The sequence below is a fragment of the Pseudophryne corroboree genome, chromosome 1, assembly GCF_028390025.1.
Source record: "Pseudophryne corroboree isolate aPseCor3 chromosome 1, aPseCor3.hap2, whole genome shotgun sequence".
In the NCBI taxonomy this organism is placed as follows: Eukaryota; Metazoa; Chordata; class Amphibia; order Anura; family Myobatrachidae; genus Pseudophryne; species Pseudophryne corroboree.
In genome coordinates this window covers 791,981,060-792,053,148 of record NC_086444.1, presented here as the reverse complement: position 1 = coordinate 792,053,148, position 72,089 = coordinate 791,981,060, and the positions used below count along the sequence as shown (strand labels likewise).

The following is a 72,089-nucleotide window of genomic DNA, read 5'->3' as shown; positions in this document are numbered from 1 at the left end:
AATTATAGCGTTTTTGGTGTGTGCTGGCAGACTCTCCCTCTGTCTCCCCAAAGGGCTAGTGGGTCCTGTCCTCTGTCAGAGCATTCCCGGTGTGTGTGCTGTGTGTCGGTACGTGTGTGTCGACATGTATGAGGACGATGTTGGTGAGGAGGCGGAGAAATTGCCTGTAATGGTGATGTCACTCTCTAGGGAGTCGACACCGGAATGGATGGCTTATTTAGAGAATTACGTGAGAATGTCAACACGCTGCAAGGTCGGTTGACGACATGAGACGGCCGACAATCTATTAGGACCGGTCCAGGCGTCTCAGAAACACCGTCAGGGGTTTTTAAAAAAACGCCCATTTACCTCAGTCGGTCGACACAGACACAGACACGGACACTGAATACAGTGTCGACGGTGAATAAACAAACGTATTTCTCATTAGGGCCACACGTTAAGGGCAATGAAGGAGGTGTTACGTGTTTCTGATACTACAAGTACCACAAGAAAGGGTATTATGTGGGAGTGAAAAAACTACCTGTAGTTTTTCCTGAATCAGATAAAATAAAATGAAGTGTGTGATGATGCGTAGGGTTACCCCGATAGCAAATATTGGCGTTATACCCTTTCCCGCCAGAAATTAGGGTACGTTGGGAAACACCCCTTAGGGTGATAAGGCGCTCACACGCTTATCAAGTGGCGTTACCGTCTCCAGATACGGCCGCCCTCAAGGAGCCAGCTGATAGGAAGCTGGAAAAATATCCTAAAAAGTATATACACACATACGGTGGTTATACTGCGACCAGCGATCGCCATCAGCCTGGAGATGCAGTGCTGGGTTGGCTTGGTCGGATTCCCTGACTGAAAATATTTTATTCATGTACAGCATTTAATAGGATGCATTCTATATATATGTATGTGAGATGCACAGAGGGATATTTGCTCTCTGGCATCAAGATAAGTGCGTTGTCCATATCTCCCAGAAGATGTCAGGGACACGACAGTGGTCAGGTGATACAGATCCCATACGGCAGATGGAAGTATTGCTGTATAAAGGGAAGGAGTTATTTGGGGGTCGGTCCATCGGACCTGGGGACCACAGCAACAGCTGGGAAATCCAACCTTTTTTACCCCAAGTTACATCTCAGCTAAAAAAGACACCGTCTTTTCAGCCTCAATCTTTCCTTTCCCATGAGGGCATGCAGGCAAAAGGCCAGTCATATCTGCCCAGACATAGAGGTAAGGGAAGTAGACTGCAGCAGGCAGCCCTTTCCCAGGAAAAGAAGCCCTCCACCGCGTCTGCCAAGTCCTCAGCATGACGCTGGGGCCGTGCAAGCGGACTCAAGGTGGGGGGGTAGTCTCAAGAGTCTCAGGGCGCAGTGGGATCACTCGCAAGTTGACCCCTAGATCGTACGAGTATTATCCCAGGGGTAAAGATTGGAGAGTCGAGACATCTTCTCCTCGCAGGTTCCTGAAGTCTGCTTTACCAACGGCTCCCTCCGACAGGGAGGCAGCATTGGAAACAATTCACAAGCTGTATATCCAGCAGGTGATAATCAAAGTACCCCTCCTACGACAAGGAAAAGGGTATTATTTTTCCACACTATATTGTGGTACTGAAGCCAGACGGCTTGGTGACACATAGTCTAAATCTAAAATGTTTTGAACACTTACATAAAAGGTTCAAATCGAGATAAAGTCACTCAGAGCAGTGATAGCGAACCGGAAAAAAGGGGACTATATGGTGTCCCTGGACATCAAGGATTACCTCCATGTCCAAATTTTGTCCTTCTCATCAAGGGTACCTCTGGTTCGTGGTACAGAACTGTCAATATCAGTTTCAGACGATGCCGTTTGAATTATCCACGGCACCCCGGGCCTTTTTACCAAGGTAATGGCCGAAAAGATGTTTCTTCAAAGAAAAAAGGCATCTAAATTATCCCTTACTTGCACGACCTAAAAAGGGCAAGTTCCAGAGAACAGTTGGAGGTCGGAAGAGCACTATCTAAAGTAGTTCTTCGACGGCACGACTGGATTCTAAATATTCCAAGAATCGCAGCTGTTTTCCGACGATACGTCTGCTGTTCCTAGGGATGATTCTGGACACGGTTCAGAAAAAGGTTTTTCTTCCCGAGGAAAAAGCCAAGGAGTTATCCGACCTGTCAGGAACCTCCTAAAACCAGGAAAGGTGTCTGTACATCAATGCACAAGAGTCCTGGGAAAAATGGTGGCTTTTTACGAAGCAATTCCATTCGGCAGATTCCATGCAAGAATTTTCCAAAGGGATCTGTTGGACAAATGGTCAGGGTCGCATCCTCAGATGCACCTGCGAATAACCCTGTCGCCAAGGACAAGGGTACATCTTCTGTGGTGGTTGCAAAAGGCTCATCTATTGGAGGGCCGCAGATTCGGCATACAGGATTTGATCCTGGTGACCACGGACGCCAGCCTGAGAGGTTGGGGAGCAGTCACACAAGGAAGAAACTTCCAGGGGGTATGGACGAACCTGGAAAAGTCTCTTCACATAAACATTCTGGTACTAAGAGCAATCTAAAATGCTCTAAGCCAGGCGGAACCACTCCTGCAAGGAAAACCGGTGTTGATTCAGTCGGACAACATCACGGCGGTCGCCCATGTAAACAGACAGGGCGGCACAAGAAGCAGGAGTGCAATGGCAGAAGCTACCAAGATTCTTCGCTGGGCGGAGAATCACGTAATAGCACTGTCAGCAGTGTTCTTCCCGGGCGTGGACAACTGGGAAGCAGACTTCCTCAGCAGACACGATATTCACCCGGGAGAGGGGGGTCTTCATCCAGAAGTCTTCCACATGCTAGTAAACTGTTGGGAAAGACCAATGGTAGACATGATGGCGTCTCGCCTCAACAAGAAACTGGACAAGTATTGCGCCAGGTCAAGAGATCCACAGGCAATAGCTGTGGACGCACTGGTAACACCTTGGGTGTACAAATCAGTATATGTGTTTCCTCCTCTGCCTCTCATACCAAAGGTATTGAAGATTATACGGTGAGGAGGAGTAAGAACAATACTAGTGGCTCCGGATTGGCCAAGAAGGACTTGGTACCCGGAACTTCAAGAGTTGGTCACGGACGACCCGTGCCCTCTACTTCTGAGAAGGGACCTGCTACAACAGGGTCCCTGTCTCTTTCAAGACTTACCGCGGCTGCGTTTGACGGCATGGCGGTTGAACGCCAGATCCTAAAAGGGAAAGGCATTCCAGAAGAAGTCATTCCTACCTTGATTAAGGCAAGGAAGGAAGTCACCGCGAAACATTATCACCGCATTTGGCGAAAATATGTCGCGTGGTGCGAGGTCGGAGTGTTCCGACGGAGGAATTTCAACTGGGTCGTTTCCTACATTTCCTACAATCAGGATTGTCTATGGGTCTCAAATTGAGATCTATTAAGGTTCAAATTTCGGCCCTGTCAATATTCTTCCAAAAAGAATTGGCCTCAGTTCCTGAGGTACAGACTTTTGTTAAAGGAGTACTGCATATACAGCCTCCTGTGGTGCCTCCGGTGGCACCGTGGGATCTAAATGTAGTTTTAGATTTCCTCAAATCCCATTGGTTTGAACCATTGAAAAAGGTGGATTTTAAATATCTCACATGGAAAGTGACTATGTTACTGGCCCTGGCTTCCGCCAGGAGAGTATCTGAATTGGCGGCTTTATCTTATAAAAGCCCTTATCTAATCTTCCATTCGGATAGGGCAGAACTGAGGACTCGTCCGCATTTTCTCCCTAAGGTGGTATCAGCGTTTCACCTGAACCAACCTATTGTGGTGCCTGCGGCCACTGGCGACTTGGAGGACTCCAAGTTGTTGGACGTTGTCAGAGCCTTAAAAATATACATTTCAAGGACGGCTGAAGTCAGAAAATCTGACTCGCTGTTGATACTATATGCACCCAACAAGTTGGGTGCCCCTGCTTCTAAGCAGACGATTGCTCGTTGGATTTGTAACACAATTCAACTTGCTCATTCTGTGGCAGGCCTGCCACAGCCTAAATCTGTTAAGGCCCATTCCACAAGGAAGGTGGGCTCATCTTGGGCGGCTGCCCGAGGGGTCTCGGCATTACAATTCTGCCGAGCAGCTACGTGGTCGGGGGAAAACACGTTTGTAAAATTCTACAAATTTGATACCCTGGCAAAAGAGGACTTGGAATTCTCTCATTCGGTGCTGCAGAGTCATCCGCACTCTCCCGCCCGTTTGGGAGCTTTGGTATAATCCCCATGGTCCTTTCAGGAACCCCAGCATCCACTTAGGACGATAGAGAAAATAAGAATTTACTTACCGATAATTCTATTTCTCGGAGTCCGTAGTGGATGCTGGGCGCCCATCCCAAGTGCGGATTATCTGCAATACTGTACATAGTTATTGTTAACAAATTCGGGTTATATTGTTAAGGAGCCATCTTTAAGAGGCTCTTTCTGTTATCATACTGTTAACTGGGTTTAGATCACAAGTTGTACGGTGTGATTGGTGTGGCTGGTATGAGTCTTACCCGGGATTCAAATTGCCTCCCTTATTGTGTACACTCGTCCGGGCACAGTACCTAACTGGAGTCTGGAGGAGGGTCATGGGGGGAGGAGCCAGTGCACACCACCTGATCTGGTAAAAGCTTTACTTTTTTGTGCCCTGTCTCCTGCGGAGCCGCTATTCCCCATGGTCCTTTCAGGAACCCCAGCATCCACTACGGACTCCGAGAAATAGAATTATCGGTAAGTAAATTCTTATTTTTACATATTACAAACAAGTGAAACCCATGTATAAGATTATTTAAAAAAAAAAGCTTACATTGAGTTAGAAAGCAATAGATGTGGCCGATGCTGGAATCCAGACACCACTTACGAGACCGGCACTGGAACACAGACAGTCGACATCCTGGAGGTAAGTATCAGGGTTTGGTTTAGGGCCCGTGGGGGTATTGTTAGGGTTAGGCACAAGGGAGGTGGTGGTTAGCTCTAGCCGCCACCCCCCGAGGGTTAGCACTAGCCACCACCCGTGGAGGATTAGCACTAGCTGCCACCCCCTCCGATATCAGGATCTTCAGTGTCGGGTTGCCGCTGTCGGTCATGTGACCTATGGCATCCTGACCACCGGGATGTCATACTGAACCCATGTGTAAATATGGATGAATATATTAAAGGCTTATCGCTGCCTCCTTGTTTTTGCTAGATATCACATCACTTCCTGTATCGGTCATATAGGAAGTATAAATATCACAGCCTGTGCCCCCCTCTTTGCATGCCCTGAAGTAGATCCAGCAGGATTGAAACGCGTTGGAAGGCAGCAGAGGGGAGCCTTTAATTGGTACATGCACAGCACCATGGCTAGCTTTTGGCCATCAGGGTGACTGGTGAGTTAGAGGTCCGGACACTCTTCATCAGGTTTAATACACCTTACCTTTTAGACTCCTCCCCTTTTGATGTATATTAAGTGCCCCCTATGTACTGTATATATTTTTATTATACATTTTTATTATTACTTATTACTTACTACTTATTACTTAATATGTATTATGCATTTTTTATATCTGTTTATGATACTGTATCTATGAACTTTTAAATAAATTGTACACCCCATTTTATGAAAACTTCTGAGCCTGATCTCTTACCAGTGGAGAGAGAAGAAAGATACCTTTATGTGAAAGTTACAGTGCCTCTGATTGTGAGTGGGGTACATCCATCCTGAATTCTATACCAAGCAATAGACAACTTACTTATACCCGATAATGGGGTTTAAATATACCTTGATACACACGTCTCAAATCTCCAAATTGTGAGTTGGGGATTGTCCAATTCTTTGGCTTCTTATTCAAACACAAATATTCCTTTATATTAGAGATGTGCGGCGGGAACTTTACGTGTTTTGGTTTTGGTTCCATGCTCGTGTTTAGGATCTGGATTGGTTTTGCCAAAACTGCCCTTTCGTGTTTTGGTTTTGGATCTGGATGATTTTAAAAAAAAACCCATAAAAACAGCTAAAATCACAGAATTTGGGGGTAATTTTGATCCTACGGTACTATTAACCTCAATAGCATTCTTTTCCACTCATTTCCAGTCTATTCTGAACATCTCACACCTCACAATATTGTTTTTAGGCCAAAAGGTTGCACCAAGGTGGCTGGATGACCAAGCTAAGCGACATAAGTGTGCGGCACAAACACCTGGTGCATCTAGGAGTGGCACTGCAATGGCATATAGGATGGCACTTAAAAAAAACTAGGCCCCAAACAGCACATCATGCAAAGAAGTTAAAGAGGTGCAATGAGATAGTTTTATGACTAAGCTAAGCGACAGAAGTGTGCAGCACAAACAAGATGGGACGTGCTGGAATTTGCCCAGATGTAATACACGCACAATATTGGTGGCACAGGAGAGCGTAGCCCCTAAACTACACACACACACACACACACACACACACACGCATGTAAAATTAATTTGGATAATAATACCTATTTATTTGGAGCTATTATAATAATATGAAACACAGGTGAGCGTACCCCTACACCACACAGGGCAAACCCTGTAAAAAAAAATTGGATAATAATATAAGTAATGTATATAAGCCTTTTATTTGAAGTAAATAATATACAGCACAGGACGCCACCACTGGACTTATGGCAGCACAATACACCACCACTGGACTGATGCAGCACAAGACAGCACCACTGGACTTATGGCAGCACAAGACGCCACCACTGGACTGATGTAGCACAAGACACAAGACAGCACCACTGGAGTGGACTTATATGGCAGTACCCCTGGACTTATACGGCAGTACCCCTGGAGTTGTACGGCAGTGGCAGACAGAATGGCACTTTAAAAAACCAGTCCCCAAACAGCACATGATGCAAAGAAGAAAATAGGTGTAAGATGGAATTGTTCTTGGGCCCACCCTTATGTTGTATAAACAGGATATGCACAACAAACCAATAATTTCAGCGACAGGGTCTTCCACACGACTGTGGCTGAAATGACTATTTTGTTTGGGGCTCCACCAAAAAAGAAGCAATCAATCTCTACTTGCACAACTACAACTCTACAGAGGCAAGATGTCCACCTCATCCTCATCCTCCGATTCCTATCCCATTGCAGTGTGTACATCCTCCTCCATACAGAGTATTAATTTGTCCCGACTGGAATCCACCATCACAGGACCCCGTGTACTTTCTGGAGGCAATTGCTGGTAAAGGTCTTCCCGGAGGAATTTATAATTCATTTTGATGAACATCATCTTCTCCCCTTTTTGTGTACGTAACCTCCTACGCCGATCGCTGACAAGGTTACTGGGAGCACTAAACACTCTTTTGGAGTACACACTGGAGGATGGGGGGGGGGCAACTTAGGTAAAATAAAGCCAGTTTGTGCAAGGTCAGCCAAATTGCCTCTTTTTCCTGCCAGTATAAGTACGGACTGTCTTACATGCCTACTTGGATGATGTCACTCATATAATCGTCCACCATTCTTTCAATGGTGACAGAATCGTATGCAGTCACAATAGACATGTCAGTAATCGTTGGTAGATCCTTCAGTCTTGACCAGATGTCAGCACTCGCTCCTGACTGCCCTGCATCACCGCAAGTGGGTGGGCTAGGAAATCTTATCCTTTTCCTTGCAGCCCCAGATCCGGGAGAAAATTAAGGAGGAGCTGTTGACGGGTCATGTTTGGCTTGAGTTAACAATTTTCTCACCAGCAGGTCTTTGAACCTCTGCAGACTTGTGTCTGCCAGAAAGAGAGATACAACGTAGGCTTTAAACCTAGGATTGAGCATGGTGGCCAAAATGTAGTGCTCTGATTTCAACAGATTGACCACCCTTGAATCCTGGCAAAGCGAATGAAGGGCTCCTTTCACAAGTCCCACATACTTTGCGGAATCGCTCCATCTTAGCTCCTCTTTCAATTTCTCCAGCTGCTTCTGCAAAAGACTGATGAGGGGAATGACCTGACTCAAGCTGGCAGTGTCTGAACTGACTTCACGTGTGGCAAGTTCAAAGGGTTGGAGAACCTTGCACATAATGGAAATCATTCTCCACTGCACTTGAGTCAGGTGCATTCCCCCTCCTTTGCCTATATCGTAGGTGGATGTATAGGCTTGAATGGCCTTTTGCTGCTCCTCCATCCTCTGAAGCAATTAGAGTGTTTAATTCCAGCTCGTTACCACCTCTTGCTTTATGTGATGGCAGGGCAGGTTCAGGAGTGTTTGCTGGCGCTCCAGTCTTCGGCACGCGGTGGCTGAATGTCGAAAGTGGCCCACAATATTTTTTCGGGCCACTGACAGTATCGCCTGCACGCCCCTGGCATTTTTTTTAAAATTCTGCACCACCAAATTAATTGTATGTGCAAAACATGGGATGTGCTGGAATTTGCCCAGATGTAATGCACACACAATATTGATGGCGTTGTCCGATATCACAAGTCCCCAGGAGAGTCTAAGTGGGGTAAGCCATTGTGCGATTATGTCCCTCAGTTTTCGTAAGAGGTTGTCAGTGGTGTGCCTCTTACAGAAATCGGTGATACATAGCGTAGCCTGCCTAGGAACGAGTTGGCGTTTGCGAGATGCTGCTGCTGGTGCCGCTGCTGTTGTTGCTGCGGGAGGCAATACATATACACAGTGGGCTGTCACAGTCATATAGTCCTTAGTCTGCCCTGGTCCACTTGTCCAAGTGGACAGTGGGTTTAGCTGCATTTTTTAGGACACTGAAAACACTTTTTCTGACGTCTCTGTACATTCTCGGTATCGTCTGCTTAGTGAAGTGGAACCTAGATGGGATTTGGTACCGCGGGGACACTACCTCCATCAATTCTCTAAGTCCTACTGAACTAATGGCGGATACCGGATGCATGTCTGACACCAACATAGCTGTCAAGGCCTCAGCTATCCGCTTTGCAAAAGGATTACTGCTGTCATATTTCATTTTCCTCACAAAGGACTGCTGGACAGTCAATTGCTTAGCTGAAGTAGTACAAGTGGTCTTCCGACTTCCCCTCTGGGATGACGATCGACTCCCAGCAGCAACAGCAGGTGTACCACTCAAGGATCCTCTAGAGGAATCCCGGTTAGGAGAGGACTCCTTAGTCTTGTCAGTGACATGGCCTGCAGGGCTACTGACGTTCCTGACTGAGGAGGAAGTTGACGTTGAGGGAGTTGGTGGTGTGGCTTGCAGGAGCTTGGGTACAAGAGGAAGAAGGGATTTAGGTGTCAATGGACTGCTTACGCTCAGGTGACATATAAGGGAGGATGTTCCTAGGTGGTTAACATCCTGGTTTGACACCTGTTGTCCGGATTTGTGGAGAAATAATTCCACTACGAAGAGGTGGCTTTTTTGGTATTTTTTTGGTATTTTGCCCAGGCATCACAATGGTCTTCTTCATCTCACGGACAACAGGTGTCTCCCCCGGTGCCTGATTTAAACAAACCACATCACCATCAGAATCCTCATCGTCAACTTCCTCCTCAGCACCAGCAACACCCATATCCTCATCCTGGTGTACTTCCAGTGACATGTTCAATTTGAATATCAGAAACTGGACTGTGGGTGCTCCTTGCAGGGGGCATGCAAATGGTGGAAGGAGCCACCTCTTCCCGTCCAGTGTTGGGAAGGTCAGGCATCGCAACTGCCGACACACTTGGACTCTCCTTGTGGATTTGTGATACCATCTCAGAACGCATAGTTCTTTGCTGTGCTTTTTCCAGCTTAACTCTTATAATTTTTCAAGCGGGAGGAAGAAGGCTTCCATCGTCATGTAAAGCTGAACCACTAGCCATGAACATAGGCCAGGTCCTCAGCCGTTCCTTGCCACTCCGTGTCGTAAATGGCATATTGGCAAGTTTACGTTTCTCCTCAGACCATTTAAATTTCTCTTTTTGAGTCTTTTTACTGAACTTTGTCTTTTTGGATTTTACATGCCCTCTACTATAATATTGGGCATCGGCCTTGGCAGACGACGTGTCAGTTAAAAACGCAGGAGTGGCTGGGGAAACGTAGGCGTGGCTGGGCGAACGCAGGGCGAGTTTGTGATGTCAAAACAGGAACTAAATAGTCTGCAATGATCGCAAGCTAGGAGTAGGTCTGGAGCTACTCTGAAGCTGCACAAAAATATTTTGTAGCCGCTGTGCGATCCTTTCGTTCACACTTCTGCTAAGCTAAAATACACTCCCAGAGGGTGGCAGCTTAGCGTTTGCACGGCTGCTAAAAGCAGCTAGCGAGCCAACAGCTCGGAATGAGGGCCAAGATGCGGTACAGGAGAGTGTACCTCTACACCACACAGGGCAAATCCTGTGAAAATTATTTGGATTAAATATTAATAACCCCTTTATTTGGAGTAAATGATATACAGCACAGGACAGCACCACTGAATTTATATGGCAGCACCACTCTACTGGACTTATACGGAATTATATGGATTTATATGGAATTATACGGCAGGATCACTGGATTTATATGGCTTGATCGCTGAACATATACAGCAGTATCACTGGACATATACGGCAGTATCAATGGATTTATACGCCTGTACCACTGGAATTATACGGCAGGATCACTGGATTTATATGCCAGTACCACTTGAAGTATACGGCAGGATCACCGGAATTATACGGCAGAATCACTGGATTTATACGGCAGTACCGCTGGATATATACGGCAGTATCAATGGACATATACGGCAGTATCACTGGATATATATGGCAGTATCACTGGACATATACGCCAGCACCACTGGAATTATACATCAGGATCACTGGAATTATACGTCAGGATCACTGGATTTATACGACAGTACCGCTGGACATATACGGCAGTATCAATGGACTTATACGGCAGTATCACTGGACATATACGGCAGTATCACTGTACTTGACTCATACACCAGTACCACTGGAATTATACGGCAAGATCACTGGATTTATACGCCAATACCACTGGAATTATACGGCAGGACCACTGGATTTCTACGGCAGTACCACTGGACATATATGGCAGTATCAATGGACATATACGGCAGTATCACTGGACATATATGGCAGTATCAATAAACATATACGGCAGTATCACTGGACTGGACTTATACGCCAGTACCACTGAAATTATACGGCAGGATCACTGGACTTATACGCCAGTACCACTAGAATTATACGGAAATATATGGCAGGATCACTGGATTTATACGGCAGTACCGCTGGACATATACGGCAGTATCAATGGACATATACAGCAGTATCACTGGACACATATGGCAGTATCACTGGACTGGACTTATACACCTGTACCACTGGAATTATACGGCAGGATCACTGGACTTATATGCCAGTACCACTGGAATTATAAAGCAGGATCTCTGGAATTATACAGCAGGATCACTGCATTTATACGGCAGTACCGCAGGACATATACGTCAGTATCACTGGACATATTCGGCAGTATCACTGGACATATATGGCAGTAACTGGACTTATACACCAGTACCACTGGAATTATACGGCAGGATCACTGTATTTATACAGCAGTACCGCTGGACATATACGTCAGTATCACTGGACATATACGGCAGTACAACTGGACATATACAGCAGCACAGGGACACCACCACTGGACTGATGCTGGACAACACAGCACCACTGCAATAGACTGGACTTATACAGCAGCACTGGACATATGGCAGCAGAGGACACCACCACTGTGACTGGACTGATGCAGCACAATACATCACCACTGGACTGATGCAGCACAACACAGCACCACTGGACTGGACTTATACAGCAGCACTGGACATATGGCAGCAGAGGACACCACCACTGTGACTGGACTGATGCAGCACAAGACACCACCACTGGACTGATGCAGCACAACTCCGCACCACTGGACTGGACTTATACAGCAGCACTGGACATATGGCAGCAGATGACACAACCACTGTGATTGTACAGATGTAGCACAAGACATTACTACTGAGGACACTGAGGATGGAGACACGTCCTCTCTCTGCACACTCCAATGCCGGAGTGAAAATGGCGGGGACGCGCGGCTACTTATATGGAATTTAAACCCCACGAGAATCCGACAGCGGGATGATGTCGGTTTGCTTCGTTCTGGTTTCTGAGTCAGGCGGTAAAACCCGAGCCTGACTCAGATCCGAGCTCGTGACATGAAGTCTGGGGGGGTTCGGTTCTCTGAGAACCGAACCTGCTCATCTCTACTTTTTTACACATTACGGCAGCAGCGTCCTCTTTTTACACATTACGGCAGACAGAGTGCCCTTTTTACACATTATAGCAGACAGCGTCCCCCTTATTACACATTATGGCAGACAGCATCCGCCTTAATACACATTACGTCAGACAGCGTCCCCTTTTTACACATTACGGCAGACAGCATCCCCCTTATTACACATTATGGCAGACAGTGCCCCCTTTTTACACATTACGGCAGACAGCGTCCCCCGCTACCAATTACATATCGCTGCTGCGGCTCCAGAGTCCCCCTCCCTCCTCCTCCTTCTCCCTTGCCCCCGGAGCTGCTCCTCTCCTCTCTTCCTCCGGCACACACAGGCGGCTTGTAATGAGTCAATTTGACTCATTATAAGCCGCTGACTTGGAATGCGGCCAGTTGCGCCCTCAGGGCGACTGCGCTGTGTGCCAAGCACACTTGGAACACACGTAGTTACGGCTCCGAGTATAGATGTACTATATCACTGTATATTCCTTTCTATAGTCCATGTTCACTGTGGTCTGAGATTCCAAGAGACTGGAAGCCCGATCCAGACCTAATCGCTGCTGTGCTTTTTCACACAGCGGGCGATTATCAAACTACTGAGCAGCCTGATTTCTTTGCACTGGAGTACTAAGTATTGAACTACGCACAGACTGCCCACACTGCACAGAATGGGAAAATCATTTGATGGTGAGTGTGATGTGAAAGGTTTTGCAGTTGTCCGCTGACTGAGGGGATTTTTCGCACAGCGTACACATGCAATCACACACTTGCATGGGGCAAATTCTCATTCCTCCTGTGCGGCGAATATCTGATTGCAAGACAGTGTAAATTGTAGCACAGCGATGAGGTCTGAATTAGGCCCTTCATTACATCGTGAATTTTGGAATACAAGTCATTGTTTCCTTATAAAAGGACTTCCATTGTTGAAGGGAAGTAACACTGTCTTAGCGCTTATACTTGCCTGCAGTGCCGTAACTAGACATTTTAGTGCTGTGTGCTAGAAACAGCATCAGTGCCGTCCCGCCCATATTTAGAGTAGGCACACTTAAAAAATATAGTGGTGTGGCTTCATTGGGAATTGGAGTTGCCACAAAATAATACTAATTCATATTACGCTGCACAGTAGTTTCTATTATTCAAATTATGCAACACCGTAGCACCACTTGCACACATTACACCAGGTAGATCCCCTTTTACACATTATGGCAGGCAGAGTCCTCATTTACACAGTACAGCTGGCAGAGTCCCCTTTTACACATTACTAGCAGGTAGAGTCCCCTTTTTACACCCCTTTTTACACATTACGGCAGACAGAGTCCCCATGTTACACATTACTGCAGGCAGAGTCCCCTTTTTACACATTAGACAGGGCACTCACCTAGTTCCTGAGCAGGTGGCAGGGCAGGCACAGGTCATCTACAGGGGTGGAAATCCGAGATTCCGTGCTGAGGCAGTGTGCCCTCTGCAGCATGGAGCAGTGAGCTCTGGGGAGAGCTGGTGAGGCTTAAGGACTGGCACTGGAAGACACTACAGGTGTCTGGATGGAGGGTAGTGGTGGGACCTGTAAACAGTCCAGGCCCCATAACAGCCACATCCCCTGTCAGGCTGAACTGAAAACTCTGGGATGCTCAGGCTGCATGGTAAGGGCGGGTGGTGGGATTGGGCACTGCTGGCCATGCCATGGCTCACCGTGGGGGGGGGGGGGAGGAAGGGGGAGATCAGGGGAGACTGCTGGGGAGGGATCGGGCATTGCTGCCCACAACGCGGCTCACCAAGCGGGGAGGAGGGAGGGGGTGATCAGGGCCAGCTTCTGGGGAGGGATCAGGCATTGCTGCCTACGCCGCGGCTCACCAAGTGGGGGAGGAGGTGATCAGGGCCGGTTGGTGGGAAGGGATCGGGCATTGCTGCCCGCGCCGCGGGTCACCTAGCGGGTGAGGAAATGATCAGGGCCAGCTGCTGGGGAGGGATCGGGCATTGCTGCCCACGCCGCAGCTTACCGAGCAGGGGAGGAGTGAGGGGGTGATCAGGGCCGGCTGCTGGGGAGGGGTCGGGAATTGCTGCCCACGCCGTGGCTCACTGAGCGGGGATGGAGGTGATATGGGCTGGCTGCTCGGGAGGGATCGTACATTGCTGCCCACAGCTCACTGTAACCTCCACTGGGGGGGAAGAGGGATGGGATGGTCAGGCGGTAGAGGGATAGCAAAAAGAGTAGCACAGACTGTGGTCGCTGTACAGCACTTACCAGATTTACCATTGGATACACATTGTGGCACCTAACTACAGTGTTGCCAGCGGTACTGCACCCCCAGTGCAGATGCGCTGTGTTCCAGGCACCACTGGCACAAACCTAGTTACGGTCCTGCTTACCTGTACCCACAATTGTTTATACGGGATGTGTTTAGCATCCTGACTTAGGGTAGGGGTCAGGTGGAATAGAAATACTTACTCCCTCCGATGTTAGGATCTTCAATGTTGGGATGTCGCTGTCAGTATGTATTCCGTTTATGCTGTACATTTGTTATAAAGGAGCTAATTCAGCATGGATCGCTATTGCTACTAAAAGTGTGATATTTTGCAAACTCAATTGCAAAGCATCACACAGGTAGTTGCCGCTCAGAAATGTAAAAAACACCCACTGCAGATTTGCGATGCATATTGCAATTTATATGCAAATTCGGGAACACCAAGGGGTAAGTTTAATCTGCGCTAAGCCAGAGTATCCACAAATATGAAAATGTTGTTCATGCAAGTGATTGCATATGACATGAGAGACCCGCCCGCCAAACGGCCATGACTCGTCTGCGTTTTTGCCACCACTCCCACAAAATGCCATGTTACCACCACTAAACACTCGCTTTCTGTCAATCAATATGCGATCACATTCCTTTAAAATTGCGATACACTGTGATCACAATGCAGCTCTGATGCATGCACATTGCAAACACATCTCATGTGCAGTCTTTTGATAATCGGCCCAATTGCGAAATCTCTAAATTGTGATCCATGCTGAATTAGACCCAAAGTGTGGTGAAGCTTTATGGTGGGTATAAAAGTTCAGCTGCTTTTAGCGCCTGAAGTGCAATATCTAACCTCATTTTTTTTATCATCCTTATATATATGTTAGAATATAGCAGCGCCCATGGCACAGCAAGTTAATTGTAGTTAGAATGACCCATCGAACATGAAAAAAAATTCTAGTAAGGATAAAGGGCCTAATTCAGTATGGATAACAAATTCTGCTAATTAGCAGAATTTGCTATTCTTTGGATCGCATGCTGGGGGCCGCCCATCGCTGGGCAAGGCTGCCCAGCATGCTGACCGCCACCTCCCCCAGTTAAACAAGCAGAAATTGTTAGCAGAAAATGTGGAAGCCTCCTGTCGATGCAGCTTAGATGCGCCTGCAGGAGTCCCGCGCCATGTTCGCGATCATGGTGGCTGCAAGTGACGTCATGCAGCCACCATGATCATGCCCCATCATGGCTCCGTTTGGCCGACTATGCCTCCCGTTCGCGCCGAACCGCCCCAGCAACGCTACATCTCCTCTCTGGAAAAGGAGTATTGCTTGCTCCCCCCCCCCCCCCCCCCCGTGACCGGCAGGCAGAAGTGATTGCATTTTCTGCACACACTCCCCGCAGAAATTGCGGGCACATGCGCAGGATGGTGCTGCGCTTACGCCTGCATCTTTGTCTCAGAATTTGCGGTTGGATCGATAACTGTGATCCGACCTGAATTAGGCCCAAAATTCAATAATTGCAAACAAAACTCAATATGTTTTGCATACTAAAGGTCACTACTCAATAATAAATCTTTAATGCCATTCAGTCTCACTTGGGGCCTAATCCAGAGCTGATCGCTAGCAAGCAATTTTTGCACTGCTGCGATCATATAGTCGCCGCCTACAGGGGGACTGTATTTTAGCTGTGCAAGTGTGCGATTGCATGTGTAGCAGAGCTGTACATATTTTGTGCAGTCTCTGAGCAGCCCAGGACTTATTCAGCCGCTGCGATCACATCAGCCTGTCCGGGACCAGAATTGACATCAGGAACTCTCCCTGCAATGCATGGACATGTCTGCGTTTTTCCAGACACTCCCTGAAAACGGTCAGTTTACACCCACAAACGCCTTCTTTCTGTCAATCTCCTTGCGTTCACCCGTGCGAACGGATCCATCACACAAACCCATCGTTGAGCGGCGATCCGCTTTGTACCCGTGCAATGTGCCTGCGCATTGTGGTGCATAAGCATGCACAGTTTGGACCTGATCGCCCACTGTGCGAAAACGCACAGCAGCGATCAGGTGTGAATTACCCCCTGTATGCAGAATGTTGGTGTCTGCACATATCATCCATGCCCCAGTAGGAATATTTCCCAAGTTATTTAATCTGTTCAGGAACATCGTCATGTCCAGCAACAAATTGTGGTGCTTCTGTGTGAGTGGCTGTAAAATAGAAATTGTGCAACCTCTTGGTGAAATTGGATATCACCAATAGAGAGGCCGATTCGACCCCTAGTCACTTTTATCCAATAGGAGGTTGCAGGTGTACATGTGCCACCTGTAGATATTGTTGAAAAACTGCAATAGAGTGAGACTTTGATGTGTAATTGCACAGGAGGGACAGCAGGTGGAGCTGTTGTATATGTGTTATGTGTTTTACAGTCTGTGATGTATGTCTCACACTTGTTTGTTCCTGTGTTCTGAAGGTGACATGAAGGAGAGAGATGGAGCATGCAGTGATTGCTGCTCACATACAGATGTCTTATATAAACAAGTTATACCACAAAGAGCTTTCTGGTGTGTGCTACTGTTTCAAGAATAGCTCAGAGGTGATCCTGGCTGCGTGGGTAAAATACTCTAATGCCAACAGGTTATGGCCCCAGATACAGACAAGAGGATCCCAGTTACCAGGAGTAAAGATTACAAGGATCAAGGCACCAAGAAAATATCTCTAAGAGATCTGCACAGCAACTGTGTGTAAACCCAGTATCAGGGACGTGCAGTCAGGGGAGGCAGTGCCTCCCCTGACATTTATGATGAAAATAATACAAAAAAGATACTTATGACACATGTTATGTGTCATAAGTATCTGCTTTAGCCTTTGTATTATTTTAGTAATTATTACCTTTGTAAAAGCGGTCCTCTAAGTGTTTGTGAGGTAGCACTGTCAGTGCCTCCCGCTGTCACTGTGTAAGGGCTGGTAGCGGAAGGCAGGGCCAGGGATTTGAAAGGTGAAAGCCATTGAAAAAAATCACTATAAGCGGCACCTACTTGAAGTGCCGCTTTGAAGCTGCGATTGGGCAGTGCGTGAGTAGAGGAGGACACATTCCGGCTACAGGACTCGGCTACAGGAGACAGGCGCATCACGTGTTTGGTTCCGGGGCGGCCAGCGCTGACTAAGCTGTGGAGAGCGGAGGAGGGTTATGCAGGTCCATATCTTCGCTGGTTGCCTGCTCCTGCACAGGGATGCAGAGGTGACGCTGCCTGCCAGTGGAGCTGGAGGAGAGAGCGGCACTTAGGTAAGAGATGGAGGCTCAGGTATTCCCCAAACCCCTCACAGGCTCAGTGTCTATGTGCTATATTTAATAACAAAAATAGTTCACAATACTTCACTGCTGCGGGGCAGGGGTATCTGCGTCTTCATCCATCCTGATCAGCCACCTCCAGTGCCCCCCTCCTCCACAGTGACACTCATCGGGAGCTTCTTACCCGGATCGCACATCACCATCTTCCCCAATATATTTGTTCCGGATGTTATGCAGAGCTCCCTGGCAGTGATTTGCCCAGGCTTTTTGTGAATAGAATCTTCCAGGACTTCAGTGTGCAGGTCACATCAGCTCAAGGATCTTGATGGGGTTTTTTTTCTGTAGTATTTCAAAGTACGTTTTTACTGATGGGCACAGTGGGGGGGATGAGGGGCACATTAAAGAACATACTGTACAGAAAGGGAGTTAAGAAACACATGAACAGAGAAACAATGGAAGGGGTGTGTCAGAAGCATATTTTGGTAAGCAGTAATGAGAACACACACACACACACACACACACACACACACACACACTAATTACTGATGGGGTAAGGAGAACATTATAATAATAACTACTAAGTGGTGGTGGCGTGAGGAGCACATTATACTATTACTGATGGAGGGGTGAGGAGCACATTATATTAATAACTGATATGTGGGGAGCATATTATAATCATTACTGAGGTTTGGTGAAGAGTACATTATAATAATTAATGATGGGGTGCTTTTGAAGTCTACAGGAGGCAGAGTTTCCTCAACAGTGCAACATTGCACTTACTATTTGATTATACAAGTTGGATGCAGTCTCAGGAAGTATACATTTGAAATTCTCCAAGGGTGTGCAGTTACATAAAAAAATACTGCATGTGAGCAGTGGCAGGCTACACCATTAACCTGTGAGGCTATCCTTGAATAGGATCCAATATATCTGGGGTGTGACGATATATGGGTTACCAAAAGCAGATATAACCTTTTCGCTGAATTGCTGTCACAAATAACTCTGAGTATCTGCATGTTGCAACAAAGTATATGTTTTAAACCATCTGGAGTAACTGTATCCACTGTGGACACCAACTGATACATTTGTATCTTTATACTATTCTTATATCCATCACTGAGCAGACAGCACCAGCATGAGGCATAAAATGTCATGGGATCAGTACTAAATGCCTCCGGCCGGAATCCCGGCAGTCGAAATACCGACGCCGGAATCCCGACCACACAATCCCGACAGGGGTGGCGAGCGGAACGCAGCCCCTTGCGGGCTCGCTTCGATCGCCACGCTGCGGGCACGGTGCCTCGCTACGCTCGGCACACTATTATATTCTCCCTCTATGGGTGTCGTGGACACCCACAAAGGGAGAATATGTCGGGATTGTGGCGGTCAGGATTCCGGCGTCGGTTTTTCGACCGCCGGGATTCCGGCCGGCGGCATCTTGACCGCATCCCGATCACATATGTAAGTGTTCTTGTGTGTTTATATGTGTGTCTGTAGGTGTTTATGTGTTTTATGTGTTTGTGTATGTTTGTATGTACAGTATGTATGTGTTTGTGTGTATACTGTATGTAGGTGTGTTTGTATAGTGTATATGTATGTGTGCATGTGTATAATTTTGTGTTCTATATGTGTGTATATACGTATGTGTTCTAAGGTTGTGTATGTATGTGTATGTGGAACCCACCCTTTCCCACCTTCAAATCCTGCGTTTGCCTCTGACAAATATCTGGAAACCCCCCCAGGAAAATCCTGCGTTTGCCCCTGGCGATTCTACTGGACAAGTGGACGTGACCGGCGTGGGATGTAGGTAAGTAATCTCTCCCTCATTTTTACAGGTACCCCTATTGGATTCTACTGGACAAGTGGACGTGAATCTCAGCGTGGGATGTAGGTAAGTATGTGTGAGTGTGAAAGTGTGTTTTAATACATTTTTACTATCACGGTATGTGTGTTGTGTTTTTATTTGGGTATTTTTGTTGTTGTAGAACTACAGGTACCAGCGAGCCCGTTATTTCCCCGCATGCTGGTACTTGTGGTTATCCAAGCACCAGCTAGTGGGGGAGGCTTGCTGGGCCTTGTAGTTCCACAACAAAAAACAATATTCGTTTTTTTACACACATGGCTATCAGCCCGGCACCCACCGCCCAGGGGTGCTGGGGACAGTCTCGGGCTTCACCCATGGCCCTTGGGTGCCTGGAGGGGGGGACCCCTTGATTTAAGGGGTCACCACTCCTCCAGGGAACCCCGGCCAGGGGTGACTAGTTGGGGGGGTAATGCCAGGGCCGCAGAGACCAATAGAAAAGTGTCCCCCGGCTGTGGCATTATCTCCCTGGCTAGTGGAGCCCGGTGCTGGTTTTAAAAATATTCTGAAGGAAGGACAAAACGTCTGAAGGATAATGCACAGGTATTTTTGTAGAAATTCACATAAATAATTATAATGAACCAACCAATAGATGAGCTATAATGAGGGCTAAAAGGAAAAAGAGGCCCTGGTTGAATTGAAACTAGGTTGGAGGTGCGCCACTAAGCTGAGTTACAATATTTTTCTAGACGTTGTTAGTGAAAACCACTAGTGGGTTTATCACTAAAAAGAAGGCTTAGTATGTGGCGCACTCTTTTGAAATATTACAGTATTAAAACATAACTTTTATTTTATCTTTTAAAATAAATCTCTATAACCAGGCACGACAAATCTTCTGATAGCCTGAGAGTGCTAAGTAATGAAATGTTAACCCTGAATTCAAAATACTATAATAATAACAATTCTATATTAGGGTTACAAAAAACAAAGAATCAAAATGTAAATATTTGTAAGAATAATAATAAGGAAGAATTTTTTTTTAACCAAGCTGTGTGGATATTTATTCACAAATTATCAATACTAATAGGCTATTAATTCAAGGAATTATTAAACTCGAAGACTCATAAATTGATAATCCCTTATAATTTTAGAGACACAGACCATTACAAGGCAGGACTTGTACCTAAGAGGAAAATGTAAAAGTATTGTAACATAACGCCATCTTTTACACCAGTCTACTGTTCAAGACTGTATAAATAGTGCAAATGTAAATTAATACAATGTTATGTCCACCAACTCGCGACAATTATATGGCTGGCATAACAGCAAATACAGGAGAACAGATAATGAATGAACTGTCTCTTGTAATGATATTAATATAAACTGTGAGGGAAAAAAGAAATCAGATTATCAACAGATTAATTAGTGTTCCAGATGATTATTGTAAGCTCACAGGTGACTCTTAATATATCAAATGAAAATAGACACAAACTGATGTTTAGACGCTGGTCTCAAATCATCATACAGAAATATATATCATATATTACTATAGGTACTGCCGTCCCAGTGTCTGAGGTGATAATAGATGGTATCTAAAGGAGCATATATGGACCTTTCTTGCAGTCCTAAATACCAGGGCTATTTTACACAGACACATCCAATGATAGGATAGCCAATAAATTTCCCTAAAGGGATATAATTAGACTCATTTATCCATGTGACAGATCTCCACATTTACACCAGCTCACTAGGCTGGATTAATTAATATGGTAGTATATAGCGTTAATAGGTTGCTATATTACTAAGGTCTTCTTAAAAGCTGTTTGTTATTGTTGCAGCTTATTATTCCAGATCTCATATGACACTGTAAGTTATTCAATCATAATGGAAATGCATCAGAAAGGGAGAAAAGACATGAAAAAGAGCCCCTGGTGTGTGGAAACGGTTTCCCTTTCTACTGTTGCCCCATATGCCACTATGGGCAGTGGTGGGTACAATGAGAGCGGGGAAGAGCCGTCCACCAAGGACTGAAAGGACAGAATAGTGCGAGCTGCTTCTGCTGTCCACGTTCTATGTCCCCCCTCCCCTGTTACATATGAGCATTGCAGGGGGGGCCGCAGACAAAGGAACAGTGGATGAGAGGGCTGCTCTGAGTACCTTTCTGATGTACCGTCTGGTGTGTCTGTGTCAGAACATGGTAAGTTCCCTGTTATTCCCGTGGAACCACTGTCACGGTGAGATATCCAGCCGAATCAATTGCAGCCGTTTTTGTAACAAAAAGTCAGGTCTGGAGAGATATCTGCACCACTGTGATTAGGCACGTCCTGCACCTGGAACGGACACTGGTCTCCGCAATGACAGGGAGCCGAGCCGACTGGCCTCCGTCTTGGCAGGGGGCCGTAAGTAATAAACACCCGAGTCTCACTCGTATTTCATGCCGGGCTGAATATAATTACCCATCTGTTAAGAAAGCCGCTACCCTAATAGAACAACGGGAATGTAGCGTGCCGGGCTGGGTATAATTGCCCGTCTGTGGAGAGCCGCTGCCTTGCTCGAGCGACGGGTCAGGATTAATTCTTACACCCCTGTGTAAGGTCTCCGTCTTTGCAGAGAGCCGACAGGTCTCCGTCCTTGCAAAAAGCCTGTACAGGAGATGGGCGCCGGGTCGGGTGTAATTCCCGAGCCTCCGTGAAAAGTACACGCCTACGTCCCGCTGATGACGTACATTTCACAAAATAGCTTGATCACATCAGTGACGCTATGAGGGAGAGGGGCAGTATTTAAAGCATGTTAATTGAGCAGCCATTGGGTTCAAATCATTAGAATAATTAGAGCCATAATAACAAAAGTAGATGGGGAAACGTGTTCAGAACCATTGTAATGGGTATAAATAATTACTATAAAACTTCCGGACATAAAAAGGATAATTGTTGAATATTAGAAACACTGCTGGTCATTGTCTTTAACAAAAGGAATATAACACATAACGGTCAGCTTGTGACAGATCACCTGATCCCTATTATCTTTTAGGGTATGACATAATTAATGTGAGCCTAAAAGGAGGAGACTCCTTTCATTAATCAAATAAATCACATAAATGCGCCTAGTGATTTTACTCCCTTATAGAATGGAAATTAGTCATATCACGGAGAAAAAACCCATGTGATAAAACCAATTATCCATAGTTAGTAATTATTTCTTAGGATATACCCATGTCCCGGGTTGATAATAATATGTAAAAATTACCAATAACCCTGAGGCTAAGAAATGTATCAATTGCACTCCGGTTGACATATTCCACACCAAAGGAACCTTACTTTAATGTATCACGGTATATTAACTAATTATATATACACAGGTCTGAGTTTAACCTATAGTTTGAAATATCTTACATATGCCAAGTTATTAGTTATATAAATAAAATTAAATCAGATACAGAAGTTGAGGATTTGTGCATATAAATAAGAGAAAAAAAGGGGGAAAAACTTGTGGAAACATAGAAAACATAAAAACTAATGCATCTATAAGATATGTGAGAGCCACTAATATATTAGTGCCCTATTCACAACTAGGTGTTCCGTGTCAGTAAACCATTCCATGGTAGTAAATCTTTAGAGTATACTCAAAGATCTATATTAAGACAAAGTGTTGACAGTTTAAATTAAAACTAGTGATTTGAGGTGTTACTAGGAGATATATTCATAAAATTTATTTTAAACAATAATGATAATAAGTCACTACATAAGTGAAGATAAGAGATAGTTAGGAATAAATGTGTGAAATAGAGTGAGGGAGATGTGCATTGTAACAGTTGTAAGAATAATGTAATATATGTAATGATCGCTGAATAGTATTAATAAAGTATGAAGTAATGAGCTATTAGTATATATTGATACCTGATACTAACTATATTTAATAGTACACTAGATACAAATAAGGAGGCTGATATATCGTAGGTATGGGTGCTAATTTGGCTTATATAATGTCATAATATAAGATGAGGAAATCTCTAAGAGTCCGTGATGAATCCATTATATTACAAATGGTAAATTAGTAATAATAAGGAAATAAATCCAATATGTTATGAATAACTGGCATCCAAAATATAATTCACCCCTACTATGGATATGGAGAGGACTAATGAACCCTTTACCAACAGAATAATAACTTGGATGCGTTACATTGACGACATTTTTGTCATATGGGAGGGAGATGATGAACCACTGAGAGAGTTCATTGAACGATTGAATACTAACGATCTTAACCTCAAACTCACATGTGAGATCAGTTGTGAATCTATCCCATTTCTTGACCTTAGAATTTATAGGGACAAGAATGATATGCTTGCCACAGAACTCTATAGAAAGAAGACGGCCACGAACAGTCTACTACTCAGCACCAGCTCACATCTACCCGCTACTGTTCAGAACATCCCAAGTGGTGAATTCCTGAGACTCAGACGGAACTGTTCAGATGATGATACGTATAAGATTAAGAGCAAAGAACTGACAGTAAGACTGAAAGAGAGGGGATACAGTATGAGATGTATAAAAAAAGCCAACAGGGCCCTTCTACATACCAACAGGCAATCAATTATTTTTCAAGAGAGCAAAAAATCTAAACAACTGAGAGAGAAGACAACCAAACCCGAGATACGGTTTGTGGGTGATTTTTGCCGAGAGTGGAAGGAGATTCGAGAAGTGATTAATAAACACTGGCCTCTCTTATTGAATGACCCTGATCTGGCAGATAACCTCGGTCCGACAGTAGCGATGAGCTGGAAGAAATCGCCCAATATAGGGGACAAACTGGTCAGAAGCCATTTCCGCCATCTCTCAAAACGAGAGGATAAGATCAAAGGCACATATCCATGTGGATCATGTGTAGTCTGTGGATTTGTCGAGACTAAACCTGACATCAAAGACAGGAATGGTAATAAACTAAGAATGAAAGAGTTCTCGAATTGCTTAACTACCAATGTCATTTACTGCATTCAATGCCCGTGTAAGATGCTTTATGTAGGAATGACCACTAGAATGGTCAAGACTCGCATAATGGAACACATGGGCAACATTAGGAATGTGGAATTGGACTCTGCAAGATTCAGGAAGATTACATCAGTAGCCAGGCACTTTCATCGCAGACATGCAAATTCCCCACATGGACTAAAGTTTTTTTGCCTTGAAAGATTACGGATGGGCATTAGAGGAGGCGACTCTTCGAGGGAGCTACAAAAACTGGAAAGCAAGTGGATATTTAAATTAGACACGTTAACACCCAAAGGTTTGAACGAAAACATCAACTATGGAGCTTTCCTTCCTGTATAATTACACATTTTTTGTCCCTTGAAATAATGCTATCTAATGCTATATCTAATGTGCTCGTCTTCTTTTTTCTCATTTCTTATTTCTCTTATATGTCAGGTATTCCTCCTCAATCTATCTCTTCCTTTTCCCTCTCTCCTCCCTATAGTAGGCAGTGTCCGTGACCCCTCCTCTCTTTCTCACTAATGTCTCCTACTATCTCGAGATCCTCTCCATATCCATAGTAGGGGTGAATTATATTTTGGATGCCAGTTATTCATAACATATTGGATTTATTTCCTTATTATTACTAATTTACCATTTGTAATATAATGGATTCATCACGGACTCTTAGAGATTTCCTCATCTAATATTATGACATTATATAAGCCAAATTAGCACCCATACCTACGATATATCAGCCTCCTTATTTGTATCTAGTGTACTATTAAATATAGTTAGTATCAGGTATCAATATATACTAATAGCTCATTAAGTTCATACTTTATTAATACTATTCAGCGATCATTACATATATTACATTATTCTTACAACTGTTACAATGCACATCTCCCTCACTCTATTTCACACATTTATTCCTAACTATCTCTTATCTTCACTTATGTAGTGACTTATTATCATTATTGTTTAAAATAAATTTTATGAATATATCTCCTAGTAACACCTCAAATCACTAGTTTTAATTTAAACTATCAACACTTTGTCTTAATATAGATCTTTGAGTATACTCTAAAGATTTACTACCATGGAATGGTTTACTGACACGGAACACCTAGTTGTGAATAGGGCACTAATATATTAGTGGCTCTCACATATCACACCTCTTATAGATGCATTAGTTTTTATGTTTTCTATGTTTCCACAAGTTTTTCCCCCTTTTTTTCTCTTATTTATATGCACAAATCCTCAACTTCTGTATCTGATTTAATTTTATTTTTATAACTAATAACTTGGCATATGTAAGATATTTCAAACTATAGGTTAAACTCAGACCTGTGTATATATAATTAGTTAATATACCGTGATACATTAAAGTAAGGTTCCTTTGGTGTGGAATATGTCAACCGGAGTGCAATTGATACATTTCTTAGCCTCAGGGTTATTGGTAATTTTTACATATTATTATCAACCCGGGACATGGGTATATCCTAAGAAATAATTACTAACTATGGATAATTGGTTTTATCACATGGGTTTTTTCTCCGTGATATGACTAATTTCCATTCTATAAGGGAGTAAAATCACTAGGCGCATTTATGTGATTTATTTGATTAATGAAAGGAGTCTCCTCCTTTTAGGCTCACATTAATTTATCAGTCATACCCTAAAAGATAATAGGGATCAGGTGATCTGTCACAAGCTGACCGTTATGTGTTATATTCCTTTTGTTAAAGACAATGACCAGCAGTGTTTCTAATATTCAACAATTATCCTTTTTATGTCCGGAAGTTTTATAGTAATTATTTATACCCATTACAATGGTTCTGAACACGTTTCCCCATCTACTTTTGTTATTATGGCTCTAATTATTCTAATGATTTGAACCCAATGGCTGCTCAATTAACATGCTTTAAATACTGCCCCTCTCCCTCATAGCGTCACTGATGTGATCAAGCTATTTTGTGAAACGTACGTCATCAGCGGGACGTAGGCGTGTACTTTTCACGGAGGCTCGGGAATTACACCCGACCCGGCGCCCATCTCCTGTACAGGCTTTTTGCAAGGACAGAGACCCGTCGGCTCTCTGCAAAGACGGATACCTCACACAGGGGTGTAAGAATTATTCCTGACCCGTCGCTCGAGCAAGGCAGCGGCTCTCCACAGACGGGCAATTATACCCAGCCCGGCACGCTACATTCCCGTTGTTGTATTAGGGTAGCGGCTTTCTTAACAGATGGGTAATTATATCCAGCCCGGCATGAAATACGAGTGAGACTCGGGTGTTTATTACTTACGGCCCCCTGCCAAGACGGAGGCCAGTCGGCTCGGCTCCCTGTCATCGCGGAGACCAGTGTCCGTTCCAGGTGCAGGACGTGCCTAATCACAGTGGTGCAGATATCTCTCCAGACCTGACTTTTTGTTACAAAAATGGCTGCAATTGATTCGGCTGGATATCTCACCGTGACAGTGGTTCCACGGGAATAACAGGAAACTTACCATGTTCTGACACAGACACACCAGACGGTACATCAGAAAGGTACTCAGAGCAGCCCTCTCATCCACTGTTCCTTTGTCTGCGGCCCCCCCTGCAATGCTCATATGTAACAGGGGAGGGGGGACATAGAACGTGGACAGCAGAAGCAGCTCGCACTATTCTGTCCTTTCAGTCCTTGGTGGACGGCTCTTCCCCGCTCTCATTGTACCCACCACTGCCCATAGTGGCATATGGGGCAACAGTAGAAAGGGAAACCGTTTCCACACACCAGGGGCTCTTTTTCATGTCTTTTCTCCCTTTCTGATGCATTTCCATTATGATTGAATAACTTACAGTGTCATATGAGATCTGGAATAATAAGCTGCAACAATAACAAACAGCTTTTAAGAAGACCTTAGTAATAGAGCAACCTATTAACGCTATATACTACCATATTAATTAATCCAGCCTAGTGAGCTGGTGTAAATGTGGAGATCTGTCACATGGATAAATGAGTCTAATTATATCCCTTTAGGGAAATTTATTGGCTATCCTATCATTGGATGTGTCTGTGTAAAATAGCCCTGGTATTTAGGACTGCAAGAAAGGTCCATATATGCTCCTTTAGATACCATCTATTATCACCTCAGACACTGGGACGGCAGTACCTATAGTAATATATGATATATATTTCTGTATGATGATTTGAGACCAGCGTCTAAACATCAGTTTGTGTCTATTTTCATTTGATATATTAAGAGTCACCTGTGAGCTTACAATAATCATCTGGAACACTAATTAATCTGTTGATAATCTGATTTCTTTTTTCCCTCACAGTTTATATTAATATCATTACAAGAGACAGTTCATTCATTATCTGTTCTCCTGTATTTGCTGTTATGCCAGCCATAAAATTGTCGCGAGTTGGTGGACATAACATTGTATTAATTTACATTTGCACTATTTATACAGTCTTGAACAGTAGACTGGTGTAAAAGATGGCGTTATGTTACAATACTTTTACATTTTCCTCTTAGGTACAAGTCCTGCCTTGTAATGGTCTGTGTCTCTAAAATTATAAGGGATTATCAATTTATGAGTCGCCGAGTTTAATAATTCCTTGAATTAATAGCCTATTAGTATTGATAATTTGTGAATAAATATCCACACAGCTTGGTTAAAAAAATTCTTCCTTATTATTATTCTTACAAATATTTACATTTTGATTCTTTGTTTTTTGTAACCCTAATATAGAATTGTTATTATTATAGTATTTTGAATTCAGGGTTAACATTTCATTACTTAGCACTCTCAGGCTATCAGAAGATTTGTCGTGCCTGGTTATAGAGATTTATTTTAAAAGATCAAATAAAAGTTATGTTTTAATACTGTAATATTTCAAAAGAGTGCGCCACATACTAAGCCTTCTTTTTAGTGATAAACCCACTAGTGGTTTTCACTAACAACGTCTAGAAAAAGCTGGTTTTAAAAATACATGGGACCCCTACATCTTTCCCCCCCCCGTATTTTTGGAACCAGGACCGGACTAAGAGCCCGGTGCTTGTTGTCTAAATACGGGGAACCCCTGTCTAATATTTTCCCAATATTTAAACAACCAGGACCGGCTGAAAGAGCTCGAGGCTGGTTATACTTAGGAGGGGGGACCTCACGCATTTTTTTTTTATTTTTTTTTTAAACCATTCACACCCTTTTCCAAAGATAACCATGCATGGATCTCACTGATCCGTGCATGACTATCGCAACACGCCCGCAAAAAGCAGGTCTCTTTGAATGCTCCATTTTTTTAAGAATTCTATGCTTTCCCGGCAGTGTTTGACTAATGTCGGCAGTGATTGGGAATACAAATTCTTAGTAAATTACCGAGTTCTATTAAATAACACTCGTGTTTGACCGATGGTCTATTGATTCATATTTGTGGGCTCAGGGGCAGAAGCGGGCATTGGCTCGGTGGCGGTAGGAGTGATCAGTAGGATTCGGCTGACATTATGGCTGTAGTGCCCTACCAGCCACTGACCTCACCGCACGCCACTGCCCAGTATTATAATAAAAGGGGAATAGCAGACAAACAGAAAGAGATGGCAAGCAGCACAGATCTTAGACTGGCAGTAACCAAGCTGTCTAATGATAACTACCAACTATGGAAATTTAAAGTTAAAATGCTGTTGACTAAAGATGATTTGTGGGAAGTTATAACTACAGACAAACCAAATGATAATAACCAGGAATGGGACAAGAAGAACAGACAGGCACATGCAACTATTGGCTTATTAGTTGAAGATGATCAATTACTCCCAGTGGCGGAACAAGCAAGTGGTGGGCCCAGGTGCGACAAAATGCTTTGGGCCCCCCCCCATCCCACCAAAGTCCACCCCATGGGCAGTGTGCGCCGTAGGCGCGCGCAAAAATACATAGTGGCGTGGCTTCGTGGGGAAGGGGTGTGTCCACAAAATAATACCAATTCATAAAACGGTGCACAGTAGTCTCCATTCTTCAAATTACGCCGCACGGTAGCACCACTACTCCAGGTAGAGACCCTTTTACACCTTACAGCGAACAGATTCCCCTTTTTACACATAACGGCAGACAGCGTGCACTTTTTACACATAACGGCAGACAGCGTGCCCTCGTTACACATAGCGGCAGACAGCGTGCACTTTTTACACATTACGGCAGACAGCGTCCCCATTTTACACATTACGGCAGACAGCATACACTTTTTACACATAATGGCAGACAGCGTGCCCTCGTTACTCATAGCGGCAGACAGCATCCCCTTTTTACACATTACGGCAGACAGCATACACTTTTTACACATAATGGCAGACAGCGTGCCCTCGTTACACATAGCGGCAGACAGCGTGCACTTTTTACACATTACGGCAGACAGCGTCCCCATTTTACACATTTCGGCAGACAGCATACACTTTTTACACATAACGGCAGACAGCATACACTTTTTACACATAACGGCAGACAGCATCCCCATTTTACACATTACGGCAGACAGCATACACTTTTTACACATAACGGCAGACAGCGTGCCCTTTTTACACATTACGGCAGGCAGATTCTCCCTTTTTACACATAGCGGCAGGCAGATTCCCCATTTTTATACATAGCGGCAGGCAGATTCCCCATTTTTACACATTGCGGCAGGCAGATTCCCCATTTTTACATTGCGGCAGGCAGATTCCCCATTTTTACATTGCGGCAAGCAGATTCCCCCTTTTTACACATTGCGGCAGGCAGATTCCCCATTTTTATACATAGCGGCAGGCAGATTCCCCATTTTTATACATAGCGGCAGGTAGTCCCCCCTTTTTACACATTGCGGCAGGCTGATTCCCCCTTTTTACACATTGCGGCAGGCAGTCCCAACAAATAAAAAAAGAAAGAGAAAGAAAGAAAGAAAGAAAGAAAGAAAGAAAGAAAGAAAGAAAGAAAGAAAGAAGAATTATACTTACCCTCTCTGTTGGCTCAGGCTCCTTGTGCAGCTTCCCGGGCAGTAGAGAAGGAGGAGGAGGGAGGTGGAGGAGGGAGCCGCAGCAGCGCTGTGTTATTGGTGGAGGCGCTGCTGCTGCTGCCCCTCTGCTTCACTATAGGCTGTTCTCAGAGACAGCCTATAGTGAAGCAGAGGGGCAGCAGCAGCAGCGCCTCCACCAGTAACAAAGCGCTGCTGCGGCTCCCTCCTTCACCTCCGTCCTCCACCTTACCCCGTACCGCTGCAGTGCACGCCGCTCCTCTCCTCTCCGGGCGGCTGTGCGCTGCGGGCAGCGGTTGCCCGCAGCGCACAGCGGCATGTAATGAGTCAGTTTGACTCATTACATGCTTGGGCCCCTGGACAGAGGCGGGCCCCAGTGCAACGCACTGCTTGCACTGCCGGTAGTTCCGCCTCTGATTACTCCATATAAATCAACAAGACACTGCAAAGGGCATGTGGGATACACTGCAAAAGCTACATGAAAGAACCAGTTAAACAGCAAATTATTCCTGCTAAGAAAACTGTACCAAATGAGACTAAGCAAATGACAGACTATGCAATTGTAAGCTTGCGAGCAGGGCCTTCCTACCTCTATGTCTGTCTGTTTTTACCCAGTTTTGTTCTATTACTGTTGTTCTAATTGTAAAGCACAGCGGAGTATGCTGCGCTATATAAGAAACTGTTAATAAATAAATAAGAGCATATAAGTAAATTGCTGGAGATAGTTGCAAAGCTCAGATCTATAGGAGAAGAGCGAAAACAGAGCCACACAGTAGCCATACTTATGTGCAGTCTACCAGACACATACAGTGCACTGATAAATGCTTTGGAAACAAGACCTGAAACAGAACTCACACTAGACTTTGTGAAAAACAGGCTTATAGATGAATATCAGCGCAGGAAAGAAATCACACAGGATTACATGGATAGTGACACAGAAAAATCTCTCAAAGTTACAGATACTAGGGTGCATAACAAAGAAACAAAAGCATGCTTTAGATGCAAGAAGATAGGACATTTGAAAAAGGATTGCTCTATATGGAAAGTAGAACAGCAGAAACTATTTTTAAAAGGATCCAAGCAGAAAGTCAAAACTGCACTTACAGATATACAGTATGCACACAAAAGTGGAATGGAACTTATAAAGCGACAGTAACACATACGAACTTTAGTTGCTACATAGATTCAGAAGCGACAAGTCACATAACAAGCGACAGAGATTTCTTCACCAAAATTGAGTCATAGAGAAGCAATCTATCTTGCAGATGGTACCAATATCATTGCGGAAGGTAAAAGGCATGGCATGCTCATATGCTCCAGTGCTAATGGAAGTGATAAAACAATACCAATTAAAGACGTATTATATGTTCCCAGACTGGAAGGCAGATTAATACCTGTAAAATGCTTGATGGATAAAGGACTTACCGTCAAATTCAAAGATAAAATGTGCATCATCTAAAATGGAACAGAAACAGTAGCCACAGCCAAAGCAGAACAACACCTGTATCGTCTAGACCAGTGTTTTTCAACCACTGTGCCGTGGTACACTAGTGTGCCCTGAGCAGTCTCCAGTTGTGCCGCCATAGAAGCAGAGCCAGGCCCGTCAGTGTTTTGTCACTACTGAGGCCCTGGCCCTGGTGGGTTTAATGGTTGCAGAGCCAGTTCTAATTTCTGACCCGGCCAGTTTGGGCTTTTCTGGCTTTCTCAGGTGTGGCTCAGGCGTTACCTATGGAGAAGCTGCGACATGATATCCTAGGACACGCAAGTGCACCATGCATCACCATTATATTTGAGTGTGCCTTGGCAATATTTATATCTTGTTTCGTGTGCCGCTAGTTGTAAAAGGTTGAAAATCTCTGGTCTAGACACTGCGGTACAACAGGTGAGATTAAGCACACATGGACACAATAACTGCATTCACATGAGGCACAGACAACTAGGACACAGGCACCCAGACAGCATTAAGGAACTACAAAAGAGAGGCCTAACAAAGGACCTCACAGTATAAGACTGTTCAAAAACCATGAGGTGTGAATGCTGTATAAAAGCCAAAGCCACAAGAATGACAGTTCCAAAACAAAGTGAGAACAGAGCCCAAAAACCTCTAGGTCTCATACACAGCGACGTGTGTGGCCCAATGCAAGTATGTACACCAAGCGGTAACAGATATATAGTGACTTTCACTGATGACTACTACAGATATACAGTTACTTATCTGATCAAAAGCAAGGATGAAGTACTGGACAAGTTTCTTGATTACGTAACAATGGCTAGAAATAAATTTCAAAGAAATCCACTAGTATTTCGTAGCGACAATGGAGGTGAATTCACGGGTCACAAAATAGAACACTTCCTGAGATTACTCGTTATAGAGCACCACAAGACAGTACCCTACACACCAGAACAGAATGGGGTAGCTGAAAGAAAGAATAGGACTCTGACAGAAATGATCAGATGCATGTTAACAGATTCAGGATTACCTGACAAATACTGGGGTGAAGCCGTAACGACAGCTACATACTTACAGAACAGGTTATTCTCAAGAACAGTGGAGAAAACCCCATATGAATTAGGGCATGGCAGGAAACCTAATGTGAAACACATAAGAGTCTTTGGATATAAAGCATTTGTGTATATTCCAGCAGAAAGACGCAGTAAACTGCAGAACTGCGCAGTGGAAGGAATCTTCGTTGGATGCAGTGAATGTTCCAAAGAATACAGAATTCTGAACCCAAAGACAGATATGATAACCATAAGCAATAGTGTGACCTTCATGGAGGAACTAAGAAATGAAGTGATGATTCCAACAGATCTGGATAAAAAAAGACAACACTGACTCTTGTGACACCATCACAAACAGATTACTGACCAAGAGATTGAAATCAGTCTCGACCCAGATACCAAAAGTATGCAGGAGCGCACCACAGATGAAGTAAGGTGTTCGACCAGAGAGAACAAAGCCAAAGCACTAGTGCATCTCTCATATAAAGCTAGCACCATTAGTATACGTGGCTTCACTACGATATGCTGGCGGTCGGGCTCCCAGCGACCAGCATACCGGTGCCGGGAGCCCGACCGCCGGCTTATCGACAGTGTGGCGAGTGCAAATGAGCCCCTTGCAGGCTCGCTGCGCTCACCACGCTATGGGCACGGTGGCGCGCTACGCGTGCCATGCTATTTTATTCTCCCTCCAGGGGGGTCGTGGACCCACACGAGGGAGAATAAGTGTCGGTATGCCAGATGTCGGGATCCCGGCGCCGGTATACTGTGTGTCGGGATCCCGTCAGTCGGCATACTGAAGACCACCCGTATACGTGAACCCACATCCTGGGAAGAAGTATCTGACTTACCAGAAAGGGAAGCTGCAAAATGGATAGAAGCAGCAAAAGAAGAAATTAAATCTATGCACGACAATCAAACATGGACACTAACAGAACTGACAGCAGGAAGATAAACCATAGGCAGCAAATGGACATTCAAAGTCAAATACAACACAGATGGAAAAGTGGAGCGATATAAGGCCAAGTTAGTAGCCAAAGGATATTTGCAAAAATATGGAGAGGACTATGATGAGACATTTGTTCCAGTAGTAAAGCACACAACCATAAGGACTTTACTTACATTAGCAGCTGCAAAGGATATGCAAGTGAGACACTTTGATGTAAAGACAGCGTTCTTACATGGTGAGCTAAAGGAGGATATTTACATGGAACAGCCACCAGGTTTCAAAGACCCTGAAAACCAGATCTAGTGTGCAAGCTCCAGAAGAGTATATATGGTCTGAAGCAGGCAGCAAGAGCCTGGAACACAAAATTAAATGAAGTACTCATACAGGAAGATTTTGTGAGAAACAAAGCAGATCCCTGCTTATATGTCAAGGAAATAGCTGACAAGTGGATCTACCTGTTAATCTATGTGGACGATCTTGTAGTATGTTTCAAGGAAAAAGGGGATAAAGAGGAATTACTGCAGATTCTGAACAAGGAATTCAAAATGAAAGACCTAGGAAATATAACACACTATTTAGGTATTCAAATAGTGATAGAAGAAAATGGCGACTTTACCTTAAACCAGAAACAAAAGCTACAGGAAGCCATTGAGGAGTTTGGGATGCAAGATGCAAACCTGGCAAGTACTCCCATGGAGACCAACTACATAATGGAAATGTACAATGAAGGTACACCATTACCAGACAATCACCAGTACAGAAAGGTAATAGGAAAATTGCTGTATGTTGCCACCATTACCAGACCCGACATCACTACAGCAGTAACAATTCTAAGCAGAAAGGTCTCCAAGCCAAGTCAAAAGGACTGAAATGCCGTGAAAAGGGTAATACATTACTTTAGGGAACCATCGGTTTAGAACTTAAACTTCCAGCAAGCAGAAAGTGTAATCTGATTGGATATGTAGATACAGATTGGGCTGGAGACTTTACCAACAGAAAGTCTACAAGTGGTTACCTATTTCTACTTGGTGAAGGACTAAGCAGTTGGGCAAGTAGGAAGCAATCATGCGTAACACTTTCTTCCACAGAAGCAGAGTATGTTGCAGCAGCTTAAGCAAGTCAAAAGCTAATATGGATGAGACAATTGTTAGCTGATTTGGGACAGCAACAAGTAGAACCTACAGAAATCTTTGAAGATAATCAAGGATGTCTCGCATTAGCACTAACAGAACGTGTAAATCCAAGGACCAAGCACATTGATGTGAAGTACCACTTCTTGAAGGATCTACAGGAACAAGGTCTTCTCTACTTGGAATATTGCCCAACAGAAGAAATGACTGCAGACATTCTCACCAAGCCATTGGCTGGAGAAAGACATCACAGACTATCTAGAAAGATTGGTCTCGTGAATCAAACCTCACCTATTGAGAAGGGGTGTTGAGAAACTGCAATAGACCGAGACTTTGATGTGTAATTGCACAGGAGGGACAGCAGGTGGAGCTGACGTATATGTGTTATCTGTTTTACAGTCTGTGATGTATGTCTCACACTTGTTTGTTCCTGTGTTCTGAAGGTGACATGAAGGAGAGAGATGGAGCATCCAGTGATGGTAGATGCTAGATCCAAGTGGCCTAAGGGACCTTTTTACATCAGGGGGAGGAGCCACTGCACAAGGGGGAGGAGCTAGGCCAGAGGGATAGTTCCTCTACTATCCACGACACAAACCATTACCTTTAGTAACCCGGTGGCGAGCGAAGCGAGCCCGCGAGGGTACTTTTCGGGTACCCTGTTCGGCTGTAGCTCCTCCCCCTGGTGACTTGTCTCCTCCTCTAGTGACGTCAGAAGGTCCCTTCTCCCACTCCTGTTTAGAACCAACCATCCAGTGATTGCTGCTAACATACAGCTGTCTTGTCCTGACTACCAGTTTGTATTATGATTGGTTCCAATTTCATTATATAAACAAGTTATACCACAAAGAGCTTTCCGGTGTGTGCCTACTGATTCAAGAATAGCTCAGAGGTGATCGTGACTGCGTGGGTAAAAAACTCTAATGCCAACAGATATTTGAAAACAGGAGTAAGAAATATTGTATTTGCCACCATCTTACCTGCAATAGTACATTTGTCATCTATCAGATAATTTATCCCTGTGGTTTGTCATACTGTATATTGGTAAAACCCTGTGTAAATTTAAAGAGCGAATGGCTGCTCATCGCTCTAGTAACAGGGCTGCTTTCCTGAGTGGCTTTAGTGATCTAGCTAGTTAAAGGTATAGGATGATTGATCATCCCTCCACTTGTGAGGGGTAGTTATGGTAATAAATTATTACTACAGTGTGATGCATGGTGTTTTCCCTGCTTAAATGTAATAGCACCTTGGGGCCTTAATGAATCATTGGTCCTCTCATACTTTTAAAGTTCATTCTTTTAAAGTTGGTACTGACATTTATAGCTGACATTATGTGCATTGAATATAATGTTGTGGTACTCCACATATTGTTTATTGGGGTTGGGTACGGAATTCTGGCAGTTGGAATCCGACGGTCAAAATACCGACACCGGAATTCCGACCCTCAGAATGCCGTCAGAGGGGCGAGCAGAACGAAGCCCCTTGCCTGCTTGGGTTATTTTACCACTCCATGGGTGTCGTGGACACACGGGATTTAGAATAGCTGTGGCGGGACTGCCAGTATTCTGGCGGTCGGTATTCTAGCGTTGGTATTTTGACCTTCGGGATTCCGACCGCCGAGATTCCAACTACATCCCATTTATTGATATAAATTATATGGCATAGTATTTGCCTTTTCTGCATTGGTATTTGCGTTAGGCTGTTACCGGATTCCCTGTTTGGTATATACTTGATGAATTTATTTTTCTATATTCTGTATTGCTTAGCAGGGTGTGCCTGCCGTTATAATAAGGTATAAACGCTGAAATACAGAAACGTTAATATTATAGACACAATTGATATGCTTGAGAATGTTGCACCTTTGGACTTTTTATCTCATTCACTGTGAAGGCACCTGCTATGGATACTGGGCTTGGGGGGTTATTCACTATGGTACTGTGTAAGACCACCCTGCAGCCGCAGCTAGCCTGCGTATGTAGGGGGTCAGCCGCCATTTTTCTAATTGAAAGGGCTACGTATGATGTCACGCACCCACCCCAAAAATGCAGCTGACACACTCCTGTTTACCCTACACCGCCCCCACAACGCTCCGTCACTACACCCCCACCCCGCAAATGCTTCTGCATTTACAGCCATTGCCATCAGATCGCATTTGACGGCCACGCACTTCCAGTTGCGTTGCAGTGGTGTCACAGAGGGGTCATTGTGGTCGCAGCTCTTAGCGATGCGACCTGAATAACCCCCTTAATTCACTATGGATCACTACTGAGGCTGAGCTAGCGATTCTCACAATACTGCTGCTGCTAAAAATTGCATATGAAGAATGAGCACTATCGCCAGTTGCAGCTGACCCCAGCATACTCAAATCAATAAGAATGCAGTCGCTCCAGAAGCCATGTTTTTCATTACAGTGTTCACAGCTGACATCAGATACCCTCCAAAAACAGCCATGACATGTCTGCGTTTTCCCAACCACTCCCCACAAATGCCATGTTACCGCCCATGATTGGTCACTTCCTGTCAATCAAATTGAGGACACTTTACACCTAGGCTGCAAATGCTGAGTGATCGCATTTTGAACTTCACGCACATGTAATGCATTTGCGGCACATGCACAGTCTGCCAATAATCATTCAGTGCATGCATTCGCACATTAGTAAATGATAGTGAATCAGGCCCACTGTGAGTTATTGAGAGAGCCATACCCATGGCCGGCAGTACCTGCTCAGCATAGGTATGCAAAGCAGCAGCCTGCACCCTATCATACTATATGACAGGCAGTGGTCTCAGGGCACCGCACGGGCAGCACAGCGGCAGCATCACACTACAGCACTGGGACCCGCCTGTATTCCCGGATGCAGCTGCCAATAGCAGCATCATCACGGAGCTGCTGACATGATGCTTCCTGACTGTACAGTATGCCTGTGGCCAGTCAGGAGACAGGAGCAGGATGCGGAGGATGCAGACGTAGGCCGCAGGGTCAGAGGAGGAGCTGAGCTGCCGAGAGGATTGGAATAAGTGAGGAGAGCAGGCAACTAGCTACTAGTAGGCTGCACATTATAGAGAAGGGAGGAATGGGGCAGTTTAGACACAGTGATACACAAACACACTGGGAAAGTGGGGGGGGGGGCGCACACTATGCACACACACAATAGGTGGAAGGGCACACTAATACATATACAGACTAGGAGGGGAGTGGGCACACTAATTAATATACAGACTAAGAGGGGCGGGGAGCACACAGATACATATACAGACAGGGAGGGGAGAGAGCCCACTAATACATGTCCTCAATACGCTTGGATTAAATTTAAATATGACTTCCTCTCCATCTGGATTGGATTAAATTAAATTTAACCCAAGCGTATTTTAGTCTCCATTGCATTGTTTGGTGGTAGCGCCCAAGGTGTTTTCAATTTCTGTGCTATTTCTGTACTGTATTTCAATTGTGGGTGGGTTCTGCCAGTTCCCATCAAGGCCGCTTAATCCACATAGCGCCTTTGTCTTTTCCACATCTTTTATTTTATTATGTGTAAGGGGCGCTACTGTCGGCATTGTGTGTAGGCAGCACTACTCTGGACAAAGTGTGTAAGTGGCATTATTGTGGCCATTATATGTCAGGGGTACTACTCTGGGCATTATGTGATAACCGGGTATTGTTACCGGATGTCTGTCACTTAGTTAGCTTGTGTTTCACTTGAGGTAAGTATCAGTAAATTTTTACAACCGTGGTAAGTTTACCTTATATATCCTTTCCTCTTTCTCTTTCTCTCTCTCTGCAGGTTTATTCTGTCTCTGAACCCGAAGTCCCGTTTGCGTGGACTTATATCTGGATTACTCCTCTATGATAACTCTCCGTTGGAGTGTGGGTGGAATACCAGTCAAGATTACAATTATACACTATACTTTTAGACAACAATCACATGGAAACAGATTATTTATTGAACTGGATCCAGGAACACCGTATTCACCACTGCAAAGATCTAGATAAGGTTAGTTCCCTACTCCTTTAAATACTCTATTGGTACAACTTACAACTCCATACTTCAATGGCACACTGACATATTACATTGCTGTAGCGCGCAACTCTTAAGATATCTATAAGTCTAACTCAGTTTATTGGAGCGCTCCCTTTATCGTTGGTGCACAATGAAAGAGTCTATTTGATACTAGAGTCTTCTTAATAAGTCACTCCCTGTTGCTGATCCAGTCGTTTCTTTTATATAACTCACTTTCTTCCTCTGAATCCTGTCTGTACTTTGTAATCCATTAGAATGATAAATTTCCAACGTATGCCAATTAGCTGTATTTGGTTAAATGGCGACGGGGAATGCTGTATCTAGAAAGTCTCTAAATCTATCCTGTGCGTCCAACAGTGTATCTGTTAGAGACTATTAAAGGGTTTTAAGTATCTTTATTCTTCTCTGCCCTGTCCTTTGCAGATGTGGCTGGCTTATTACTGTATCTCGTCCCTGCGCTGCGGGGTGCTGCTCTTGAGGATAAATTAACTTGACTGAGCCACAACTTCCCTCCACAGTTCATCAAAATAGGCCAGGTGAGGAGAATCATATAATAGGGGAATACTTAAGTAACAAACTTAGAATAGGAATAGTCTTCCAGGTCTCTGTGCTATTACTTTGGGGAATATAAGAGTGGGACCTGAGGTAACTTTTATTCCTTTATGGAATACTGGAGTGCTGAGGGAGTCGCATAAGCTAGTGTCTCTTTCTATGTGTAATGTCTCTGCTAAACAGTTGCTGGGTGTATAGTTAGGAGATTACCCCCTGCCAGGCAGTCCTCGACTGTTCTCCTTCCTTGACTGAGGGAGATCTTTTATTCTCCCTTCTAGGCTGCGGCAACTGGCAGTCACTCACCCGCTTGACACTCCCTCTGGGCGGATCGTTTCTCCATCACCTCTCCAGTAAGCCTGTCACTCACGGCTCTGCGGACCTTCCATCCTCTACGCGGCACCACGGTCCCGACTGTCTCTGTTTCAGCTCTCTCTCCCCTCTGCTCGGCGCTGCCGGATCCCGTTCACCTCCTCAGTTTCGGTAAGTCTCGGCTACGAACCCCGCTCTAAGCGTCTTTTTCCTTGCGATCGGTGCGCCGTCATGCCCCTTCACCTTCCTCTGCTCCGTGACGATTCTCCTCAACAGTCCTGTCAGAGCGAGAACAACCGTTGCTCTGCTGTGTCTCCCCTTTTATTACCTCCTGTCTCTTCCCCGTATGTGTCCCGCCAAAGGCGCGGGGACACCACCGTCCACAGCACTTGCTCCCCTGGGTCCAAAGGACCTCCAGTGACTTTTGCTAACACACTGTTCCCTATTGTATGGTACCCCACAACTGCCCAACGCTGCACCGGGATCTTTTAACTTATTAAAATCATAGGTCCTAAGTCCCGGGTATCACATTCTTCCCCGGTAATTTTGATGCATATCCTTAGGCATCTACAATTTGTATACACTCTCTCGACCACATTTTATACCGACTGTTAACAACAGGTACTGGCGCTTTGAAAATTTTCTAGTTAAACTACATGTGAACACTTACACCAATGAACTTGCTTTCCTTAACAACTGTAAAGTCAACCATTATGACAAACTTATTTTAAATTCGATATCTAACAGGTAATTTTCCTTTTGTGCTCCTTTCAGAGCGTCTCAACGAAGGGATTTCAGTATCCACCGACTCAGTTTCAACTTCAACTATTGTTTCAGTATCCACGGGAAACTGGGTTGATCCGACTGTGCCAAGAACTGGCCAACACAGACTCATCATTACGTCCGGGTATGGAGATACAGGTGGAACTCTCTCTTGAATTGGTAAATCTCGACACTCTACTTCTGACCATACTGGACACATTTTTAATTGATCTCTATGAACTAATCTTTGTCCATTTCCATCTTCCCGCATAATCTGGTATACCTCAATCTCTAAATTTGGCCTATCTATCACCCTGTACGGGAGGGGCTCCCATTGGGGATCTAATTTGTTCCGACGTTGATTGTTCTTCTTCAATACCCTGCATCCAATTGGCAATGGTTCGGCTTGCGCTTTAAGATTATAATAATGTTCTTGACGCTCTTGTACCACCTCTCGAGTTCGCGCTACCAGATCATGAACGGTTTTGATTCGACGTTGGTGTTCCGTCACCCAATCTGTTTCTAGAAATGGCTCAGGAGCAATGTCTACATTCAACTGTATATCCACGGGTAACTTCCCTTGTCTTCCGAATAGTAGATAGTAGGGCGTATACCCGGTCGAACTATGTACGGTATTGTTATATATGAACATTAACTCAGTTAACATCAGGGGCCAGTCGTGTCGTTGCTGTGACGGAAGAGACCGTAACATTTGAATTAGCGTTTTGTTGGTTCTTTCACAAAGCCCGTTACATTGAGGGTGATAAGCTGTGGTTTTTAATTTTTTACATTCATACAAGAGACACAGTTCTTGAAATAGTTTAGACGTGAAAGCCGACCCTTGGTCAGTTAGAATCTTTTCCGGAAACCCATAAGGTCGCACAAAGGCTCTCCAAAAGATTTCTGCCGTGGTCTTGGCGGTCAAATTCTTTACTGGGAGAGCGACGGCAAATTTGGTATAATGATCTACCATCATTAAAGCGTATTCATAACCTGACCGACTCTTTTCAAGTTTGATATGATCAAGGGTGACCAACTCTAATGGCTGATGGCTGATGATGGGGTGAAGTGGTGCTTTCTCTGTCGGAAGGGATGGTCTCCGAAGGTTACATTCATTGCAGTACTGGCACCATCCTTCCACGTTCTGCCGTAATCCGACCCAGTAGAATCTCTGTCTCAGATTCGCTTCAGTTTTCTGGTTCCCGAAATGGCCGGACCGATTATGATAGGCATCGAGTAGGATGGGTGCCTTTGTCATGGGAATAAGCACTTGTCTGACAGTTAAATGGGTTTTTGGATGAACACTTTTCCGTGTCAAGACATTGTGATGGATCTCTAAGCGTTCCCACTGTCTCCATAATTTCACTAATTCCGGGGCTGCCTCCTGTCGTTCGGCCTTGGATAGGGTTTTTTTTTTTAACAACAATTTCTTTAATCGTCGAAAGATAGGGTATTCGTCTTGCCACTCTTGCCATTCACTCCATCCTTTTCCTTCCAACGGCCATTCAGCTTCTTTTCTCGTAAAAGTGAGATTATGTTGCACCACCGATTGTGGTATCGGTTGGAAAGGTGGAAGTTCCACTGATTCTAACGGATCTTCTACTTCCGGTTTCTCTTGAGCAGAAAGGCGGGATAACGCGTCAGCGTTGCTATTATTCTGTCCAGGCCTGTATTGGATTGTGAACTGAAAGTTGGACAGACGAGCATACCATCGCTGCTCCAATGCTCCCAGTTTGGCAGTTGCCAAATGTGCAAGGGGGTTACAATCAGTGTAAGCTACAAACGGAGTGGCGGCTAGATAGTCTCTGAATTTTTCTGTGATGGCCCACACTAATGCTAAAAATTCCAGTTTAAAAGCGCTATAATTAGCATCATTCCGTTCGGTTTTTCGAAGGCCTCTGCTGGCGTACGCTATTACCCTTTCTTTACCATCTTGTACTTGCGCGAGAACCGCGCCAAGTCCTTGTTTACTCGCATCGGTCTGCAGGATGAAAGGTTTACTATAATCCGGGTAGGCCAAAAGGGGGGCTTGAGTCAAAACGCTTTTGAGATGTTCAAATGCCGCTTGTTGACGAGAAGTCCAAATGATCGGTTGCCTTTTGTTTTGGCTATGGCGGGGCAGGTCTCGAAGCAGTTCGTGGATCGGGGCAGCTACTTTGGCAAAACCCTTCACGAAACGCCTATAGTACCCCACAAAACCCAGGAATCGTCTAACATCCTTGACCGTTTGAGGTACTGGCCAGTCTTGAACATTCCGAATTTTTTCAGGATCGGGCGTGATTCCCTCCGAGCTCACCACATGTCCCAGGTAATGCACTTGTGGTTTCAATAAATGGCATTTAGCTGGATTTACTTTTAACCCATAATTGGCGAGTCGCTGTAGGACTTCATTGAGATGCTGTAGATGTTCGGTATATGACTTAGAGAAAATAATAATATCATCCAGATATAACAATATCATTTCAAAATTTCTATGTCCTAAGCAATGTTCCATCATTCTTTGGAAGGTCGCTGGAGCATTACACAATCCAAATGGCATTCGCTTGAACTCGTGTAGTCCCATAGGAGTAGTAAAGGCCGTTTTTTCTTGATCTGTTGGCTCCATCATGATCTGCCAATACCCACTTGTTAAATCCAGCGTAGAGAAGTATTTAGCGGACTTGAGGGCAGCCAGAGATTCCTCAATCCGAGGAAGTGGGTATGCGTCTTTATGCGTAACCTGGTTTAATTTTCGATAATCGACGCAGAATCTCAATTGTCCGTTCTTTTTCCTTACTAACACCATAGGTGCGGCCCAAGGGCTGTGACTCTCTTAGATGACGCCCGTAGCCTTCATTTCTTCAAGCATCTTCTTAACCGGCTGATAGAGTGCTGGAGCTAAAGGCCGATGTTTTTCTCGGATAGGGGCAGACTTTCCTGTCACAATGCGATGTTTCACAGTAGTAACCGTCCCGAAATCCAATGGTCCTTGGCTGAAGGTTGCCGAATTTTCTTTTACGACTTGAAGGGCTCCTTCTTTGTGTTCTTGAGGGGTATTGTCATCTCCGATGTGTAGGTCTTTCCACCATTCTGGCGTATTTTCTTCTCTCGCGGATACAGTATCATCACTCCGTGACCTTATCTGAGTCGGTGCATGTATGACGTCTTGGAATGTAATCCAAGTAAGTTTAGCTATCGGTCGCTGTCGGTACAATTTTACTGAGTGATTATGCGGATTTAAAATTCTCACGGGAACTCGGCCATCCATCACGTTCACTATACCGTGGGCGACAACAATTTCTTTCCCATCATCCTCTTCACACGGCTCAACTAAGGCTTCATAACTTTCCCCTCTTGGTCCGCAACGAGCCTTGCCCCAGATAATCACTTCTGCATTTGGAGGTAATTTAATGGGTTTGCTTTCGGTGATCCGCACTTTTCCGAGGGCACCGTTACATTGTACTATTGCCCGCTGGCTCTGCAATATTTTTATAGTCTTTTGTAGTACAGATGGTTCGATGGTGGATTTTCCGGCCAGCTCTTGTTTGAGTATAGAGATCAATTCATCCGGGCAACTTTGTAGGATATTCATCCCCAGAATCATTGGGATAGCATTTGGATCAGTTGTATGGGTGATCAGGCACCCTTGATGAGGCATTTCGGTGTTTCCTATTTTGACGTCGGCCTCCCAATAGCCCATGCAAGAAATACTTGACCCATTGCTGGCTATCAATTGTAGCCATGCGGGAGGAGGAGTCACAATCTGGTGTTCTCCCCAATGTTGGATGAAGGTGGAATGTTGAATGGTGGTAATCTGTGAACCTGTATCGACCATAGCCATAATTTCCACCCCGTTAATGGTAATGGGGATATGAGGGCATCGGCCCACATATTGGGACCACCATTCTGTAGACCTTGACCCTATTGCGGGATCTCCCCCCGAGGCTCGGTCTCTAACCTCGGGGCACTGGAGTTTAAAGCTTCATCTTGGTCACAATTCCGTTCGATATGACCAGGTCGCTGACAACGCCGACAAATAGGACGGCCTTGTGGGTCAAACCGATCCGTGCTCCTTCTTCCGCCGGTCGGAGGTGGGGTCCACCACTCGCTTCGGCCTCTCCTTCGTTCCCGGGGCCACCTGGTTTCATTAGAATTGGATCCTTGCCTTCGAGCTAAATTCTGTACCTCCTTACCCATTTCAGCCATCCCCACGGCGAGCTCCTCCAATTTGTTTCTCAACGCTCTTATTGGGTCGGTCGTGGGCGTCTGAAAGCTTTGGCCAATGGCATCTCCAATTCGTTTGTTCCTAGCGAGATGTAGGGGAACCTCTTCATTTGATAAGGGTCTTTCCTGATATCCTGGCATTTCTGGAAACTCTACTTCTGGGGACATTTCCGTCCCGACCACCTTAATTGCGGCCTCTTTGAAGTCTAAGAACGACTGTTCGGGTTTCTGCATCCTTAACAATCTCAGTTGGGCTCTCACACTCTCTTTATTCGCCCCTTCCGTTAATTGAGATATAAGAGCTTCGTCACTATTCTCAATTTCCTTTTCATCTACTGTCCGGATTGCCTTCAAAGCCTCTTGTAGACTCAGTGCATAATCTCTCAATGTCTCTCCCAACCATTGTTTTCTAGCATAGAATTTCATTTTTAACTCTGAAATTGTATGAAGCTCAAACGTGGTGGCTAACCGTTGAAGTATCTGGTCAATATTTCTCTTTTCCTCTGTAGGCCACGATATCACCTCTCGTTGAGCTGACCCTTTCAGCTGACCGATGAGGATCTCGACTTTTTGTTGCTCATTTAGTGGATAGAGACGGAACATTGATTTCATCTTGTTCTTAAAGTCGGTCAAGGTATTTCCTTCAGCCTTGTGTCGGTCCCCATGATAGGTGGGAAGCCACGGGGCCCCGAAATAGTATGGTAAGGTAATTGGGTTTATCTGTGCCATACCAGGCGTTTCTGGTGCCGGCTTGTTAGACTCTCCACTAAATGCCCCAGCCGTTGTAGATGGCTCTTTAGACATCCTGTACAGGTATAGAGTTTCTCGCTTGAAGTTATCGATCCTGTTCGTGGACGCCAAAATTTTTTTTACTGTGATAACCGGGTATTGTTACCGGATGTCTGTCACTTAGTTAGCTTGTGTTTCACTTGAGGTAAGTATCAGTAAATTTTTACAACCGTGGTAAGTTTACCTTATATATCCTTTCCTCTTTCTCTTTCTCTCTCTCTGCAGGTTTATTCTGTCTCTGAACCCGAAGTCCCGTTTGCGTGGACTTATATCTGGATTACTCCTCTATGATAACTCTCCGTTGGAGTGTGGGTGGAATACCAGTCAAGATTACAATTATACACTATACTTTTAGACAACAATCACATGGAAACAGATTATTTATTGAACTGGATCCAGGAACACCGTATTCACCACTGCAAAGATCTAGATAAGGTTAGATCCCTACTCCTTTAAATACTCTATTGGTACAACTTACAACTCCATACTTCAATGGCACACTGACATATTACATTGCTGTAGCGCGCAACTCTTAAGATATCTATAAGTCTAACTCAGTTTATTGGAGCGCTCCCTTTATCGTTGGTGCACAATGAAAGAGTCTATTTGATACTAGAGTCTTCTTAATAAGTCACTCCCTGTTGCTGATCCAGTCGTTTCTTTTATATAACTCACTTTCTTCCTCTGAATCCTGTCTGTACTTTGTAATCCATTAGAATGATAAATTTCCAACGTATGCCAATTAGCTGTATTTGGTTAAATGGCGACGGGGAATGCTGTATCTAGAAAGTCTCTAAATCTATCCTGTGCGTCCAACAGTGTATCTGTTAGAGACTATTAAAGGGTTTTAAGTATCTTTATTCTTCTCTGCCCTGTCCTTTGCAGATGTGGCTGGCTTATTACTGTATCTCGTCCCTGCGCTGCGGGGTGCTGCTCTTGAGGATAAATTAACTTGACTGAGCCACAACTTCCCTCCACAGTTCATCAAAATAGGCCAGGTGAGGAGAATCATATAATAGGGGAATACTTAAGTAACAAACTTAGAATAGGAATAGTCTTCCAGGTCTCTGTGCTATTACTTTGGGGAATATAAGAGTGGGACCTGAGGTAACTTTTATTCCTTTATGGAATACTGGAGTGCTGAGGGAGTCGCATAAGCTAGTGTCTCTTTCTATGTGTAATGTCTCTGCTAAACAGTTGCTGGGTGTATAGTTAGGAGATTACCCCCTGCCAGGCAGTCCTCGACTGTTCTCCTTCCTTGACTGAGGGAGATCTTTTATTCTCCCTTCTAGGCTGCGGCAACTGGCAGTCACTCACCCGCTTGACACTCCCTCTGGGCGGATCGTCTCTCCATCACCTCTCCAGTAAGCCTGTCACTCACGGCTCTGCGGACCTTCCGTTCTCTACGCGGCACCACGGTCCCGACTGTCTCTGTTTCAGCTCTCTCTCCCCTCTGCTCGGCGCTGCCGGATCCCGTTCACCTCCTCAGTTTCGGTAAGTCTCGGCTACGAACCCCGCTCTAAGCGTCTTTTTCCTTGCGATCGGTGCGCCGTCATGCCCCTTCACCTTCCTCTGCTCCGTGACGATTCTCCTCAACAGTCCTGTCAGAGCGAGAACAACCGTTGCTCTGCTGTGTCTCCCCTTTTATTACCTCCTGTCTCTTCCCCGTATGTGTCCCGCCAAAGGCGCGGGGACACCACCGTCCACAGCACTTGCTCCCCTGGGTCCAAAGGACCTCCAGTGACTTTTGCTAACACACTGTTCCCTATTGTATGGTACCCCACAACTGCCCAACGCTGCACCGGGATCTTTTAACTTATTAAAATCATAGGTCCTAAGTCCCGGGTATCACATAAGCACCATTGCTGTGGGCATTATGTATAAGAGACATTACTGTGGACATTATGTGAAAGATGCACTTCTACTGTTGACATTATGTATCAGGCAGGGGTTAAAGTGGGAGGGGATGAGGTAGAACTGAGTTCCACCATCTGTAATGGTAGGGAGAACTAGTTCCACCTCCTCCATTACCATGCACAGTAATACCAACAGAAAAGATTGCCTTATTACCTACACCAATTGATGATGCAGGCGGTGCTAGTGTTACTGATGATCTGCAGCCACCTACCCTTCCTCAGGTCCTGGTGGCTCCATGGTCCTCCTCCATCTACAGCCCACCCCTCCTGGTACTCACACATGCTGTGTCTGTTGTACAGTCTTCCTACCCTTCCTCGGGTCCCAGTGGCTTCCTTTTCCAGCACAGTGTATGTGATGTCATGCTGTCACCACTGCTGAAGTGAAGAAGAACCATGAAGAGGTGCAGGCACTGTGCATCTTGAAGACAAGCCAAGAAGGGGCTGGAGGGACAAGAGAGGTGAGGAATCTGCTGTAGGGATACAAGGAATGAAGCTGCTGGAGAGACACAGGCAGTGAGCTGCTGGAGTGACAGAGATGCACTACTGTGGTCATTATGTGTAAGGGACACTACTATTGTGGACATTATGTGTAAGTGACACTACTACTATGGGCATTCTGTATATAAGTGGCACTACTACTGTGGGCATTTTGTGTATAAGTGGCACTGCTGTAGTAATTATGTGTAAGGGGCACTACTATTGTGGGCATTATGTGTAAGTGACACTACTACTATGGGCATTCTGTATATAAGTGGCACTACTACTGTGGGCATTTTGTGTATAAGCGGCACTGCTGTAGTAATTATGTGTAAGGGGCACTACTATTGTGGGCATTATGTGTAAGGGACACTACTACTATGGGCATTCTGTATATAAGTGGCACTACTACTCTGGCCATTTTGTGTATAAGTGGAACTTCTGTTGGCTTTATGTGTAATGTGCACTACTACTGTGGGAATTGTGTATAAGGGGCACTGGTGTCGGCATTGTATATAAGGGGCACTACTGTGTGGCATAAAGTGTGTAAAGGGTACCATTGTGTAGTACAATAAGAATAAAAGCCACTAGTGAGTGACATAACCATCAGGGCCGGTTCTAGACCTTATGGCGCCCAGGGCGAAAGTTTCCTTTGGTGCCCCCCCCCCCACCCGTGGCTTCACAGGGAAGGGGTGTGGTCACAGTTATGACCCCTGTAGTTGTGCCCCCAGTAGTTGTGCACCCAGTAGAGTCACCCCCAGTAGTTATGCCCCTGTAGCTGTGCCCCCCTCTAGATTTGCCCCCAGTAGCTGTGCCCCCAGTAGATTTGCACCCTGTAGTTGTGCCCCCAGTAGTTGTGCTCCCAGTAGCTGTGCCCCCAGTAGCTGTGCCTCTTATAGTTGTGCCCCCTGTATCTGTGCACCCTGTAGTTGTGCCCCCCATAGCACCGCTTATAAATACAAAAAAACAAACAAACAAACAATACTTACCAGCCCCGATCCTGCTGTGCTGTGCTGCCCTCCATCTCTGGCCGCCCGCTCCTCTCTATGGGAGAGATGTCATGACATCTCTCCCATAGCAGCACCGCACAGACACTAGAGGTCAATTATGACCTCTAGCATCTGACAGTGGCGCTGGCTGCAGCAGGTGCCCACACAACCCACGGCGTCTGCTGCATCTGAAGAGCAGGATGCGGGGACAGGTGGGCGGCAAGCGCCTGCTGGGTGCAGCGCCCCGATCGCCAGCCCTGCTTGCCCATGCCTAGAACTGCTCCTGATAACCATAATAAGGAGCATTACTATGTGGTGTAATATTAATCAGGGGCACTACATGCAGTGTAATGTGAATAAGATTGTGCTACTGTGTGGCGTAATTTGAATTGGGGGTATGATTGTGTGACCACGCTGCTTCTTTGTGAGATCAATACCCTTTATAAAGTATGGGAAGTAGGGCACTAATTTATAGTTTGCAAGGGTGTGCTGAAAACACTAGCACTGGCCCTGGCTCTGAATATTGTGAAGGGAGGTGGCGGGAAATGAGTTCCACCACCTCTCCAGGACCACTTTAAGCCCTTTTATAAGGAGTATTACTACTGTGGGAATTATGTATACAAAGGGCACTACTGTGGGGGGTATTGTGTATAAAGGGTACTACTGTATGAAGTAACTTGAATAAGGGGCTCTACTGTGTGTTGTAATGTGAATAATGGACACTAATGTGTGGTGTAATGTGAATCAGGGGCACTACATGCAGTGTCATGTAAATAAGATTGTGCTACTGTGTGACATAATTTGAATTGGTGGGTACTATTTTGTGGGCACACCTTTCTTGTGAGACCACACCCCTTTTTGTGGCATGTGTCTCCGGCGTGCACTGTCTCTTTGATAAGGTATGGGTGGGAGGGCACACATTTATAGTTTGCAGGGGGGCGCCGAACACCCTAGCACCGGCCCTGGCAGCACCATTTGCATTCTCTTTACATAAATATATATATATTTAGCCAGTTATGTATTAAGGTGAATGAAATGACTAAGGCGAGTGCGGGGTTATTTTTATTATGGGAAAATTCACATAGGAACATTTATTTTGCCTTATTCAATTCAGCTAAAATATTTAGTGGGGTATCAATCAAATTAGCGGCGAAGAAACGTTGATTTTTCCCAATGTTTCTCCAATTATTTTTTTTCAGGGCTATCCTATTTAGGTCTCCTGAAAAAAAAAAATTCTCCCGAAAACACACAGATTCAGTCAGTGGCATCACAAGGGGGTTGCGTCCCGAACCGTAGTGTCACCTGCTGAGGGGTGACACCAAAGTGCTGACTCCTCCACAGTAACAGGAGCTCATTTCTGCACTGTAACTTACGTGCAGCACTCGGCTCCTGTAATAGTATTGGAGCCAGTACCACCGACACTGTTGTCTCAGGAGGCAGCCCAGCATCTCTCGACCCCCGGGTTGGGTACTAAACCACCCCCCCCATAGCATGAGACCACACCCCCTTTGCTTCTTTCACCACCCCTAGTGTCGCACAGGTGTCACAGGGCATAGGAACGCTTATGGATTCAGTGAAGCCTGTGTGTTTTCGTCGGCCACAGCCCCATTTTCACATGAGGCGAAAAGCCTAGCTGGATAGCCCCCACGCGACAATTACCATGGGTAATTGGATACACCCCCTCTCCCTTTTAGTCTTCCTATAGTTTGAGAATTTGTTAAACTTTAGAATTGACTTGATACATTGAATTAGGAAACATATTTGATCACCTCTAGTTACATTATGAACTGTCATCTAAAGACAGATCCACATATGAAGTCTCATTATCACTAAGTTACCTCTCAACTGTACTTTCTTTCATCTTTAAGTTTGCCAATTAAAACTATCACAATGGATATAATCAGACATCTGTGAAAAGGGCATATGAAGAACCTAGTGTCATTCTGTCATGCATTATAGTTTTCCGCTATTACATCACTGCCTCTTTTTTCTGCTTGCTTTCTTTCTGTACCTTTTCCATAATTAAAAAATAGGGCAAACAATAGAAAGTCAGAGCAGGAAAGCAAACACAGAGCTACCCCTCAAAACAGACTTTTTATCCAGATACATAATTAAACAAGTCATATATTCAGTTTATTTCATAAAACCATGACAATCAGCTACAGGATCTAAATAATTTGACCACAACAAAATCTTTACTACTACACTTTTTTGCCAAGTTGCACCTGCTTTTAAGGACACAAGCAGGGAGAGTCGGAACAATATTTTTCATCTGTACCTAGACTGATATCAGTAGATCACGTTGTTAGAAACATAGGGGGTCATTCAGGTGCGGTTGAATTTGCAATCACAGGTGCTTCATTGGAAGCAGCAGTGATAGCGCTTGTATATAAATGCAGCAGAAGGCACCTATTACATGCAGACGCTTCCTGCTGCACTAGAGATCTGAGCTGCATCCTAGGATGCAACACCGGCTCAAAGCACCCAGAGCCGGCGGCTTGCGGCAACTGTGGTGCCGTCCAAGCCACCCGTCGCAGAGGCCAGGAAATCTCCGTAATCCAACAGAGATCCCTGGCCTATTCCCACCTCCTAAACTGCTGTGACTCGCCTCTGTTTTTCCAAATGAAGCCCATCGCCGCCTCCTCCCCACCCCCCGAAACTGCATCAAACTGTCAATCAATGACAGTCTGATTCCGGTCTGCATCCTATGCTGAAGGACCCATTCGTGCAGATGCAGAACAGGTCCTGCACAAGTCTTTGCGCCGATGGCCTCAGATGAAACCGAACCTGTAAGATCCCCATAATGTTATGCAAAGAATGTAAGATGTCTTTAATGTTGGGTATGCATAGAATAAAGTTTATTTGAGGCTACTTAATGTTTAGGTAGTGGGTTGACTTGCTCCTTTTGACTCCCCTTGAGCAGGTAGTTATTGTGCTAGCCAAAATGTATGTAGTGTTTTGTTTGCATACCAGCCTGCACTTTTGCTTCTTCACTTGTTTTATTTGTATTTCACTGGTTCAAAACCAATAAAGACAATTTACACTAAAATAGACACATACCAAACATCTTTGAATAAAAGAGTTACTTTCTTTTTAAAACAAAATAAGTATAGTTTTCATATAAAAATTGTACTGCAAGTAATACATTTAAAAAAAAATGTATTGTAAAGAACTACAAATAATAGTAACTTTTATTTTAATCTTCCTGTCCTTAACTATCCTCCTCTTCACTGATAAAATATTTCCCATTCCAAATATGGGGGGTAATTCCAAGTTGATTGCAGCAGGAAATTTTTTAGCAATTGGGCAAAACCATGTGCACTGCAGGGGGGGCAGATATAACATTTGCAGCGAGAGTTAGATTTGGGTGGGTTATTTTGTTTCTGTGCAGGGTAAATACTGACTGCTTTATTTTTATACTGCAATTTAGATTGCAGATTTAAGTCACCAAACCCAAATCTATCTCTCTGTGCACATGTTATATCTGCCTCCCCTGCAGTGCACATGGTTTTGCCCAATTGCTAACAAAGTTCCTGCTGTGATCAACTCAGAATTACCCCCATGGTTTCCTGTTTGGCTCGTCAGCCATAATTGCTGTATACATATGACTTTTACAAGCTTAGCTGTTCCATATAGATGTTAGAAAATTGATGTCAGATAAAGATGACGTCAGATTTAATTGTGTCATCATGGGGTCACCCAAAGCTGTATAATAAAGAAAATCACTGCTTTGAACAGTGAGCTATGATGCCCAATCAAAAAGCCATGCAACCTTACCTCTAACATGGTTGCCTTTTTCAGGACTCTCCTGGATGGGGCTTTTAAAAAGTTGTCTACTATGGGGGGCATTCAGATCTGATCGCTGGGCTGCGTTTTTTTCTGTCCTGCGATCAGTTAGTCGCCGCCTACAGGTGGAGGGTTAAATCACTGTGCAAGTGTGCGATCGCATGTGTAGCAGAGCTGCACAAACTGATTTTGTGCAGTCTCTGCACAGCCCAGAACTTACTCTTCCCATACAATTGTTTCCTGCTGATCGGGGCCGGAGCTGACGTCAGACAACCTCCCTGAAAACGCCTGAGCCCGCCTGCGTTTTTACAGATACTCCCGGAAAATGGTCAGTTACCACCCACAAATAAACTCTTCCTGTCAATCACCTTGCGAACTTCCATGCTTTCGGGTTTTTTGCACCATCCCGTCACTAGGCGCTAATGCCTGTTGCTGTTGTGCGATGTGCAGGCGCATTGCGGTGTACACGCATGCGCAGTTCGGATCTGAACGTCCGCTGTGCGAAAATGCACAGCAGTGATCAGATTTGAATTAGGCCCTATATTTAAGTGGGATTTGCAAACATAAGAAGAAGCTTGGACGAGGTACTTTTTTATATATAAAACACAGCATTTATTGATATATTAATAAAACATGATGGTGGGCATAACTAGTGTTCTAGTAGTGTATAGGGCCCAGCTACCAAATACCTTTGTGAAGAATGTTGAAAGTGGAGTGTGCTACTGTGCAGATTCCATATTGTTCTTGTAGATAGGCTTCATTCCCTGTAGCAACATGGCCACCGACCTGTGATATATATTGCGACCGTAATGCTTTTCAGTGATCCTGCACCACTACCTGCATACACTATCCATGACCAAAGTGTGCATAACGGTGTGTATGGCTGTACACGGTATAAAATCAATAAACCACTCCACTGGGTAACTACCTGGGCTGTTAGTATTGTTAAAGCATCTGCTGGTGTGTACAGTAACTCTGCTACATTCTCAGCTTGTACTCACTTTTTTCCAGCAAGTTAAAGGCCCAGACACACACATTTCAAATACACAACATCCTAACTACTAGAAAACCCAGAGCATCACACAGACACCATCTTAGGTAAAAGGACAGCACATACCACCATAGAACAGCACAGTGTGACAGCAGTGAAGTTGATTAGAGCACAGAAGTTGCACAATTATGTCTGTAAGAATCATACATACAGGACCTACACCCATAATGGGGGTTATTAAGCTAAAATGTGCAGAAAATTATACAACCTGGAAGTTTGCTATGCAAATACAATTAAAGTGTTAAAGGTTGTGGAACTAATAGATCCTGGTGAAAGTTCAATCCAACATGATGTATAGAGAGCCATGGATACTATTGGTTTAACTGTAGAGCAACATTTGTACTCAGTCATACATGGGAAGATGTCAGCTAAAGACATGTGGAGAGCACTTCAGGCAAAATACCAAGATGGTCTCTTGAGAAGGATACATTTAATATGTGTACTGTACAACAGTAAGTTGTACAAAAGGAGCATTGACATAATCATGTCTAATTCTCTGTTGAAGCGCAAGTATATGATGAAGAGATTGCTATGGTGATGCTATAAAACTGTAGTTGTGGTGTTGGAAACAAACACAGCAAAATAAAACAAAGACACAATCAGAGCACAGCTACTGAAGTTCCAAGAACATGTACCCTGTGAGTTGTAGTGCTGAGTGTACTGCATTATATACAAAGAGTGAAAAATGTAAGTTCAAGTGCTACAATTGTCATGGGTCGACCACTAATGGTCGACATGCATTAGGTCGACATGGTCACTAGGTCGACATGGTCATTAGGTTGACATGAACAAGGTCAACATGGAAAAAGGTCGACATGAGTTTTTCCCATTTTTTTCTTCTTCATTTTTTGAACTTTTTCATACTTTACGATCCACGTGGACTACAATTGGGAACGGTAACCTTTGCCGAGCGCAGTTGTAGCCAAGCAAGGCACCTTGACCAAAGCATAGCAAGCAAAGCAAGCCTTGCGAGGGGACACGGTGCACTAATTGGGGTTCCCCATCACTTTACGAAGAAAACGACACCAAAAAAAAGTAAAAAAACTCATATCAACCTTTTTCCATGTCGAACTTGTTCATGTCGCCGTAATGACCATGTCGACCTAGTGACCCTGTCGACCTAATGCATGTCGACCAATAGTGTTCCACCTAATGACTGTCGACCTAAGTGTGATCGACCAAATGACCCATACCCTAGCGAAAGAACAGCTTAATGTGGTATGTGGAGGGGGAAGGGGAGCACAGTGTGGGGTGTGGAGGGGAAAGGGGTGAACAATAATCAAAATAAGTGCTGGGATAACAATACTCTATGCACTGCCCCTCCCCACCACTGCATTGCGATCAAATTATTTCCTCTTTTGTTTCCCCCCCTTCCCCCTAATTTTTATTGAAAACAGGTTTTCTTTTTGCAGGGGGAAGGGAACAGAAAAGAAAATAGGAGGGGAGGGGGAGGGATACAGAACCAGGGGAACATGTTGTATACATACAGATATCAGAGATGTCAGGTAGTCAAATATAACAGTCCAATATAGGCAAAATACAAGAAATACAAAGATATCTGAAAAAATATACAGGTGGACACAGGTCAAACTGTGAAACATATCAATAGGAATCACAGGGCTAGTAAAGTCAGTACACAAGGCGAAAATCGAAGCAGAGTCAGTTAGGAGGGAAGGGAAATGCCCCCACCAACAGTTACGTACTTGTGCCATGCCACACATATCACCAACGGGGAGGAAGCTGAGGAGGAATAAGGCATAAACTCAGTTTCTTTCCATAGCAAAATGGAATTGGATTTTATTGGTGTCTAGGGGAGAAGGAGAAGGTTGTTTCCAACTTTGGGCCAATGCAGCCCTAGCTGCTATACAAATATGCCCCACCAAATATCTTTGATGATGTGTGTCAAATACTGTGACAGAGACAACATTCTAAAGGCCTTACTGGATAGTACGTATATTATGCATACACATAATAATCACAATATCAAAGGTGACCTCATATTCACCATTATAGTCTAAAAGCATAACAGAATCCATTTTGTTTCTATCTTATATAGGAAAGTATATTCATATGAACTTTATACAGGCTAAAGTACCTTTAGCCTACTTTCCAGTACAAAAACAAGTTAAGTTGGCTAGTCCGGAGTCCACGTACACACATCCGAAAGGCTCATGAAGTCCAGTTTAATTCCTAATATGTTAGTGGAAATATATATATCAAGTATATATGCAGGCACTGTGATGGGTGGCTAGTCCTAGCAGCTGAATAATAAGGGGTAGTCAAACCCTTTAAAGAACAAGAGAGGAAAAAACGTATACAGCGCTCTTTGACACAGTATGATCTATGTAAATATATACTTTTAATAATATTGTTAAAATAGTTTGAACAAATTAAAAACATTCAATCTAAAATAATATTCTTGTATTCTATGTCTCACTTTTTGAGTATAGGTGGACTTTGAGACCTAATTGGTCCTAACACCAACCAATATGCAGAGCACCAATTGGTACATTTAAAACCAGCATGAATACAGTCAAATATACGGACCAGATGTGTGATAATTTATCCAATTGGATGTAGTTTACCCAGTCTGTGTTCCGTTTGGAAAGGTTCCCATAGGTGCAAGTTCGTATGGCAACGATGACAATTTTTTGGGGTCCTGGTTCACAGTTCACTGGAGGTTCCGTGTTCCGATGAGTGGATTCTCCTGTATGCGTAGTGGGCAATGGCAAGCCAATATGGAGTCCTGGTTCACGGAAACCAAAGGATGCAGGGTCCTGACTGTAGGTGGTGATGCAATGGTGGTGCTGGTCAGCAAATGTCCACACAGGTCTCAGCCTAACGCGTTTCGCTGCTCCAGGCAGCTTTGTCAAAGGTATACAATGTACGATATACTGTATCATGGATGAGGTATTTCTACAGATTCCAGAAAGTATAGAGTAGGGACAGATTCAGTTGGATACATAGTGTATATATATATATTTCACTTACCCTGTGATTCTATGAATGGAGGTAAAGGATATGCTTGCTAAAATCCATAACAAAGTATAGGCATTAATGTCCAAGGAGAGATGCTAACTATGCATAGTTGTCCTCCCGATTGCAAAGGTTCTTAGTGGACTGCACGATATGCAGTGATGAACCAGGTTCTGTAGACAGAAAGTAGTGTGGGGGTATGATTGTATAGAAAAGCTATACAGATAATGTGAGCGGTTTTGATAAGTTTGTCTGAATGAGTGAGTTTTCAGGGAACGCTTGTATGTGATAGGGCATTCCATAGTATGGATGCAGTCTGAGGAAAGTTTGTAGTTGTGCATGGGAACAAGTAATGAGTGTGGATGAGGGACGTAGATCTTGTGAAGAGTGGACTGGCCAGTCTGAGAGATATTTTGAGATAAGCAAAGAAAAATATAGTATGTTAGTGTAGTATGGTTACTAACCTTGTGTGTAAGTAATGGTAGAATACAGGCTACCCAATGAGAAAAATGTGATATTGATGAAACAGATTACACTGTATTGGATTAGGCAAACAAAAGACCTGTATACATCTAGCCCCCACCCCGGGCTAGATTAAGCAAAGGATTTATAGACAGTTTTTCTTTGTACTTGCAAAAATAACCTGCATTCTTTTGTACCTACAGATAATGTACCCAGTATGTGGATGATCTACCTTTGTACTCTAACTTATTTAAAGTATCGGTATCAGATACTAAACAGTTGTGTTTTCTTGCAGAACTGGACAAAAGGTGTCACAAGACAAAATTCAACGGTGTGCTGACATAGTTAAATACCTAAGTCATTATTTGGCACCAGGCCAAAGACAATAAAACCCTCAGAGGGGGGAGCTTCGGTACACATATATTAAGATATATATATATATATATATATATGTATGACCAGATGATAAATATCTGAATACAGTACATTTTTTGCTAATACTAGATTAGCTGAAGGCTGCATAAGCCTGAGGCCATATAAGAGCCCAATTTTTTGTGATTGGTTGTTTATGACTAAGCAGTTGCTAGGTAGATCATGGTTTTCGGTTGTATTTTTCCTATAGGATTATAGGGCTGTCAGTCAAGGGTTTAGGGGTTGGTCTCAGGATAATATATAATCCATAGTCATGTGCCTCAGACTTACTCTTGCCATTTTGTATGGCCCAGGAAGGCTGAGTATATTGCCTCTTTGATTGCATTGTGCTGTTTTACCCCTTTGTTTCCTTTAGAGAGTTTATTTGCTGCCTCCCTCGTTTTCCCTCTTCCTTTGTAACAGTCCCCTGTGTGCTGTGTTCTTTGTCTACTGCCCTTGACATGCCGCCCCCCCGCCGCTCCGCCCTCCTCCCGCCACCTCATGGAGGCCGCGGGCTCCCCACGCTCGCGATACCGGAGTGCGCCCCCTCGGAGGTTGCTTCCGGCATCTGCCGGATCGCTGCGGGGTCGGGCCGCTGCGGCCCACGCCCCTGCCAGCGGTGATCATGCGGCCGGTGTCCGCACTGCCCATGCCGCTGAGGGATGCGTCTCGGCTGGGTCGCAGTTGCGGGCATCCCCGGCGACCTCTGTGCGCCGGGTGGCACCCTCGCCCGGTGCGGCTAGCTCCGGCTCGTCTCCCTTTCCCTCCCCGCCGGCGGCTACGACCAGCGGCGCGGGTGCCCACGTGGTGCCTGGCATCCGCGGGCGGGCTGCGGTGGGTGAGGGGGGCATCCCCTATAGGGGGGACAGATCATTGTGGGGTTACAGGAGGCTCCTGTGCCCTATATTCCTCAGGCCGGGGCGGCTGCGGATGGGCTCTCCCCCGCAGGGGGGCCGTTTTCTCCCGCATATATTGTTGGGGATGGGGTGGTTAGGACAGGCCCTGAGGCGTTAAGGGTGGTGGGGATTGCACGGACTGCTTCGGGGATGGGGTCCCCGGCTGGGGATCTCATAGCGGGGGGCCTTTTCACTTGGCTCCCCGTCAGCCGCGGGATATCTGCTCGCGTCGGCATACCCGGGCATCGGCTTCCAGGCTCTTCCCCCCAGTGGGGGGAGCTGGTGGAGATGCAGTCATCCATTGCTGCTGCTTTCCACCTGCCTGGCCCTCCTCTGTCATTTGCCGCACCTCACGGGTTTGCCGGGGGGCAGTTTTTCCCCGGTGGCCTTCCCTGGCCACTTGCGCAGGCGTTTCCTGCATCCTCCGGAGCGCCTTTCATAGGCCTCCCGGTTTCATCCTCACCGCACTTTTCACCGTATTTTGCAAGTTCGGCCGCTGGCGTCCAACCCACGTGGTCAGTTGGTGGCCCCTGGGTTGCGATCCCCCCCCTGCCTTTGGGGGCTCGTATGCCGGGTCCTCCCCGGCTGGGGCGAACCCGTTGGCCCAATTTTGGCAGCCACCCCCCGCTCCTACTCCGTTCCATCCTGGTTCATTGGGATTTCCCGGGTCGGCCGGGCACCTTCCACCTCCCGTGTGGCTTCCTGCCTACACCGTTAGTGGCGCGACGGGGGTCGGGGCTACCTTCCCCCACGCTGTTTCGTCCTCCTCTATGGGGTGTCCTCTCCCGCTGGCCCCCCTCCGCTGAGCGAATGTGCTTTGCCCCCACTCCCGCCTGTTCCCCCCATTTCTGTTGATGCGCTGGTTTCTCCTGCACCTGTTATCCCTTCTGTTTCCTTCACTCAGGTGATGTCGAGTTCCGGGACTTTCGTCGCGGAGGGGCCGGAGGTTGGAGAGATCTGCGGCCGCGGCACCGATGGGAGATGTTCCACCCCAACCGGAGATGGGTGAAGCGGATGATGCTGTTCCGGGTCCTTCAGGAGCTGGTGAGCTTGCTATTCCTTCTCATTGTTCTTCTAGCACTTCTTCCACCTCTTCTAGTAGTGTTTCTTCAGGTTTTCCGCGGCATCCGCGTAAACTAGCTAGGCTTATTGCGCGGCGCGTGGCTAAGGAATCGCGAAAGGCGACAGCGCCGGCGATGGCGGTTCCCTCTGAACCCCCCGTTATACGGAGATGGTGCATTGCACCAATACGGCCGTTACGCGGGGGGTTCGCAAGTGGATGCGGGAGAAAATCCGGAAGGGGAAGTACGTTGACATCTTCCCCCTTACGGATGAAATGCGGCAGGCTTTTGACGCAGCTAAGAAAACGGGGGGCATTGGGGAGAGTGCTTTCTGTAATTTTCACCAGTGGTTGCGGGGTTTCTTGGTTTTCACGGCTTGCTACAACTTGGTTAAATATCTCTTTCTGGTGCATGACATGTACTTGAAGTCCAAGGGCTCCGCTTGGCGAGATTACGACGAGAAATTCCGTCGTAATCAGGATGGTAACCCCATTCTGCCCGCGGGTTTTAAGGATGTCGAGGTTTGGTTGGAGGTCACGCAACAGGTTAAGCCCACTCGGACGCCACGGGCAAGAAGTCCTTGGCGGCCGGTGTTTTGGGTTCCCGCTCATCGGGGAAAGGCAAGTGTTTTGCCTACAACGAAGGCAAATGCACTAGGGGCGTAAATTGTCGTTTTCGCCACTCGTGCAAGTTGTGCGGGGCCGGTCACCCGGCCAAGGACCTCACCTCGGCGGCGAGCGGTAAGCCCTCTGCTCCTGCCGAGGCTGGAGAAGTTGGTAAGTAAGGCTCCCTCCCCTATTCGGGTTCCCGAATTGCGGCGTTGGCTTCATTTATACCCCGACAAGTCGGCAGCGTTATTCCTTTTGGAGGGTTTTAGTCATGGTTTTCGCCTGCCCATTTCGGATTCGGTGCATGCGGTGGTGCGCCTGAATTTGAGGTCGGCTCGCGAATTCCCGCACGAGGTCCAGCGGAAAGTGGACGCGGAGATCGGCTTGGGGCGCATGTGTGGGCCCTACGCCTTTCCCCCTCTGCCCTCCTTGTGCATTTCCCCCGTGGGGTGGTGCCCAAGAAGGCCCCGGGTAAGTTCCGCCTGATACAGCACTTGTCGCATCCTCATGGTGTTTCGGTTAATGACTCCATTCCCGAGGCCATGTGCAGGGTGCGTTATCAGTCTTTTGATGAGGTTTTGCGCTTTGTTCGGGACTGTGGTCCGGGGGGCCTGTTGGCGAAATTAGACGTTGAATCGGCTTTTTGGCTCCTTCCCCTGCACCTTGATTCCCTGCGGATTCTGGGTTTCAAATTGGGGGCCGAGTTTTACGTGGATCGGTGTCTCCCCATGGGCTGTTCAGTCTCCTGCGCCTATTTTGAGAGATTTAGCACCTTTTTGCATTGGTGCGTCCAGGCCGCCTCCGGCCACCCCGGGGTGGCTCACTACCTGGACGATTTTCTCTTTATGGGCCCAGGGGGAAGTTCTGTCTGTGGCGATATTCTGTAGGTTGCCAGGTCCTTGTTCGAAAGTTTGGGGGTTCCCGTCGCGCTGGACAAGTGTGAGGGCCCCTCCAGTTGTCTTAGCTATTTGGGAATTGAAATAGACACAGTGGCGGGTTGCTGTCGCCTCCCTGATGATAAAGTGCGTAAGCTTTTGGGTTTAATTCACGATTGTTTGGGCAAGCGCAGGGTTCGGCTTAAGCAGGTGCAGTCATTGCTAGGTTCCTTCAACTTTGCGTGCCGGATTATCCCCATGGGTAGGGTTTTCTGTCGCAAACTTGAACGGGCCACGGCGGGGACGGTCAAGCAGCATCACACCGTGTACCTCTCCCGCGAGATCAGGGATGATTTTCGAGTGTGGGCTTCTTTCCTGGTGTCCTTCAACAGGGAGGTTTTGTGTCCTCCCCCTTGTTGTTCCAACAGTTGGCTCCAGTTGTTCACTGATGCCTCGGGCAGTCAGGGTTTTGGGGCATTTTTTGCCGGGTCGTGGTGCGCTGCTGCTTGGCCGTCCTCTTGGGTGGCATGGGGTTTCACCAAGAACCTCCTTTTGCTTGAATTGTTCCCGATCATCGTTGCTCTGGAGTTGTGGGCCTGCCAGTTCTCGAATCGGGACATCTCGTTCCGTTGCGACAACTTGGGAGTGGTGCACGCCATCAATAATCATCGTTCTTCTTCTCCACAGGCTTTGCGGCTGTTGCAACATCTTGTGCTAGTTTGCTTGCGGCGCAATATTAATTTCAGGTCCCGTCACGTTCCAGGAATCGACAATGGGATTGCGGATGCGTTGTCTCGGTTCCAGTTTGATAAATTCTGTGCGTTGGTTCCGGGAGCAGCGGCGGAGGGTTTACCGTGCCCGCCTTCTGTCATATTGGCCCTCATTCCGAGTTGTTCGCTCGCAAGCTGCTTTTAGCAGCATTGCACACGCTAAGCCGCCGCCTACTGGGAGTGAATCTTAGCTTATCAAAATTGCGAACGAAAGATTCGCAATATTGCGAAAAGACTTCTCTGTGCAGTTTCTGAGTAGCTCAAGACTTACTCTTCCAGTGCGATCAGTACAGTGCTTGTCGTTCCTCGTTTGACGTCACTAACACACCCAGCGTTCGCCCAGACACTCCTCCGTTTCTCCAGCCACTCCCGCGTTTTTCCCAGAAACGGTAGCGTTTTTTCACACACTCCCATAAAACGGCCTGTTTCCGCCCAGAAATACCCACTTCCTGTCAATCACATTACGATCACCAGAACGAAGAAAAAACCTCGTAATGCCGTGAGTAAAATACCAATCTTCATAGCAAATTTACTTGGCGCAGTCGCAGTGCGAACATTGCGCATGCGCAATTAGCGGAAAATAGCTGCGATGCGAAGAAAATTACCGAGCGAACAACTCGGAATGACCACCATTGTCGAGTCGGGTTAGCTGCTCTGGCCAGGTGTGCGTTGGCTCCTTCCACGCTCAGGGCGTATGATGTGGCCTGGCGTGATTGGTCGGCCTTTCAAAGTAGGACGTTTTGATGGCCTTTGTTTGGGAAAATTATCAAGGGGGTAGGTCTAAAGCGGCCATGTCTTCTGCCCTTGCGGGCATTTCCTTTCACTCTCGGCTCCACGGGATGACGGACCCCACCGGGTCTTTTGTCCTTTCCAGAGCACTTAAAGGATGGGCTAGGATGCGACCGCCGCCCGCGGACTCCCGTAGACCCATGACTTTGCAGCTTCTAACGGAGTTGCTGGGTGTGCTGCCTCGAATTGCGGCCTCGGAGTTCGAGGTGGCCCTTTTTAGTTGTGCTTTTGTCCTAGCTTTCTTTGGGGCTTTCAGGGTGAGCGAGTTAGTGGCGTGCAGTAAGTCATCTCGTGATTCTGGTATGCTTTACGGCGATGTGCGCCTGCAGGATGGCCGGTTGCTCTGTAGAATTGTGCGGTCCAAGACAGATCAAACAGGTCGGGGTCGCTGGGTGTCCTTGGAGGCCCGGGAGGATGCAAGTGTTTTCTCGCTGCGGCTAGCGCAGGAGTATCTCCGGTTGAGGCCTTCGGGTGGCGACCAGTTGCTAGTGCATGCACACGCTGGCCCGCTGACTAAGTTCCAATTTGCTGCAGTGTTTAAGAAATGTTTGGAGGCGCTAGGCTTGCGCGGGGCGGACTTCGGTACCCATTCCTTTCGGATTGGAGCGGCTACCCATGCCGCGGCTACGGGCTCCTCCCCGGCGGCTATTCGGGAGATGGGCCGTTGGAAGTCTGCCTCCTATAAGTCTTATGTTCGTTTTGATAAGATTTAGGTGCGCCTGTTGCGCTAACCCAAAAACTTGTTTACTCATCGGTTTTTGAACGTTTACCGTTCAGGAATCGAGGGTGTGAAGTGAATTTTTTAATTTTCCTCCGAGGGGGCCTAATTTCAATTGGCTATTCTCTGACGGTCCACGGGAGGTTTTTTGAGTTTTCTCCTTCACTTGGGTTATTTCTGTTTATTGCATTTATCTAAGTTTTGTGTTTCCAATTTCTGATGTTCGGTTGTTTTTCTTTTTCAGCCGTCGTTGATTTTGGGGAGCGAGTGTGGCTGGTTGGCCATTCTTATATTTTTTGGGCGGCAAGGCATCCTAGGGAGCTGACGTTTTTGGGTCTAGAGAGTTTCGTTGGTTAGGTGTTTGTGGTATGCTTTAGTGTGATTTGTTGCGGCTCCTTTTTCACCGTGAGCACCGCTGGGGTCGCCCCAGCTGTATTGTCCTGCATTTGGGCGGCAATGATTTGGGCCGAGTTAAAGGCATCGACTTAATTTTGTCCATTAAGGTGGATTTGGTGGCGATTCGCTGTCACTGGCCAGGAGTCCGTATTGTGTGGTCTGAGATAGTTCCGCATTTTCATTGGCAAGGTGCGGTGCATTTCTAGGCTCTTGAGAAAGCTCGCAAGAAGGTGAATTCGGTGGTGTCGCTGTTTGTTAGGGCCATAGGTGGCGTGGCTGTCAGGCATCCTTTACTTGTGCTGCGTAATAGGCAGTTCTACAAGGAGGATGGGGTTCATCTTTCTCTGGACGGATTTCAGATTTTCCTGGAGGATGTTTTTGGTCCTTTTCGTTTGGGCTCTTTAGTTTTTCTTGTTTGCTTGTTCGGATGGCGGTGATGGTTTTGTTAAACCTTTGTGGCGGGAAGTCGCTACCAACCAGCGGTCAAACAGGCATAAGTGGTCATTGTGGGGCACCCTCTTTAGAAGGACGGCAGGTATGTCCTTCCCTTGCGGGTGGACATTTAGACGTTCCCCTGCGGGAACTGAATGTTTGCCAGAGATAAGAGTGGTGAGGCCAGCACAATGCGGGTTATGCAGGAAGGAGGCTGTGTTTGGTTAGGCCCCTCCTTGGTTTGTTGGATTTCATCTAAGTGACTGGAGCTGGTGTCTGGTAGCGACTTTTCCTTTGCCATCCTCCAATCTAAATTTTACTTTACAATCTAAATTAAGTTCCATTTCAATTACAGTTATAGTTTAAAGAGTTGGTCAGCGATCAATAAATATCGTCTGACCTTTAACTCCAGCTACCGTGTCCGTGTCTTTATTTCAGTGTGTGTCGTTTATTTTAGTGATAAGCTAGCTTAAGAAAGGTTTATGTTAATCGCAATAAAGTTATGGGCGCCTTATATGCATGCATTCAAGTTCATAACAGAAGAAATTATAGAATGTAATACAATATACTGAAATGAGTATGTGAATTAGTATTAGTAATAGTAAAGTGTTGCTGCCAACTTTTGCTATGGGAAATGTCATGAGTTATGCAAATTTAAGGGTTAGTAGCATGAATTATATGGCACAAGCTTACTACGGTAGGATGAAGTTTAATGGAGAAATACATATTACACTTTACAAGGATTACAAATTATTTGATAATGATAAGATAATGCTATGAGAAAGCAATAGCATGTGGATGTTTACTGAGGATGTTTTTGGGTTGAAAAAAAAATACAACATAGTTTAAGGCTAAAAAGGAACTATATTATGTGTAACAGGTGTTAAGGGGTAAAGTAAAGCGCAACGGAGTTTGCTGCGCTATGTGAGAAATGAATAATAAGGCCAGAGGTGTGCTCTACTGTTTCAAAGGTAGTAAAGTTTCCTTACTGATAGAAAGAGTTTATAGGAGTTTGAAAAATATTTTTCAATAAATATGTGGAATGTTGAAAATAAAAAGTCATAATTTGACAGGGAAGGTTTAAAGAATGAAGCATTATTAATCTACAAAGGAGACAGGAATGGCAGAATTTGAATCATGGCATGGTCCAATCATTGGTTCAATAGTGGTAGAATTACACCTAAAACTCTGCTTAGTCTCTCTTCTGTATAATTTTTTTTTTTGTTATTCTTTTTGGTATCCAGCAAAGATATATTATCCAGAGACTGATTCAAAAATACAAAATGATTTGACTGTTCAAATGTGTCACACAAATTATTTAAACAGTTACAAGAATATCAAAAGCTGCAAGAATTTTGGAAGGATATGTAACCAACACGAACATTCAGTCTGGCACAGGACAAATCAATGAGAGAGTGGAGATGGTGTTATGGTGAGAAGTTGCTTATGTTTCGGTTCCATTACAGATCGCATAGGATGGTCCTTGGCAAGTACCGCTGACTGCACAGGAAAATGGAAAGTGATAGGCGCAAAAACACATATGAGAGGGTCCTTACATCTGATATAGATGAATGTGAGAAAGTCCCCTTGTGATCCCTTTATAGAGTGTTTGTAGGTGTCCTCTGTAGCGTCCTCAAAAACAGTAGTCTCTTATCTCAAGACAAAGAAGCAAATCATAGGGCAGACCAATTTGGAAAAGGACGGGACAACAAAATTTATTTCACAAAACACTCACAATAGATAAAAAGATACAAGGCATATAACCACACACATAGGTGGGTAAAACAGGGTGCTGGCAGCTGGAAAACGAATTACCCTCCCAAGAGGAAACACTGAAGAGTCCGGACTTCTACAGCGGATCAGAAGGGAAGGTCATCCAAAGAAGACAGCTCCACTGCTCCACACCTGGTACCACTAGCTTGACGCGTTTCGGACACCAAAGTCCTTCATCAGAAGCATAGTGGTAGTCTCTTAGAGGGGCATATTTATACCCCTAGATATCATGTATAATTAGCCACACAAATGTCTTATTTGCCCGCCAAACGGCGCGGCATTACCAGCCGCGAACGGAAGTGGTCACCCCCGGAAGCGGAAGTGCGTGTGCGTTCCATCGGTGGAGACAGGAAGTAGTTTTTGCGTTCCATCTCCGGGAAAAATAGGCGGAACTTGATGTAATCAAAACAGAAGCTCTGTTATCTTGTCCTCCAATAGTATCAAAGCAAAAAACGTCCATATGTCCATCATAAAAGAAACAGAAAGAGGAATCAGGAGAATGTAGTTCCAAATAAAAAACAATAAAAACAATAGCAGCATGAGACTTCATATTTTACAGCAGAGGTGGATTATAAACACATTTATAAAAAATATTCCGAATAAAAAAATAGCAGCATGAGACTTCATATTTGACAAACAAAGGTGAATTATAAACACATTTTCTAAAATATTTATAAAAAACATATTTATAAAAACCACTTCAACTCAAATTCACCATTGAGTCCTCCTGGAGTCAGTGTTTTTAAAGTGTGAATCCACTTCATTTCTGCCTTTGCCAATCTTATATCATCATCTTTGTTTTTCCATGATGGCAGAATAGCTTGTATTCCCCAGAAGGACTTAATTGCCCCTGGATTAGAATTATGAGCTTTCTTGAAGTGGGCTGATACTGTGTGAGTTTCAAGTCCCTTTTTAATATTATAAGTGTGTTCAGCTAGACGAACTTTCAAATTTCTACTGGTTTTACCAATATAAACCAGCCCACACTTACATTCTAACCCATACATGACATTTTTCGTATTACACGTAAGGAATTCTCTGATGGGATAGGTAATATTTTTCACACAGAAATCCTTGATTTTACTCGGACCCTTTACCAGTCTGCATATAGTGCATAAACCACATCTGTGGAATCCCAAAGTTCTGATGCTAGATCTTTTTACTTCATCTAAAGTACTTCTAACAAGTTTATCCTTAATGCTAGGGGCACGTCTATAGATAAAAACAGGTTTGTCAGGTAGTTTATCCCCTATTATTGGATCCTGTTTTAAAATCTTCCAATTATTCCTAAAAACAATCTCAATCTCCTTATGTTGAGAATTAAAATTACTGATAAAAGACCAGCAAATTCTGTCATCCTTACGATCCTTTTTGGAGTTCACTAAAAGACTTTGTCTCTCTATACTCAAGGCTTTTTCTTTTGCCCCTTCTATTTGTTCCTCTTGGTAGCCTTTTTCTATAAAGCGTTGGCCCATTTCCTTCATTTGTTCTTTACAAGTATCTTCCTCAGTGCAATTCCGTCTCACCCTCAAAAACTGGCTGTACGGAATCCCATCAAGCCAGTTCCTGTGGTGAAGACTCTGCCTGTCAATATAACCATTACAGTCAGTGTCTTTTCTGAAGGTTTTAGTGTGAAGGTGTCCATCCTTCACATAAATGCACAAATCCAAAAAGGAAAGTTCGGACTCGCTACTTTTAAAAACAATGTTAATATTTAAAAGATTACGGTTTAAATTATCACAGAAAACAGACAAATCATTCTGTGTTCCACTCCATACTAGGAAGATGTCGTCTATATAGCGACTCCAGGACACCAGACCCGCACCCAGTTCGCCATCGGACCACACCGCAGTTTCCTCCCAGAACGCCATAAAGAGGTTGGCGTAACTGGGTGCGAATCTAGTGCCCATAGCTGTACCTACTGTCTGTAAGTAGTAAGTCCCGTTGTAAAAGAAATAATTGTTTGTTAAAATGAATTTTATACTTTTTAATATAAAAAACCTAACCTCAGGAGACAAAAACAGACCTATCTAAAAAGAAAGAGACAGCCTGTAATCCAAAATCAGTATTAATAATTGTATATAATGTGGAGACATCCCCACTGGCCATAAGGTAAGTTTCCTTCCACTCTAGGTTGCTCAACATTCGTAACACATCTCCTGTGTCCTTCAAAAAAGCTCTCGTCTCTTTTACTAAGGGTTGGAGATATGAGTCAATAACTGCTGACAAATTTGAGGTGATGCTATTCACCCCAGAGACGATGGGTCTTCCGGGGGGGTGGAGGGGGTCCTTATGGATTTTTGGCAGCACATATATGGTTGGAACAGAGGGGTGAGTAATATTGATGAAATCCGATTCCGATTGGGTGAGGACCCCACTTTCCACGGCTTCCCTAGTGAGATCTGTCAGATCTTTCTTAATTCTATTCGTGGGGTCATTCCTTAATTTTTTATAAGTGTTACCATTCACTAATTGTCTGTCAATCTCTGCCATATACTCACATTTATCCATAAGGACCACCCCTCCACCCTTATCTGCAGGTTTAATAATTAATTCTTTATCATCTTTCAATGAATTTAGGGCAATGCGTTCTTTATAAGTAAGGTTACACCTCTTCACTTTTTTCTGTAAAACATTTTCTACCTCCTTATTCACGATTTTACCAAAGGATTCAATAAAACTTCCTCTACAATGTGTAGGGTAGAAAGTTGACTTTGGTCTGAAAGTGGAAGTTGAAGGACCTCCACCCCCATGGTTCAAAGCCTCATCCCCGTCTTTAGCCACAAAAAATTTCTTTACTGTTAGCTTACGAGTAAACTTCTCTAAATCAATGTAAAATTGAAAAGGGTCAGCTTTACTGGTCGGGGCATATTTCAAACCTTTCATTAACACATTTGTTTCATCTTTTGTCAATTCCTTTTTACTTAAGTTAAATATTTTCATACCTAATTGTTCATTTTGTTTATATTCGACTGGCTGGACTTTTTTCTTAGGTCTCTTTCTAATACCTGCACGTTTGCCTCTTTTAAATCTCCTTTTATTTAAAATCTCCTTCTGTTTCCCCTCGGTTCCCAGTTTAAAAAAGGGGTATGGATCTCTTGATCTTCTCTAGGTAGGAGATGATACCTATTTCTATTGGGAGTGAAGTTTCCTCGCCTCCAATCCTTTCTATTATTTCTCTCCTCATCATCTCTCCACCCTCTGTTATATTGCCTATCAGATCTCCAAGATTCTCTCTCATTAGGCCTCCAAATCTCCTTTACTAGAGGTTTTCTTTTTCTTTCCCTTTCTATTTTTTTCCACTGAGTAGGAGGTTTCTTTTTATCCTCAACAGAACTACATATTTCAGTCTGTGGGGCATCTCCAATATCCTTTTTACTCCTATATTCCTCCCTATCCCTCTTAAACTTTTTAACCTTTTTCTCTTTTAGGTCTCTTGTCTCTTTATTTAATTTTCGTAGGATTTCAGTTTCAGCTTCCTTGAAATCCTCCAAATCCCTGCATGGAGTAACCAGCAATTGGATTTTGGAGATTTCACTATTAATAGTCTCCAAATTAGACTTCCGTTCCTTTATAATAAGATCCATTAATCTAAATGAGCATTGCTCCAGTATTTTATTCCATTCACTGGAGAAATCCTCATTTGTACCTGTAAAAGAAGGTGGTTTATTCATTTTTAGGCCTTTAGGGATTAGTTGATCGGCCTGATATTTCTCTAGTGTCAAAATTTCCCAAAAAAGGCGATTTTCTTTTAACACCAAAGTTTCTAATTTAGATAAAATTGAGGATAAATCCTCATCACAAGTGGCAGTATCCACTCCCTCATCAAAAATACTAACAAGAAGTTCCCTTCTACTTTCTCTAAATGAGAACATGGCTGCAGCAGATGATTAATAGTGAAAAAAACAATGGAAATGCAAAAATGGATTAAACACCATGCGCTGCCAATATTGTGTATGCAGCCAACCACTAACACTGGAACCTTTCACAGAAATTCCACAAACAATAGATGCACAGGAAAATGGAAAGTGATAGGCGCAAAAACACAAATGAGAGGGTCCTTACATCTGATATAGATGAATGTGAGAAAGTCCCCTTGTGATCCCTTTATAGAGTGTTTGTAGGTGTCCTCTGTAGCGTCCTCAAAAACAGTAGTCTCTTATTTCAAGACAAAGAAGCAAATCATAGGGCAGACCAATTTGGAAAAGGACGGGACAACAAAATTTATTTCACAAAACACTCACAATAGATAAAAAGATACAAGGCATATAACCACACACATAGGTGGGTAAAACAGGGTGCTGGCAGCTGGAAAACGAATTACCCTCCCAAGAGGAAACACTGAAGAGTCCGGACTTCTACAGCGGATCAGAAGGGAAGGTCATCCAAAGAAGACAGCTCCACTGCTCCACACCTGGTACCACTAGCTTGACGCGTTTCGGACACCAAAGTCCTTCATCAGAAGCATAGTGGTAGTCTCTTAGAGGGGCATATTTATACCCCTAGATATCATGTATAATTAGCCACACAAATGTCTTATTTGCCCGCCAAACGGCGCGGCATTACCAGCCGCGAACGGAAGTGGTCACCCCCGGAAGCGGAAGTGCGTGTGCGTTCCATCGGTGGAGACAGGAAGTAGTTTTTGCGTTCCATCTCCGGGAAAAATAGGCGGAACTTGATGTAATCAAAACAGAAGCTCTGTTATCTTGTCCTCCAATAGTATCAAAGCAAAAAACGTCCATATGTCCATCATAAAAGAAACAGAAAGAGGAATCAGGAGAATGTAGTTCCAAATAAAAAACAATAAAAACAATAGCAGCATGAGACTTCATATTTTACAGCAGAGGTGGATTATAAACACATTTATAAAAAATATTCCGAATAAAAAAATAGCAGCATGAGACTTCATATTTGACAAACAAAGGTGAATTATAAACACATTTTCTAAAATATTTATAAAAAACATATTTATAAAAAACATATTTATAAAAACCACTTCAACTCAAATTCACCATTGAGTCCTCCTGGAGTCAGTGTTTTTAAAGTGTGAATCCACTTCATTTCTGCCTTTGCCAATCTTATATCATCATCTTTGTTTTTCCATGATGGCAGAATAGCTTGTATTCCCCAGAAGGACTTAATTGCCCCTGGATTAGAATTATGAGCTTTCTTGAAGTGGGCTGATACTGTGTGAGTTTCAAGTCCCTTTTTAATATTATAAGTGTGTTCAGCTAGACGAACTTTCAAATTTCTACTGGTTTTACCAGTATAAACCAGCCCACACTTACATTCTAACCCATACACGACATTTTTCGTATTACACGTAAGGATCCAATAATAGGGGATAAACTACCTGACAAACCTGTTTTTATCTATAGACGTGCCCCTAGCATTAAGGATAAACTTGTTAGAAGTACTTTAGATGAAGTAAAAAGATCTAGCATCAGAACTTTGGGATTCCACAGATGTGGTTTATGCACTATATGCAGACTGGTAAAGGGTCCGAGTAAAATCAAGGATTTCTGTGTGAAAAATATTACCTATCCCATCAGAGAATTCCTTACGTGTAATACGAAAAATGTCGTGTATGGGTTAGACATCTATTGTTTGTGGAATTTCTGTGAAAGGTTCCAGTGTTAGTGGTTGGCTGCATACACAATATTGGCAGCGCATGGTGTTTAATCCATTTTTGCAAGTACCGCTGACTACTGATACAGCCGTTGCAAAGGCTGCAGAAGAAGGACATCTAGATCCATGAGCTCGCACTGGAATGAAAAGGTCAGAGACCGGAGCTTAAAGGAACCTAAAACTCAAAATTGTATGGAGATACAGAGACTATTACTACTATTACTACCACAGAGTTATATTAAACCCTGCAATCGAGATGGAGATAAGCATTGATAATAGACTATGTACTTGTAAGCGAATATCCTACAGAACTTTTAACATTTTTGAAAGTATACGGGAGCGATGTTATTTATAACAGCATTAGGACTT

General features: G+C 44.7%; 1 long non-coding RNA gene across 2 annotated transcripts; it reads left to right on the top strand.

Annotated features, from left to right (window-relative positions):
• The first annotated feature begins 39,934 nt into the window (after nucleotides 1-39,934).
• LOC134945812 (uncharacterized) lies at nucleotides 39,935-49,184 on the top strand. 2 transcript variants are annotated; one of them, XR_010182150.1, is made up of 6 exons: nucleotides 39,935-40,123; nucleotides 40,727-40,894; nucleotides 45,932-46,141; nucleotides 46,592-46,704; nucleotides 46,999-47,200; nucleotides 47,845-49,184. It is a non-coding gene; the product is annotated as an uncharacterized LOC134945812 (long non-coding RNA). The 2 variants fall into 2 exon arrangements; XR_010182152.1 differs by lacking the exon at nucleotides 46,592-46,704.
• Nucleotides 49,185-72,089: the final 22,905 nt, after the last annotated feature.